General features: G+C 33.2%; 3 protein-coding genes and 1 pseudogene across 3 annotated transcripts in view; all 4 read right to left on the bottom strand.

The window, feature by feature from the left end:
- Window positions 1-1533, bottom strand: part of LOC107634390 (protein CANDIDATE G PROTEIN-COUPLED RECEPTOR 2) — a 4234-nt gene extending 2701 nt beyond the window's left edge. The window contains exon 1 of the mRNA XM_016337907.3: window positions 920-1533. Within this exon, the coding sequence (XP_016193393.1) occupies window positions 920-1219 (300 nt within the window). The 5' untranslated portion in view covers window positions 1220-1533. The remainder of the gene's footprint in view (window positions 1-919) is intronic.
- An 18677-nt stretch (window positions 1534-20210) lies between these two features.
- Window positions 20211-26779, bottom strand: LOC148578382 (flavonoid 3'-monooxygenase pseudogene; annotated as a pseudogene).
- A 5742-nt stretch (window positions 26780-32521) lies between these two features.
- On the bottom strand, window positions 32522-36600 carry HSP101 (heat shock protein 101). The gene is made up of 7 exons (XM_016337901.3): window positions 36219-36600; window positions 34757-35916; window positions 34479-34660; window positions 33765-34387; window positions 33405-33684; window positions 33109-33306; window positions 32522-33018 (listed from the first exon to the last, which is right to left on the bottom strand). Exons 2-7 carry the CDS (start codon window positions 35904-35906, stop codon window positions 32719-32721), a joined length of 2733 nt encoding a protein of 910 aa, XP_016193387.1. The 5' UTR covers window positions 35907-35916; window positions 36219-36600; the 3' UTR covers window positions 32522-32718.
- A 13949-nt stretch (window positions 36601-50549) lies between these two features.
- Window positions 50550-52000, bottom strand: LOC148578381 (uncharacterized). Its single transcript, XM_088503031.1, has 3 exons — window positions 51849-52000; window positions 50999-51413; window positions 50550-50801 (listed from the first exon to the last, which is right to left on the bottom strand). Exons 1-3 carry the CDS (start codon window positions 51998-52000, stop codon window positions 50550-50552), a joined length of 819 nt encoding a protein of 272 aa, XP_088359157.1.
- Between the last annotated feature and the right edge of the window lie 20089 nt (window positions 52001-72089).

Genomic DNA, 72089 nt, shown 5'->3' with positions numbered 1-72089 from the left:
CAGGTGTGAGATCCATCTCATCTTTATTAACTCACACAGCGGGAAATTTTCCTTTCAACGACAAAATCAATATACTTGGCAAAGGAAACTACTGAGAGAAAATTACCATAAAAAATCTGAACAACAATTTAATGGGAAGAGCAATATGTAAATTTAAGTGCAAAAATTCTGCGGGTATAAATTACAAAAATATTAGCAAACAACTAACAAACAGCTGCGAAAGACATACTACCGAAACCCTATTGCGTGACCAGCCAAAGGAATAAGCACATGCTGATCAAAGCATCAATAGACTCGTCACAGAAACTATACACCCATCCTAAATTTCATACCATTGAGATCCTATTCTTTTAATACTCTTTTAATACTTCATCAACCGTTATCTTCACAAAAAACAGAAATGATATATCCTCCCAACTATCTTCCAAATTTCTAAACAAAGAAAGTATTGGGTGTTTTCTTTCAAGGTATTGAATGCGTTTAAACATCTTTACATAGGAATCAAGGCGATTATTAAGAATGTGTTTATGATGGTATATCATTAGTTCAGTACTCCTAAAGTTACCTCAAACATCTAAAGTTGAGTAATAGCTTGCATAATTTTACTTAATTTCAACTAGAAACTATGAAACCATTGAAACTACTCAAACACCATCAGTCCCTCGCAACCAGTCCATTGCTAAATTAATTGCTTCTTCCTTAGCTTCTAAGCAAAAAACCAACAGTAGCAAAATAAAAAAGTAAATATAAGCGAACAAATTATCCAAATACAACTTCCTCGCTATCTTTTCTTCCATTTCCTATAATCAGCCAATTAATACGCCAAACCAAGTAATTCCGAAACGAAAGAACAAGAGATAGATATAAAATAACAAATAAATTGAAAAAAAAAATCAGGAGAAGGAAGTAGGTGATGTACCTGAAAAAACGACCAAGCGAGGTTTAAGAGGGTAACGAACCAAAGGAGGGCATAATAGGAAATCACAACATATGAGCCTCCATTAGCGAGCCTCTTGAGGTTCTTCCTTGCTTGCAGGGACAGGTACAGAACGAATAGAACCGACAAAACGACAAGGAAGCTGTCGTACCAGAAGAACCTATCGCAGTCGTCCGACCTCAGATCCGCATTAACGGCCAGGATCGAAGATGACGAGGGTGACTCAGACATCGATGAATCGACGATCCGGATCTGCGCCTCTGGGAATCTCCTCCTCCACATAGTGTCAGTGTGAGAGGAAACTAAACGTGGAGTTTCAGAGGGATTTGGAGGCGGGAAGACGCATTGTTGTTTTCGGTTTGGTTTGATTGATGCGAAGAAAGGTGGCGTCGGCGTCGGCGTCGGCGGCGGCGGCGGAGATGGTGGTGGTGGTGGTGGTGGTGATTTTGACGATGGAGTTGTGTTTTACGAGTTTTTTTAATTTGAGGAAACGGTGACGAGACACGATCGTAGGAAGCAAGGAACGAATAAAAAAATTTCTTTTGATTTTTGTAAATTTTTTATACAATTATTTTTAAAAAAAAAAATTTGTTAACAAATAAATTATGGAACATGTTATCTAATAAAAGTATACCAAGGGCGAATTTTCCACATGTCCCTGCATGTTATAGAATGCTTCATTTTTAATCATATTATATTCGCAATGCCAATTTATGATTTATCGCTCACCACTATCAGTGATGTTCCTCATTATTCTTACAAGAAATAGCAAATTTACACATAATGTGAAAAATAATGCATGAGATATAGGTGCAGAACTCACATTACTCAAACATATAAATAAGTACACTACAAAATTAGAGATTTCAAGTTGGACTTGATTTTATACAACACCATAAAAAAAAAAAAAAAAAAAAAAACCTAAAGATTATTTTGACATAACATATTGTCTTCAACTTAGATAACATACTCGTTAAATCTTTATGTGGTTCCCAATTCACTTTATATGATCTTATTGACATATTGCAAAGTGTAAACTTTATAATATATTTTTTAGAAGAAAGTTGGGATGCGTTGTGTATAGAAGTATTGAAGTACAGCAAAAGCCCACGTCATAAAATTGAACCGTGTTAAGAAAAATATTCTACGTTTGATGTTAAATACTACAAACATGTTTGCTTATGTCTGATCTCTAGTTACGCCGTTTGAGATTCACAACTTTGTCCGTTGTTGAGGTTCACCACCAATAGACCCACACCCTGCAATTATCCACCGCATTAGACGAAGTTGCATCTTCATCTACATGATCACTAACATTATTTGTATTTTCATCTATTGTGTGTCTTTGATCAATTGATATTACCTGTAATTTATGTTGAATTTAGTTAATTGTCCACCAAAATAATAGCCATAAAACTTATTGACCATAAAATAATAACACTTTTTTTTTTCAAACATTTCATCCCCACAAGTCTCCACACCAGGAACAGAGTATCTGCTGCAACAATCAATACTTTAAAGTTAATATATGAAAGTTCATTTTAATATATGAAAGTTCATAATACTAATAAATTTATCCATGAATAAAATTAGCATTTAAATATTTTTATTACATAAATAAAAAGGAATACAATGTCTTTCGGAATAGAACCAGATAAATAAGTTAATGACCTGATAAAAAAAAGAAATAACATGTTCAAAAATATAAAACAAAACAACCTCAAGAACAAATGATCCGATTTCTAAATTATAAAAATTCAACTTTGTATTAGCTACAATACATTTAGTAATATTTCAGAGATAACTATCTTCGGAAGCTGTAGAAACAGTTAAAAGATCACACCTTTTGATTCAGTTTGGGGCTTGTAAGAAAATTGAGAACAACTATGAACAAGGACAGAAAATAGATTTTGGATTACCTCTTAGCTGGAGAGAGATCTGCTAGTTGCTGGAGGGGAAGGGTCACGCCTTCAAACTGTAAAATTAAGGAGATAAGCTTCTCCTTGGTGACGCCGGCATTCATCCAAAAGCAGCGTTTCTCTCTATCTCTACTAATTGAATATAGGGATGGTTGTGAAGAGAAGTTTGGTGGGAGAACAAGATAGGAGTAGAAGGGGAGGGGAGGGGGGAGAACAAGAGAGGTCAACTGGAGTGGAAGCCAAACGATGGGGCCGAGAATCCGTGACCTATCCGACGAACATATTGGCTTGAAGAGGCAGAGCAGGGTTCCACTATGTTTCAGTTTTAGTCTACCTTTAGAGGAGGGTCGACTAAATCTCTATAATGGTCCTCCAGATTCAGCCCGTGCACCGATTTAGCCCCTGAGATTCCAATTGCACTATTTATGTCCTCTAGATTGCGCTCCGGGCAACATAATGGTCCTTTGGTGAATTTCCGGCATGACTCAGCGACGGCGTTGCTTATGTGGCATAGCCACTGCCACGTTGGAGGTCAGAGTGTACAGATGACGTGGATTGTATTGTAAAATTTCCCAATGTAGTCCCTGTCTTCATTTTTAAACCCTAAAATTTCGTTGGCCTCTCCTCAATCTGGTTCTCTCCATCAACGTCTCCTTCTGCATCAACGTCTTCATTGAATTGATGTTTTTTATTCTAAAAATCCTTTCAAACATGAATCATTATCATAAAAACAGGAATGAGTAGTGAGAAAAAAATATTAGCTCTAATCAAAACCACTGAGCTGGTTCATAGCAAAAGCATACATAGTTATTCCCAATCTCGGAGAAAAAATGAACATGCATAATTGAGAAATGAGTCTTATTGTTAGGTGCAAGTGTTAAATGTTGATGGAATTTTAGTCCTGCAACTGAGGATTACAGCTTCTTACTCATTCATTAATGTCTTTGTGATATGGAAGAAGAGGGTCATGGGGATTTTCGTGTTTTCTTTCAAATAATCTCTTGTAAAAGTATAGTTAGATTCTTAGTAATAAAATTCAAATATCAATGCTTCGATTGGAATTAGGGATGAAAAAAGTATTTAAATTAGTGATTTTGAATCCCTCGTTTATTATAAGGGCCAAGGAGATAATTCTTGGAGGAAAGCTTAACCCAACTTTAAGATTACAAGATATATCTGCGGTTTCATTTTATTTAAATAATATATAAAACTATTTTAAAAAATACCTTTCAAATTAACTAAGAAAAAGAAAAAAGAAAAGCACATTTATCTTGTATCTTTTTGTTTACTCTAGCCTCTAGGTTTTATGCCTAAAATAAAAAACTCAGCCCAATACAAACAAAAGTGTAGTTGAACTTGAAAGTTGAAACCATAAGAAACTGATGGCAAGATTTAGCTAACAAAAAAAATCTACCTCCATGATCCATTACCATAGCTAAAGGTACAAGAAGACTAGTTTGCATGGCAAAGATATAAAATCTAATCCTTAATCTCTAACTATTAGAACCATTTCTACTGTTCTTGAATAAGGGATAATAGAATGACTATGTCCTAAATTAAACTCTAGACTCAACATAAACTAAAGGGTAATTGGTGCAGTTCCTAAATTCTATGCTAATGTTTCTGTTGTTGCTATGGTGGTTGTGGCTGCTGAAACTGCTGCAGATGCTGAGGTTGATGGTTCTGGAATAACTGCTGTTGATGTTGTTGCTTCCGTGAGAGAATTTGGAGTTGTTGTAACTGCTGGGCAGCTAAAATGATTTGCATCGACTAATTTTTGGATTGGAATTGTTGTTCTCCTCCAACTGATGAAGCAAAGTTCATAGGTGCTCCTCCATTTGGCAAAGCTTGTCCGGTAAGGACTCTCAAATGTTGAGTTTCCTCTTTTAATGCATCGTTAAGCGCTACACACGAAAATATAAATGAATTGATTCTTATAACAACTGAGATATAAGATCAGATTCAAGATCAACTACCTTGACACATTCAAAATTCAAATTTGACTTTCATGGAATGGTTTCTAAAGTGAAGGCAATAGTATAACAAGTGTATCAACGTCAACAAAATTTCAATTTCCAAGTAGTAATACACAATACATCAAAATGTGCCATAATAAATTAAGAAACATTATTATAAGGTTGTTTTCAGCATGAGCTTACCATCTTGCAAGTGAACTTGTTACTCCATCGATTGCACCCACACTTTCAGCTCATTGTTTCCGGCATTCAGTCCACCTGTATCCCTCTGCTCATAAGATACCAAAATGAATTGATTATTTTTCTTCCAAAAGAGCTTTTCAAACAGAAAGCGACATAGTAAATAATGACAATACACACCACTGAAAAGATAGAAGTTTAAACATATATAAATCACAGTCACAAGTTGATACAAGTGGAGTAAAGTAGAAAACACTGTAAAATCAGATACAGATGATTAGCTAATACACATCTGCAAGATAGTTAATTGTGCAGACAAGGATATTACTTCTGTTTGCAATGTTTGTACCCTCTTTTCAAGCTCGGCAATGTAGCGCATCTTCCTTTCTTTTGACCTAGCAGCAGACTGTCTATTTGCCCATAACTTCTTTCTGACTACTCATCCCTGTTTTTATGATAATGATTCATGTTTGAAAGGATTTTAGAATAAAAAACATCAATTCAATGAAGACGTTGATGCAGAGATGGAGAGAACCAAATTGAGGGGAGGCCAACGAAGTTTTAGGGTTTAAAAATGAAGACAGGCACTACATTGGAAAATTTTACAATACAATCCACGTCATTTGTACACACTCTGACGTCCAACGTGGCAGTGGCTATGCCACATAAGTAACGCCGTCGCTGAGTCACGCCGAAAATTCACCAAAAGACCATTATGTTGCCCGGAGCGCAATCTGGAGGACATAAATAGTGCAATTGGAATCTCAGGGGTTAAATCGATGCACGGACTGAATCTGGGGGACCATTATGAGATTTAGGCCCAGTTTGGGTAAATAACTTAAATAAGTTCTTTTGGAAAAAGAGCTTAAAGTATAATGACTTTTATTAATAGTAGCTTATAAATAAGTTATTTTGTGTTTGGATTTTTAGTTATAAAAGTACTTATTTTGAAGTTGTAGTGTTTGGATAAATAACTCAAAAAATAATTTTTTTTACAAAAGAGGATAAATATTAAAATAACAATGATAACAAATATTTTCCAATATTGAATGTTGATTTTACCTAATATAATCACTAATATTGTGTATGATATGGTAGGTGAAAATAAAAAATAACTATAAAATGTGTCAATGTATATTTTGTTGCTGTTTTTTATTTTACTCCTATTAGAACTCTCTTCTCCTTTATTGAGGTCAAAAACTTGCTATAATTAACTATGAAAATAATAGCAAGCTATAAAATCACATGTGAAAAAAATAAAATTAAAACTAAAATTTTATACCACAGTTAAATACAAATTTAATAATAAAAAATAGAGTGATAAAATGATAAAAAAAATACTTAGAAGGAATATATGCAGTAGGTTGTTCAGATACAATATTGTTTGAAAATAAAAATGGTGGTAGAGGATCAATACTTTCATCAGATGAATCATTACGTGAAAATGATGGTGAAGTTTGGAACATTGCATGAGAATGATGGTGGAATGATGGTGGAAGGCCAGTGCTTCTAGCAGACCTTGGGTGAAAATGGTGGTGAAGAGTCTATTTTTCACAGAATCAAGAAGGAAAGTAGATTTTTTTTTGTTTTGAAATTAATTTAAAAAAAAAAGTGGTAGAATGACTTATGAAAAAGCTGAGAAGTCATATATTTCTACTTCTTCAAAAAGCTGTAAATTAACTTTTCGGGAAGTTAAAAGCTTTTTTTAAGATGGTGCCAAACACGCAGATTATGACTTTTCATAATCCAAAAGTCAAAAAAAAAAAAAAGTAACTTTTGCTACTTCCCAAACGGGCTCTTAGTCGAGGAGGGTCCTTTTAGAATTTTAAAAATGCTATATCTTTTTTCCTAATTTTTAAGAAGTTTTAAATTAATTCAATCTCACCTGTTAGATATTTTGTAAATACAATCCTATAATCTTGATTTTATGGCGGATTTGAATCCTCTAAAGTTTGAATTTCACTTTAGAGAGTAAAGTATGATCTCTCACTACTGATTTCATAGGTGGGACCAAGAATAAATATGAAAGAGAAACTATTCAAGAGTAGAAAATCACACTTTACTCTCTAACGTGAAATTCAAACTTTAGAGGATCCAAATCCTTTTATGGCATATCAGATGTGTCCACAATACTTAAGCTGATTTTAGACAAACTTAAGTTTTATTAATAAGTTTTAATGTTTTGTCTATGTTTATGATCAAATCATTTATATTTATATTTTTATTTCAATTTTTAAAATTTAATAAATAAAATGACACCATAAAAAATTGAAGATATAAGAATCTTTCCTCTAGAAATTCATAATTTCATATCATAAATCACTTTACCCAAAATAAAATCCACGTATATTAAAATCGTTGCCAATTCATTAAATTAATTTTGTGATTGAGTGAGATGAAGTTAATTAAACGATGAGAAACATGACCATGAGAATTGAAACATCTCTTTCGCAATTCGCACTGACTTTGTTTCTTGTCGCATCCTATGCTTGAAATTTTTGTCCATATACAAGTCTCATTGACAAAAACTGGTTTACACTTGTTGGCATAACAAAAACTGGTCCTTCGCGTCTTTAGAGGACACTTGCTTCTCAAGGTAACCAATAGAATTTAGAAGTAATGGCCACTCCTTTCTGAATTTTGGTTAAAGATTCCACTTATATGCTGCCATTACTCTTCATCTTTGTTTGAAAATCTTGAATCTAACTACATAGATTATTTTTTAGTTAGCGGCAACTAAAATCCTACCTAAGGTTTTCCTGCTAGTGCTTTCCTACAAATCAAGCACATCCTATGGACTATATATATATGCATGTTCTCGGTTCTCTCACACTTTTTAAACACCAATCCTGTAAAATGCGACCAATACAAATGTTTAGGGTAAAGTATTAAATTGGTACTTTACGTTTGAACGTAATTCTGTTTTAGTATTTAAAATTTAAAGTGTCCTGTTTGAATAAAAAAAAGTTTCATTTAGGTTTAATATAGTCCCACCGTGAAGTCAAAGTTAAATAATTAATGGAATGTCTTACATGACAGCAGTACAAGAATAAGGTCGATAGTCTATAGAAAATAAATAAATTGTAAGAAGAATGATAAATAAATGTATTAATATATTTAGGGTTGATTTTGTGTCTCTGAAATTTGTATTTATTCTCCAGATTATCAACTTTATTTTTGTACTCTTATTATGTAAGACATTCCATTAATTATTTAATTTTGAATTTACGGTGGGACTACATTAAAACTAAATAAAAATTTTTTGTATTCAAATAGAATACTTTAAATCTTAAGAACCAAAATAAAATTACACCCAAACGTAAAAGACCAATTTAATACTTTATCCCAAATATTTATTATATCTCATGTATGTCTTCTAGTGAAAGACGTTATTCAATACATCTTCTGACTTTTTTTTGGCTACAAACTGCACCAAACTACAATTTTGCATAATAAATTGCTTTACTAATGCGCTGGATTAAACCAATTTTATAAAATTATATTTAATTTTAATAATCAATTTAAACTAATTTATACAAGAAAAAAAGGTCGTTTTTATGTTTATATACATGTAATTAGTTTGAACTAATTTGGCGACTTTGTTCAATATTCAGTTGAAGTTAATTAGGTGGCGATAGTCAATGGACAATCAATCCACGAACAATCTAAAATTAGCCGATGATTGGCTCAAAGTTGATTAGGAAGTCAATTGACGACCAATCTAGAATCAACAAGCATTCATGTTTGACTAACTTCATTGTTACTCGGCTAGTTGTCATTTAAAAGTCAATTTTTTTTTTCTTTTAAAATAAAACCACAGAACTATTTTTAATAATTAGTTTCTATAAAAAAAAATTATGATTTCAATTTAATTTTTTTCAAAAAACTTATCTATTTAAACTATTTTAGTATAATTTCAGTTCAATTTGGTTACAGTAATTTTTTAATCACCTCTAATTATTAGCGCTTGTTTTTTTAGTATGTTTAGTAGTTAAGGTAAAAACATTAGTAAAATTAAAAAAAAATTTTGAGAAGTTATAATTTATATTTTTTTAAAAGTTTTTTTTTTAATTTTTATATAATAAATTAAAAAAATATATTTTTATATTGTTATACCTAAATATAATTAATAGATAAAAAATTTTTTTGCATAAAATATTTAAATATGAAATTATTTTTATTTTTTTATAAGATCTTTTTAAAAATTATAACTCAAAAAATAATCTTTTTTTAAAAGTTCACACAAACAAATCTTTATACTACTAAACTATATTCAAAGCAACAGTTTTATAAGGAAAGTAGTTTTATATTCTTAAAACATATTTAATAAAGTCAATTGCCATTTTAGCATCCAAAAGATTTTGATTTTAATAAAATGATCTCTATAAAATGATAACAACAAAATGACTCCTAAAAAATATGTTCTGTTTGACAAAATGATCCAAATATTCTGTCAACAATTATTTTATTTATTCAACCATTAAAAATTTTTTAAAATGATCAATTTATCTTTACTTTCTTTGATAAAATTACTACCCTATCCTCTTCTCTCTCCACCCCCGTTTTTCATCACCATCACCCATCATTAAACCCCTCCCTTTTTTTCATCACCATTATCCACCACCAATCCCTTCTCCCTCCCTTTTCATCACCATCATCCACCACTGATTCCCTCACCCCCAATCCATTCCATTCTACTACCATCATTCCATTAGGCTCCGTTTGGTTGATGTATAGGATGAGACATAGACACAAAGACATAGACATTAAAGACATAGACATAAAATATTTGTGTCTATGTATTGTGTTTGGTAAAAATAATGAACAAGACACAAATATTTGAAAAAGACTGAATTACCCTTCATTTAACCACAATTTTATCAACACCACTACACACCTATCACCTCAAACGCTACATATGTCATTACAATTAAATTTTTATTTCTTTTCGTATTTTTTTCTTCTAATATCATCTCAAATTATCATTTAAATATTAAATATACATTTTTTTTTGAAAAAAAAATAGAAAATCAAAGCCTAAAATTTATCAAAGATTAATTAAAATTTAAATAAATAAAAAGTTAAATGTATAATTTTTTTTGAAAAAAATGGGAGAACAAATTTGGTTGTAAAATCTAAAAGAGGAAGTAAAAAAAGAAATATTTGAAGAGATAAGAGGATAAATTTTGAAAATTTAAATTTTGAAAATTTAAATTTTGAATAAGGGTAAAAGAGTAAAAAATTAGTGTCTCACAAGTTGTGTCTCAGTGTCTCATCAAATTGGAGGTACACAAATTTAGTATCTCCGTGTCCATCCGTGTCCTCCCGTGTCCATCAAAAATTTGTGTCTCACCAAACCAAACAGCAGACATGTGTCACCGTGTCCATGTCTCATTGAGACATGGACATCAACCAAACACTACCTTATCGTTGCTTTGCATCCGTTATCATCCACACCTCCTTGATCGCTGTCATCACTCTTACTAATTACCACCTCTACTTCTATTTTATTGACTTTCACAATCACTCTAACTCCGTATTTACCAACAATAAAATAACCCACAAATTCACTACCACTACAACTACACTTGCTACTACTTCGGTGTCATCTTCCTTGGACGTTTTCTCTCTTTGTTTATGACTACTTCTTTGAAAATTTATCTTTCTCTCTCTCCTCTGTCATTCTCTCTCTCCCCTCCTTCTCTCTATTTTTAATTTGGTTTTTCCTCTCAATTTTTGTTTTTCAATTTATTATTATTATTAATGATGATGATGATAATTTTGGGTGTTTAACGATGATAAAGGAGTTAAGATTAAGTGATTGATAGTAGAGGTTAAAGGTAGCAGTAGGGGTGGCAATATGTACCCTACCCGTGGGTACCCAACCCGATCCGCAGCGGGTAGGGTAGGGTGCAGGTAGGGTTCTCGTGTGGGTCCGGTAGGGTGCGGGTTGAGTCTCAACCCTGTCCGACCAACCTGCACTCTATATATGTTTATGTTATATACTTATATAAAAATATGTTTTAAGTAGATATTGAATCAAAGACCTTTCACTAAATGCAAAAGATCCTTAACCACTAAAAAAAATCATTAATTGATAATTTAATATTTTTTTTACATAAAAATTAGTTCTATTTTAAATTATCTTCAAGTTGTATAATAATGCTGTATATTTTTTGTAACCTGCGGGTAGGGTCAGGTACCCGCGGGTTAAGAGCGGGTAGGATTAGGGTTGGAATATTCTCAACTCGCGGGTAAGATTAGGGTTGGATCCAAACCCTACCTATTGTCACCCCTAGGTAGTGGTAGTGGTAGGTGAGAAGCTGCAAGGGGTGGAGTGTGATGAGAAAGACAACAATGTCAGTAGGTTGAACCGGTCTGAGCAGGAACGACGTTACAAGCGGTTCGGTCCACCACTAAAAACCGCTCATGACAGAACTGGGGAGAAATCGCTGAACCATCCAAAAATTGGTCGGTGGACCGGACCAGTAACCGACCGGTTTATCTAATGCGACGTCGTTTTGGAAAAATAAACTGAACGCGTTGCTGCTCTGAATGCTCTCTCCTCTCTTTTGTTCCATTCATAGTTTCATTCCTTCACTCGAAGAAAAGAAAAAGTGAAAACCCTAGCTAGCCTCCATCGCCACCGAACGGAGTGACCCACTACCGCCGTCTGTGGATATCCAGGGAGTCTCTCTTCATATTGTCGGCATTATCCAACTCAAACCCCTTGTTCGCTCTCTTCTTCCTCGCTTGGCGCCCATCCTCCATCGTATTTGTCCTGCTCGCAGTCGTCTTGTCGCCATCGTCTCGTCGCACTCAATCGTTGTCTATCGTCTAGCTCTCCGTCGCGCTCAACACCTCTCGAAGGTTAGGACCACGCTAACTTACTCTTCATTTTTTGTTTTATTCTCTGTTGTAAAATCATTGATTACAGGCGTTTTGTATTTTTGTTGAAATCATTGATTGCTCTGGCTTTGGTGTGCTGTTGTCTTGTGTTTTTTATTTTTTGTTGAATGATTATTTGATTTCTGAATTCTGGCTCTGCTGTGTTATTGCTGCTTTGTGTTTTTGTTAAATATGTAAATGATTATCTGATTATCAATGACGATTAGCTCAGGTTCTACTGTGTTGTTGTCTGTTTTGTATTTTGTGTTTTAGGCTTTTAGCTGCTAGGAGAGTAATGCTAATATGATGCTATTGTGTTTTGCACTTTTGTGAATTAATTATGCTCAGATAGTTAGATTAGATTGTGATTGTTTTGATGATTTATTGATTTCAGAGTTTTTGTTGATTATTTGTTGTTGTTTTTGAATTTTTGTTGATAATTTATTTGATTTTTGGTTGTGTTGTGCTGTTGGTATTTTTTATTGAGTTAATGAGAGCTACTATTTTTGAATTTATAAAAATACTTTTCCCTTATGAAAGCTTATGGCAGGAATTGTGTATATTGTTATTCTTCCTCAATATATTCCAAAGGCCTTTGCTTCAAATTTTAAGGCCAATGTTTTTGACTTGGTTAGTTTATTTATTTCCATCCCTTGTAATTGTTGCTTATCTCTACGAAGAAAGAAGGAGAAAGCATGGCATATTTCCAAATTATGCTGATTATATGTACTACATTTTTTTGTTTGATATTAATTAATCTTATAAGATTTAATTTATCTGTGCTATCTTTCTAAAGATAGTTTACATGACTCAATTTATAAATTTTAAAGATCATCTGAAAATATATTTGATTGGATGCTTGAAAAATATTTAATACTATTGATACGGAAAAATTTATCCGTATAACTACCGGCAAGTATACCGAGTCGTATCAAGTAATAAAACTCACAAGAGTGAGGTCGATCCCACGAGGATTAAAGGATTAAGCAAGCAATAGTTGATTGATTATTCTAGTTAGACGATTCATATTGTAATGATGAGCAAATAAGAAATATAAATGACATGAAATTAAAAGAAAGCAAGAAATGACTAGAAAGTAAATGACAAGAATATAAAGTACAAGAAAGTAAAGTGCTGAAAAGTTAAATTGCAAGAAATGTAAAGTACGGGAAATGTAAAAGTACTAAGAAAGAAAAGAGCAAGAAAGTAAATAACTAGAATTAAGAATAAAAAGAACATTGGGATCAAGAGATATTGTATTCTCAGGATCAACAATTCTCATCTCCTCTTCAATCATGAAATTATTGATCTCTTGGCAAATCATAAGTAATAAAACCCCAATCTCTTGGTGATTTGATTTCTCTTAACTTGGTCAATTGCCAATCTCTTGATCTAATTACTCATGAAAAGAGATGAAGTTCAATTTCTGATTCAAAGGCCACACAACCCTCAAGATATCAATTCAAAGTGGTTACATGTCACATATCGGACTAAGAATTATCAATCCAGAAAATTATGAGAGAAGAGTCCCAAACTGAATTCTATGACTCCTTTCTCAAGTTTATCATAGAACTCAAATAGATCTAATCCCTCTCTCGATAGTAATTAGATCTTTGAAGTACAAAGACTATCTCTAAAAACGCAATGAAAGAAGAATTGAAGATGAAGAATGAAAATAAATCAATCCATTAAATTGCAACAGAGCTCTCTTTTTCAATTGAAAGAGTTAGTGACTCATAAATAAATATTTACAATAGTGATATGGAAGAAAATGGAAGAGAAGAGTGTGTGAGAGAAGAGAGGAGTCCGAAGACCCCCTCCCCGAATTCCCCTTTAGATAGGTGTATGATGGTCCTGTTTATAGCTATCCGAAATTACAAATTCAAATGGAATTCAAAACAAATTACATTCAAATGAAAATTAACTACTTCTAAATTATTCTTGTGGCCTTGATTGAGTGGTATTTGTGGGATTACTTGCATGAATTTTGAGTTGGACCTTGAATTTAATTGAATCAAAATAAAGCTCCAGGGGTCACTTAGCATGTATGGGCGCTGCTTTCACTTGTCACGCGTACGCGTCGCCCACGCGTACGCGTGACTCTTATCACAGGCGCTGATTAATCGAGCGCCCATTTAATCCTGGCACTGGTTTTCCCCCTCACGCGTATGCATCACCCACGCGTACGCGTGGCCTTCGTCGCAGGCGCTGAGTAAACAAGCAACCAAACCAGCGCCAAAGTCAGCGACGGGCCTTACTTCCAGGGACACAACTCTTTATCCTCACGCGTATGCATCGCCCACGCGTACGCGTGGCCTTCATCACAAGCGTTGGTTTATCGAGCGCCAGTTCAATCCTGGCGTTGGGTTCACTTGTCACGCGTACGCGTGACCTCCTTCACTGGCATTGAGTAAATGAGCGCCACTTCCAGCGCCAACTTCTCCCAGGGTGGCACCAACTTCACTTCCAGCGCCCAGTCTTCATTGTTGGGCGTTGGCTTTGCCAACTTCAATTCCAGCGTTGCCTTTGCTTCATGCTAGGCGCTGGGTTTCTAAGCGCCACTTCCAGCGCCAGTTGCAGCGCCTTCCTTTCTTCATTGCTTATTCCATTCATGCTTGCCTTTATGGATCCATGCTAATAACATTTTCACACTACGTGTTTTATGGATTCGTTACTCAATGTATCAAATGCATGTTTTGTTTGGCTTATCATATGAACACCTCATGCATTTATTTGCATGCTTCATGGGGTTCTAAAGTGTGTCTAAACTTCTCCTTTCTTCTTTTAAGCTTGTTTTGTGCTTTTTGCTCTTTTTTCTACCAGTTTCTACAAAATTAATCAAATCAAAGAGATCAAAACAATATACAACTTAAGCACAAAAATACTACTCAATAGTTAAGCATTATGAACTAATTTTTGATATAAAAAAGTATACAAAAACACAACATGATGTCCATGTATCACAACACCAAACTCAAACTTTGCTTGTCCTCAAGCAAATAAGGAATCATGCAATAAATTTTGACAATCCAAGGTGAGAAGAATAGCAATTTAATGTTCGTGGTTGGCTAGTTTACTATGTATGCAACAATCACAAAAGAAATTCAAATGATTGATGTTTCTATCTAGCTTACTTTATGAAATCTTTTCTTTATATCCCTTCCTTGAAACAAGCTTTTCATTTTCTTCTTAGCTTAGCTTCTTGGATGCTTTGCACCATTTGTTGAAAGCTTCAACTCTAAATACTTTGTTTTCAAGTATTATCACTTGATACATAAGCACCACAAGCATTTAATTAGAGGACTCTTTAAACTCATTTGTTTCTTTTCTTTACTCTCTAATCATTGATGCTCAGAGCCTTGAGTTTTGAGGGAGTGCTTTACACTTGAGCCTAGCCTTGACTCTAAGTGTTTTGTTTTCAGGCTTTTTACATGATACATAAACACCACAAGTACTTGACAAATGGATTGTCATTGGTACTCAAACCCTTCAACTTTCTCATTTTTCCCTTATTCTTTCTTGACTTAATTGCATTGCTTCTTCAAGGTTTTCAAGATTTCAAAAATTTCATAAAATGTCCTAGATAAAAATTTTAATTAAACAAATTCAAATACAATTGAGCAAAGAAAAATTAAGCATGCTAGCCTCCTAATACTTATAAGCTCATGCTAGCTTCTTCTTTAATTTCCTTGTTTGTTTATGATCATGATACTTAATTACTTTGATTCACAAAATTCAAGATGGTAATTATAATGTCACAGCAACATATTACAATTCAAAAATTAAACTATGCTTATTCACAAAGAGTAACACACATGCATATAAAAAAAATGGAAGACAATCATGCAATTGAATGTACAGGGAATAAACGAGAGGAAAAGGAACTTTACCACCTTGTAGTTCTTCATCATTGTTGTCATTTTCCTTCTATTCTTCCCCTTCCACACCAAACTTAGAATGATTGCTTGTCCTCAAGCAACAAATAAAATAGTGGTGATGGAATTTATGATGGGTCATGAATGTCTTAAAATGATATAAGTAATGCATGTGTTTAAGCAAGCAAGGTTAAAAATAACAATAAAGGCCAAAGAAATAGAGATATGGTGATTGCACTAATAAGTGGTGTTGCATAATACATTGCATGAAAGATAAGTGGCAACACCAAACTTAGTGTGACACTTTCAATTGGAATTGATGCAAGTACCCAGTAAATATTTGGAATCAAATTGTTGCAAGGCAACACTAAACTTATTTTATGCAATCTCATATCAAATTATTGAAAGTAAACTAAGCAAAGAAAGAAAATGTTACCAACGGTTGGGTTGCCTCCCAACAAGTGCTCTTTTAGTGTCATTAGCTTGATATTTTGTTTATGAATTTCTTCCTCTTCTTCCAATTGGTTCAGAGAAATGATTTAAGGGGAGAAGAGAAAAAAAATTGAAGTCCCCTATTTTGATCTCCTCCCAGCAAGCATTCTTTTGTTATTGGCTTGACTCACTTTGCTTGTTAGGTTAGGGGTGGGATTGCTTGTTGTTGACCTATTCTTCTTCATGGATATTGCCCTCCATTCCTTGGTCACAATCCTCTTTTCAGTGTTTTTGTTGATTGCCTTCACTTCTTTGATATCAAGACTTGGGAGTTGTGTGATGGTTGGAGTGTTTTCTTCACCAAGAACTTCTTAAAATGGTGGTTCAATGGACTCTCCCTCTATGCAACTTTTTGCTTCATTTTCACCACATTAAGCACTACTCCACTCCTTAAGATGATGGCATGATTTTCTTTCCCTGACCAAGGGAAGACATTAATTGGTTCATCAATAAAATATTATTCCAATTGTCTCATTTGCTCTTCTTGATTCCTCTTTGAGGTTTTCATATCTTCAATCACCTCTCTTACATTTTGCCTCAAGAAATCACTTATTTGGGCAATTGAGAGATATCTCTGGGAGAGCTCCTCTATTGCAAGTGCTAGAAGAGTTTTTCGATGAGTCTATGGAGGTGCATAGATTGGACAATTTAGGGATAATGGCTCTTGATAAATGGGGTACGGAGCATTAAAATCTCTTCTCCAACCACAATTTGGGTAGTTGTCATAACAATATGAGTTATTTTGTGGATGTGGGGAGGTATTCCATTTTATTTGATTGCTCAAATTCCATCGTTCCTTGTTGATATTTCCAGCCACCATTAAGATAATAACATGAATCATTTTGTGGTGGTGGGCAATATCCCATGTAATATGATTGATCAAAATATGAGATAAACTCCATTCTTACTTGAAAATACTTTGTATCAAACACAATCACCAAGAGAAATTGAAGTTTCTTATGTCACAAATAAGGAATTCTTAGTGAGGCAATAACACAAACACTTGATTGGCAAGAGAAAATAAAGAAACAAAAGCAAGTAAAAAAATTAAAAAATGTCTAATCTAGAAAATTAACCAACCGGTAGTTTGTTAATCATAATTAATCCCCGACAACAGCGCCAAAAATTTGATACGAAAAAATTTATCCGTATAACTACCGACAAGTATACCGAGTCGTATCAAGTAGTAAAACTCACAAGAGTGAGGTCGATCCCACAACGATTAAAGGATTAAGCAAGCAATAGTTGATTGATTGTTCTAGGTAGACGGTTCATATTGTAATTATGAGCAAATGAGAAATATAAATGACATGAAATTAAAAGAAAGCAATAAAAGACTAGAAAGTAAATAACAAGAATATAAAGTACAAGAAAGTAAAGTGTTGGAAAGTTAAATTGCAAGAAATGTAAAGTACGTGAAATGTAAAAGTACTAAAAAAGAAAAGGGCAAGAAAGTAAATAACTAGAATTAAGAATAAAAAGAACATTGGGATCAAGAGATATTGTATTCTCAGGATCAAACAATTCTCATATCCTCTTCAATCATGCAATCATTGATCTCTTGGAAAATCATAAGTAATCAAACCCCAATCTCTTGGTGATTTGATTTTTCTTAACTTGATCAATTGTCAATCTCTTGATCTAATTGCTCATGAGAGGAGATGAAGTTCAATTTCTGATTCAAAGGCCACACAACCCTCAAGATATCAATTCAAAGTGGTTACATGTCACATACTGAACTAAGAATTATCAATCAAGAGATAAATTATGAGAGAAGAGCCTCAAACTGAATTCTATGACTTCTTTCTCAAGTTCATCATAGAATTCAAATAGATCTAATCCATCTCTCGATAGTAATTAGATATTTGAAATACACAGACTCTCTCTAAAGAATCAATGAAAGAAGAATTGAAGATGAAGAATGAAAATAAATCAATCCATTAAATTGTGATAGATCTCTTTTTCCCAATTGAAAGAGTTAGTGACTCATAACTAAATATTTACAATAGTGATATAGAAGAAAATGGAAGAGAAGAATGTGTGAGAGAAGAGAGGAGTCCGAAGACCCCCTCCTCGAATTCCCCTTTAGATGGGTGTATGATGGTCCTATTTATAGCTATCCTAAATTACAAATTCAAATGGAATTCGCAACAAATTACAATCAAATGAAAATTAACTACTTCTAGATGATTCTTGTGGCTTTGATTGAGTGGTATTTGTGGGCTTGCTTGCATGAATTTTGAGTTGGACCTTGAATGAATTTAATTGAACTAAAATGAAGCTCCAGGAGTCACTTAGCTTGTATGGGCGCTGATTTGGGCGTTTCTCAATCAAGCGCCCTTTATATTGGGTGCTGCTTTCACTTGTCACATTTACACGTCGCCCACGCGTACACGTGACCCTTATCACAGGCGCTGATTAATCGAGCACCCCTTTAATATTGACGCTGATTTTCATCCTCACGCTTACGCATCGTCCACGCGTATTCGTGGCCTTCGTTGCAGACGCTGAGTAAACAAGCACCCAAACCCGCGCCAAAGTCAGCGCCAGGCCTCACTTTCAGGTACACAACTATTTATCCTCACGCGTACGCATGGCCACAGGCATTGGTTTATCGAGCACCGATTCAATCCTGGCGTTGGTTTCACTTGTCACGCGTATGCATGGGTCACGCATACGCGTGACCACCTTCGCTGGTTTTGATTAAATGAGTGCCCAAACCAGCGCCACTTCCAGCGCCAACTTCTCCCAGGGCAGCGCCAACTTCACTTCCAGCGCCCAGTTTTCATTATTGGGTGTTGGCTTTGCCAACTTCAATTCCAGCGTTGCCTTTGCTTCATGCTAGGCACTAGCTGCCGGGTTTCTGAGCACCATTTCCAGCGCCAGTTCTAGTGCCTTCTTTTTTTCATTGCTTATTCCATTCATGCTTGCCTTTATGGATCCATGCTAATAACATATTCACACTGCGTGTTTCATGGATTCATTACTCAATTTATTAAATGCATTGTTTCTTTGGCTTATCATAAGAACACCTCATGCATTTATTTGCATGTTTTATGGGGTTTTAAAGTGTGTCCAAACTTCTCCTTTCTTTTTTAAGTTTGTTTTGTGCTTTTTGCTCCTTTTTCTACAAAATTAATCAAATCAAAGAAATCAAAATAATAAACAACTTAAGCACAAAAATACCTAATAATTAAGCATTATGAACTAATTTTTTATATGAAAAAGTATATAAAAAACACAACATGATGCCCATGTATCAACTATCAATGTAATTAACTATTAAACATGTTCTGTAATTTTATATTATAACAATAAATATATTATATAATTTTATTGTGTTCATAATTTATTGATTGTTTTTTTATTGTGTTGATGAGAGCTATTCTATAATTTATTTATTATTTTATTCTAACATAATTTTTGCAGTTGAACTACGGTTAGATCAATTGGACCAATAAAATAGTGACTATATTAGTTCAATGACCGGTCTAGTTCTCAAAATCTTAGGTGTGATGATATTGGCAGTAATAATAATGATAATGATAATAATGACTCTAAACGTGTGTGAGCGGTAATGGATGGGATAATGCATAGTAACAATAAGATTGAATGGGATAGAAGTTGATGACGATAAAAATGGATGAGGGCAGCAATATAAGGTGGTGGACTGGTGGTAGTGGAATAGAATAGGAAAGGACAAAAGTGATGTTACTGATATTTGAGAGAGAAAAAGATGAGGTTAGATTAGAAATATCATAAAAAATTTAATTGACTAAAAAATTAATTATCGACTTTGGATCATTTTGTCAAATAGAATATATTTTTGGGAGGATCAATTTGTAGTTATTATTTTTGAGAGATTATTTTGTCAAAATCGAAATCTTTTCAATGTCAAAATGGCTATTTACTTTATTTAATATTTTAAACCATAAACAAAACATCACGGTAAGTAGACGTGTGGTGAAAGCCTAGCGCGAGAGTGCATCAAAAGTGGCACGGCTATTTGGAGAGTAAGTCCATAGACCTCATCCATGTTCAGCTTTTTTTTACTTTAACCCATTTTCCAACTCCCACTCAAATGCATGCACCAATTGGCAATTACCAATTGAACCATCCTCAGCCCAAGGCTCATTCCCGCACTTATCTTACTCCCTGAACCAAACGGTATAATCTCAAAGTTATTCACTCTAACATCAACATGGGCTTTCTCCCCACCAGGGAGGAACGTCTTAGGCTTGAACTCTAGTGGGTCATCTCACTCTTTCGAATCACGTGATATGGCCTACACATTTTACAAGCAAGGTTGCACCTTTTAGGATGTGGTAGTTAAAGATCTCATAGCTCTCTGATGTAACATGTGGCAATGAAAGTTGTTGGGTGAAGACGAAACGCTTCCTTTACCACTGTCTCTAGTAAAGGAGATGGGCTAAGTCCATTTCGGTTACGAGCCTATCTTGAACCACTATAGAATCCAACTCTTGTTGGACTTTGGCATGTACTCTTGTATTTCTAATTAATTAAGCAATTGTCCATTCTATTGTGCTCGATGATGTATCTGTTCCTGCTATAAATATATTCTGTAATATTTTATTCGTCAGTATTAATTAACACCAAACTCCTTTTTTTTAAAAAATAATATAGTGAGAACTAAGAATTAAAGAAATGATGAATCTTATACAAATACTTTAACTTTTAGGAGGCCACTCAGATAAACACGCCTAAAACGTCTTTTTTTAAAGATGTTTTCATATTGTGTTTTAATTGGTTTCTGTATAATTTATTCGGTGTTCCTCATCACATATTATTAAATTCCTCAAAAGATTTTCTTTCCAAAAATACTAAAAAATATTTAATTTGGACTAAAACAAAAAAAGTAATAGATTAACTATTAGATTTTTTTAAAAGATTATTTACATAAAAAATATATCACATTCATAAATATATATATATATATATATATATAAAACAAGCTCAAGCGTTTAAAAATTTTTATATAAAAAAAAATAATTAATTTATATTCGTACAATATATAAAATAATTACTATATTATTATTATATTATAGATTAAGATTCACTAATTTAATTTTTTTTATTTTTAATATAAGTATTAGAAATAAATAAAATTTTTATAATTAAATGTAGTGTAACAAAATATATATAATATTAATTAGTTCTTAAAAATTTTAAAAAAATAGTTTCTCATTTTAGTAAAATAACTATTTATTAAAGTAGACAAATTAATTATTTTTTTCTCATATACGGTTTTTTTAAGACATAAAAGCAATTAATTAGGACATTGGTTAAGATAATTAAAGTCACTATTTCATTAAATTTTTAATTTAAAGAAAAATCCTAGTTAATTTTGGTATAGAAATTTCGAATTTAAAAACATTGATAAAAATTATGTTGAATTTTGATTTATTTGATTTTCATTTAAATTAATCACTACATAAGTTAAAGTTCTGTTTTGAAGTTATATTCGAGCTTTAATCTGATTTTTAAAGTTTCAATTTACTTAGTTTGATTTTTTAACTTAGGTATCCGTGACTCATATTAGGGTTTTAAGTGTTTAGTTGAAAATAAAAAATAAGGTAAAAAAATTTCAATTGTCACATCAAATAGTCGCTAGAATGTATAATGTAGTAGTCGTTAGTCCATTTCAGCATGTCGTTAACGATTTTGTGAGACAGTGACAAAAATAAGATTAGGAACCAATGTGAGTCATAACTATTAAGTTGGGAGACATAATTGTTAGAACTGATTAGGAACCAATTGGGAGACATAATTTGTTGTTGCTTGATTAGGAACCAATTGTGAGTCATAACTATTAAATTGAGTAAATCGAAATTTTTGAAATTAGATTGAAATATAATTGTTAGAACTGAACCAGTGATCGAACCGATCAAGCTACTGGTTCACTGGTTTATTGGTTCAACTGATAAATCACTGGTTGAACCGATAAAACTGGTCTCACGTAAATATAAAATATAAAATAGTTAAAAACTTAAAATTAAAATTTGAAATACATATCTTCACTAACATTTTATGAAGAATCAAGTCTCAACTTCTAAAAATAACTAATATAAAAAAAATCATAAAATTTTAATACTACAATAATGTCTTATTTTGACACAATAAAAAAAATAATTAATTCACAAAGCCTATCATCTAACTATAATATCAGTAGATTTTAACACTAACATCAAAACAAATAACCTTAATCACAATACTAGCAATAAAATAGATCAAGTAAATTAATAAATTTTTAGTGAAATTTATATTTATATTAATAATGGTATATAATTAAAATATAATTAATTTTAAAAATAGAAAAAATAAAAATTAAATTAAATTAAATATTTATGTATACTATATAATTAGTATTTGTCAAATATAGTACTTAGAAGTGCAATGGCTAAGTGGCAAGTAGAGGTTACTTTTGCTCCAAGGTTCTTGAGACCTTGTGGAGATATTTTAAAAAAATTTTCAAGCAGACCAGTTTGGTTAGACCGGTTTGCACCGGTTCTTACCAGTTCACACCGATTTTATTCCTTAAACGGTCCAAAGAGTAAACCGAACTGGACTATAATCCAGTTCTAGTCCGGTTCACTAGTTTTTTGGTCGAACCAACCGATCCAGTTCGGTTTTTACAACTATGGATATAATAATGGTAATTAAGTTGACAATTCAGTTGTTTTAATGGTAATTAAAATCTAATAATAGTTTATAATAAAAGAAACATTCTTTTGCAACAATGAACCTATAGTAATAGTTAGGGGTGTTCATAGATTAGATCATATCCATATAAATCCACAGTATTTATCCGTATCTGATCTGTAATTTGAGAATATGATCTGATCTGTAAGATGATCGGATTGGATCGAATCGGATCCACACTCTAATCAGATAGAAATAAATATGTTTAAAAAAGTAAACAAAAAAAATTATTGACTTTTTTTTATAAAAATAAAATTTTTTTATATTTTTTATTTTATGGATATATTTGATATCTGATCCAAACATAAAAAGTGCTAATATCGAATTTGATCTAATGAGTTTAGTGTGGATTGGATCGAAATTTCAGCCATATCCCATCTGTACCCTAGCAATAATAACTAAAAAATTATAATGATTATATTTTTAACTAAGAGGAAGTGCAAAAAAAAGTACTAAATACAAGAACATTTAATCAAATATTAAAAAAAAATTTACTTTAAAACATACAGTTGGACTTTTTTTGCTCATATATATATATATATATATATATATATATATATATATATAATAATAATAATAATAATAATAATAATAATAATAATAATAATAATAATAATAATAATAATAATAATAATAATAATAATAATAATAATAATATGATAATTGCTTTGTATATCACACAAATATAAACGTTTTTTTTTTTCTATGATCTTAAGAAAGGTTTTATAAGTCTCTAACTTTGTTGTCGATTTTTGTAGTGTTAGCTTTCATATTATCAATTTGATTCATATATAATTCGGATGATAAATTATTTGGTGACGTGCTTTCTTTTTTACTGTGATATACTTGTTTATTATTATTATTATTATTATTATTATTATTATTATTATTATTATTATTATTATTATTATTATGTACATTAAAAAATAACAGGCCAAATTATTGCCATAACATAATAGAAGTATGGAAGTTTATCATTCTTCTCTAATAGAGGAAACAAAATTCTTTTCAATAATTTATTTAACGTTTAGTAGAATAAAAATAAATTTTATTAGAATAAATTTTAGTATGAGTTTAATATTTTTATTCATCATAAAATATTTATAGAATTACTCGTAGATAAATTTTGGAAAAAAGAAAAAAAACCATGATTTTTAATTTTATTTTTAAATAAACTTTATTTTTAATTTTAAAATAAATTTTATTTTTATTTTTTAATAATATTAATTTTTTACCGTATATAATTATTCAATTATTTTTTAATCATATATAAATAAATTACTCTTAATAAGACTTTTTTGTGTTATTCAATTATCTTTTTTTTAAAAATAATTAATTATTAAAATAATTAAATTTTTCACAACAAAAATAATAAAAAATTATGAATGAAAAAAATTAACCATCTTGATACTTTTTTGTATTTTTATTCATATTTTAATTATAAACATAAATATAATTTAATTATATTATTTATGAAATGTGACTATAGAAGTAGATAAAATTTAGTTATATTACTTATATATAGTTTCATTGTATTGTATTGCTTATAAAGTTAGATTATAATTATGACAATAGAATTGTTCTTGTATTTTTATATGTGTGACTAATTGGTGGTGTTAAAACATTACTCTTAATTATAAATAAGGTTTATAATTTAAAAAATCAAAGACTCAATTAAAAAGATACGAAAAAAATGATGTTAAAATATTCTAACTCTTTAAAATAAAAATATTTGAAATTTAATTAAAAATTATTTAAAATTTAAACTCAATAAAAATTTATATTCAATGTGTTTTGTATTAAATATATTTAATAACCTATTATATCATATTATATCATATTGGTTGAAATTAGTTTTTATAATGTTAATTTTTTAATAACACTTTATTAGAAAAAATCATCTTTTCAGAATTTTTTAAAAACTAATTAATATTATATATATTTTATTACAATATATCTTGTTATAAAAAAATTATTTATTTCTAATGCTTATATTAAAAATAAAAACAAAATTTAAATTAGTAAATTTTAATCTATAATATAATAATAATATAGTAATTATTTTATATATTATACGAATAAAAATTAATTATTTTTTTATTTATAAAATTTTTTAAGAGCTTTTATATATATATATATATATATATATATATATTTGATGAATGTGATATATTTTTTTATGTAAATAATCTTTTAAAAAAAATCTAATAGTTAATCTATTACCTTTTTTGTTTTAGTCCAAATTAAATGTTTTTTATTGTTTTTGGAAAGAAAATCTTTTGAGGAATTTAATAATATGTGATGAGGAACACCGAATAAATTATACCAAAACCAATTAAAACACAACATAAAGACATCTTTAAAAAAAGACCTTTTAGGCATGTTTATCTGAGTGGCCTCCTAATTTTTATATATCAATTTATACAAAGAGACTTTTTTTTCAAAACTCTATCTTCAAATCACTTGCCGTGACAAAATAAAAATTCAATATATCTAAGATGGATTTTAAACTACTAAAAATAGACTTATTAACGAGGAGCTCAAATATAAAAATACTTTAATATAAAAATAAAGTTAAAAAATTTTTATCATGTAAAAAATACTAGAATTTTATATACTTATTTAATAATAACCAGATGATAATTTGTTGAAACTTGATTATTTTTAAAGTAGTGAAAATATGTATTTTAAATTTTAATTTTAAATTTTTGACTATTTTATATTTTTTATTTCTATAGGACCAGTTATATCGGTTCAACTAATAATTTATCGGTTAAACTAATGAACTAATAAACTAGTAATCTGACTGGTTCGATCATCGATTCGGTTCTAACAATTATGAATTAATTATTGACTTATTGTTGATTGTTATTAATTTTACTGAATTTGTTGCAATTTACTCATTTAAATTTATGAAATTTGATTTGTTTGTTTAATTATAATTTGTGTGTTGATTATATTTATAGTTTGTGTGTTGATTATGTTTATGGTTTGCAATTAAAGGTATACAGCCTGCTATTCGAAAAACTACACGTGTAGATGGTAGATCTCCGGTGCTGGTAATTATTTGTTCATAGATTAATAATTTATGATGCAAAACCTCCAACTAGGTTTGTAAGTTATTAAAATTGTATAAGCTTAAATATATATATTATCTGAGAGATATACATATGCATGTTAGTGGATTACTTTGAATCTTAACGTGTCATAATATGTTAATTGATTCTCTATGAATTTGTGCCATTTGTCTATAACTTGCACTCTCTTTATATAATTAATTTGTCTCATTTGCAGATAAATATGGATTACTTATAATCTTAATTTGTCTAATTTGTATAATTAATTTTTTTTAATATTTTATTGTCTAAAGAGTTTTAACATTTTTTGTAAACTTTGTTTGTGAATTTTTAATGAAAATTATAAAAAATTATTATGAAAAATTATAAAATTTTAAATTTTTTTAATTTAAAAATTATTAAATTTAAAATTATATATAAATTTTTAAACAAATTTTTTTAAAAAAATAAAATTTAAGTTTACCGACAGGGATAAATCTGACGGTAACAACCTCTAAAATTTTGCTAATTAAAAACTAATATCCGCTGGTAATTAACAATCGACAAAAAAATCTACCGATAAATATTTATCGACAAGGTTTATACCATCGATTTTTTTTAGTAAATTTACCAATAAATTCAATAGTAACGGACAATTTTTTTTGTAGTGTATCTAAAGTACTTGCTTCGAATACTTTAAGTCACTAGGAAATTCAATTTGGTCATCAATCTCCATTCCTGTTTTTCTAACATAGCAAGATTAAAGGTTCTTAGATTCTTAAATCCCAAGTCCCTTTGATTTTTTCGCACACGGTGTATCTTGCTTAATTTATTGAAGTCTCTTTTCTCCTTATTTCTACCGCAAAATATTCTATCTAAAATTCTTTCATTAGTGATTCAAATAACTTTTCATTACTTCCATTCGTATTTAAAAGTTTTTTTTGGAGAAAGAAGAAAAGGGGCGAACCAAGAGCTGCTAAATTTAATAGTTTTTTTTATATTGTGTATTTGGAAATTTTTTAAATTAAAATTAATTAATTTGATTTGTAAATCAATTTTTTCAATTATTAGGAAATAAATAAAAAATAATTTGATTTAAAAATGTCATGGTTTTAATTTGTCTTTTACATATTAGTGTAAAGAAAATAGTCTAGAGAGAGGTAGTAATAGATTGTATAATATAATTGGAGAGTAAAGGAAAAAAAATATATAATTTTAAACTAAAATTAATTTAATTCTCACTTAATTTACAATACAAATATAAACATTAAATTCTAAATCAATTCAGTTTTTATTTATATGATTTATCTCAAACGCAATAATTAATTATTCACAATTTAATTCATTTTAATTTAATTCAATTTTAAAACAATTTGTTTAAAAACACACAAGTATGTATCTTTTATTTGTAGCAATATGCCAAGGTAATTACTGATCAAGAGTTCAATAATGCTATGACTAATGTGAAAAGGATCAATAAAAATGTGAGAGTATTTATCAAAATTTGATCAAGCAATTTAGTCAAAGTCAAAATTTTTAGAAGGGCCAAAAGTGGATAACCTAATAAGCAATAGCTGTGAGTCATTCAACTCAACCATTGTAAGTGTGCGAGGAAAGAGTATACTTACAATGCTTGAGAAACTGAAGTTTTATATCATGAAGACCATGACTACACACAAAGATGCAGTAATACTGGCAAACTAACCCCTATACAAGTAAATAGGCTGAAAAAAGAGAAGAGGCAAGTTAATCACTGAAAAACACAGTGGGTGGATGATGATGAGCATAACTAATTTGAAGTAAAAAAGTAAAAAACATAAGATGAGAATAAATACAAGGGAGAGGATCTGTTCATGTAAAAAGTGGCAGTTGATTGGAGTTCATTATTTTCATAGAATTGTAGCAATCCAAAAAAAGAATGAGAGGTCTGAAGATTATGTTCATCACAAACTCACAATGGAGACCTATTCAAATGAGAAAAAGAGAAAGGATGGCAATAAATTTGAGACCACCAACCAGCTCCACACCAAATGCAGCAGTTGCACCACCACTTTCGCCTAGTGGGTCTGCACCTCCGATTTTAACTAGATCTGAGTGTTGCGGTCCCAAATAGTGGACTTAGACCAATGATATAAGGCCCAACAGCAAGGCTTAATATTTAAGCCCAAGCTTCATCTTCATTTAGGCCACCAAGTGTGACAAGAAAATCATGGCAACGACAATCTAGGTCACTTAGAACAGATTTATGGGGTTTATGCCAATCTCATCTTTGAGGACGAAAAAAGTTAGTTCACCTCCAACAAAGCCTTTTAACATTGACAAGTAAAATTGATAAGGGATATTATGCAGCTGGGTGATTTTTTGTTTATAATGTGTTTTAGATATGGAGTTTAACCATAGTTGTAAGAACCGGACCGAACCGGCCGGTTCGACCGAAAAACCGATGAACTAGTGGTCTGGTCGATTCGGTTAGAACTTTGAACTGAAGAAGAATTCAAACCGTTTAAAATCGAGCGGTTCGACACAAACTGGACGAAACCGGTCAAAACTGACCGGTTCGATATAATTTGTGAACCGGCCGGTCCTATGGTGCTCCCAATATCCAAAAATGCATTAAGGGAGTGTCAAACCCAGGTCTCCTTTGGAAGTTCCATTAAGAAACGCCACCAAACTGGGGTATTCACTTGTAATTCTTATGCTAATTAATTTATATATTATATACAAACACAACTGGATTATTTCATATTTAGTTTTATATTCAATTTTTTTTTAATTCTTTAGAATTTATAAAATTATTAAAATATTAGTAAAGATATTTATTTTAAATTTTTTAGAATATTGAATTAGTAGGTTTTCGAAGATTTCGACTTAGGACTAATTAGTAAGGACATATAAATATCACCATTAAATTTCACATGATAAATTAATGGAGGGACATAATGTGTTCATCGTTTACTATCTTGAATGGCTAAATTGGTACTTTATTTTTTTTCAATGGCTAATTAATCTGAAGTCAAAAATTTTAAAGAACTAATTGTCACTTTATTCAATTTTTTATTATTTTATATTTTTTATTTATGTATGACCGGTTCTATCGGTTCAACCAGTGACCCAACGGTTGAACCAGTAACCCAGTAACCCAATAACCTGACCGGTTCGATCACCGGTTCGGTTCTGACAACTATGAGTTTAACTCTTAACATTTGTATTTTGGATGTTTTAAGTTTGTATCTCTTATTTGTGTTTTGGATGTTATGTTTTCATAAGAACAACTATTGTGGTCTTATGTATGTTGAAACTTTGAACTTTAGCTCTTTAAGATTTGGTGTGTAGCAGATTGTCTGCCAATTTTTACTAATTTTTAAGACAGCACTTTGATATATTTAGCTTGGTCATAACTCATTCACAAATCTAAAGACATCGTCACTCATTCATGATAAAATGCACTGCATCTTTATTATATTTCTTTTGAACAATGCAAAAGCTCTAAATTATGCTATCCCTGAACTCCAACATATAAAAATCTACCTACTTAGCCAAATAAAAAAGATTTACAGCCGCACTTAATCCAACCATAGTATAAATGAACCCCAAAAGTACCAAGATCCTCCTAAAGTGCTCATTAATTTCATTCAGCAGACGCAGCACCATTATCATCTTTTCAATCTCCATAGCATCTCTACACTTGTCTTAGATTTTGCTTTTCTTCTTTGAATCTGCGTTGCCTACCATTTTGTTGTTCCCTGAAGATCCTTCCTCCACAGAATACTCTTGAATCTCATCCAACCACTAAAAATACCGCACCACATTTCTTTGCTCTACCCAAAGAGAATGCATTCACAGATGAGAGAAAGAACATAAGAATGGATTTATTAGAGAAAATGTATTCCACAACTTACCTTTTATATAGGGCATCGCAGAAATTATTTTTCAGGATTGCTAGTAGATTTTTATTTCAACGAGACGACAAAAACATATTTCGTTGTACGTTTTCCTCGCATGCTTTGATTTTTCCTCCCCTTCGAAAACGTCCATCGATAGGTAACTTCTCCCTACAACAAATTTGTACGAGCTCGAATCAAATTCATCTTCTTTTTTATCAGTTTGGGACAACTCATATTGCAAATTAACAATTTAAGGTTCAAAACAAAAGAATTGGAGATTTTTCCAGCTTGTATCACTGTTAAATTAATTATAAAATTCAAATTCAGTAATTAGCTAAAAAAAATTTCATATCATCAAAATAGGATGGCTACTTCAGCACCATTCTCATTATAGATATACGCCAACAAAATCAGAGATATACTTACTAATTTTTAAAATCTTTTAAGAATCATTTTGTCAATAACATTATTTAGATATTATTTTATCATTACAATCTTTTAAATACTAAATTGATATTTATCACAAATATAAACAGTCTAAACAATATTTAAGCATTAATATGGTGTTATCTGTAGCTTGTGATAGATTAATTACAGGGATCATTGCTTCCAAATTGTTATTTTATAAAAAGAAAAAAAATTACTTAATATTTTCTTCACATACACCCCAAAATTCCACCACCTTATACGGAAGGAGTTGCATCTGAACTTGACTACTTAGCAGTTAGCACACCCTCATTCTTAAATATATTTCAAGTTATATAAGTAAATTAATTGACTTCATTAACTAGTGTAAGTGTGGAATGAAACCGACTTAATAGGTAAGGGAAAAAGATCCCTGCTGTAAACTTCTTTACACGTTTTTGGTCTTAAATCTTTACATGCAACCAGTAATCAGAGCCCAAGTGTAAACTCTGACCACAACAAATGCAAAGGCTGGATCCCAAGCCGAATCATAGTCCGGATAAATGGAGTCCTCTATAATTAGTGTTTTTTTTTTTGGTCTTACACATTACACAACATATCCACTCACACACCCACTACAACTATTAATATGGGTTCTATATTTCTGACTGAGGATTTGAACCTAAGTGCAGCTCCTAGCTGAGGCAGGTAAGGTAATGTAGTGGCAAAAGTATTTCTCAAACTAAAGCGCCACAGGTTCGAATCCTAGAAGCGGTTGCTAGGTTAGTGTGTGATTGTCTGTGAGTGGATGTGTGAGTGTGTTTGTATGACCAATATATATATGACAACTACTCAAATGAAGATGTTAAAAATATCTTTTTATAAAGATTCTTGTGTTAAAAGTGTATTTTGTTTGTTTAGTCATATTTTAAAAAAATTAACACTTTTATAACACATCAAAATCAAACCATACATTTCATCATTTAATGGTAAAAAAAAACATCTTCATATAAATACAATAATAAAATCTTCATAGTAATATCCACCTATATATATATATATATATCCCAAATTGTTTTCGTCCAACAGAGTCTAAGCTATTGTAATAGTTTCCTACTCTTGTTGAGCTTAAGACCATCTCCAGTAGGGAACTCATCCCAGTTCCTGTTTATGGCCCACCTGTCATAAAAAGTAACTCCACATCAGCTTTTGCGTTATAAACAATAAATAGGAACTCAAAGCATCTCTCTCTTCTCCATTAGGAGGAACTAACTTTAGTCCCTATTGTGGTCCCACTTAATTAATTAATTAAAATACTTAAAATTAATATAATTAAATTTTTTTAATAATATTATTTAAATTTATAAATTTAAAAATAATTCATTATTAAAAGATATTAATATTAAATAAATTCATATATAATAATAATATACAATATATAATTCGAGATTATACTAATTTATAGTTGTGTTTACAACTGCTAATTTTAATAATATCATTAGCATTTTAAATTTTAAAAATAAAAATAACCAACTCAACTAAAAATTATTTTATAAGATATAAAAATTAAATTTATTTTTTAATGTAAGTAAATTTAATTAATTATAATTTAATATAATAATATAAATAATATTCAATATTAATTATAATATAAATAATTAATATAAATTATTAATTAAATAAAAATTTAATTATTTAATTTAATTAATTATTTAATTAATTATTATTTAAATAATTAATATAAATTATTAATTAAATAAAAATATAATTATTTAATATAATTTTTATTATAATTATTACTAATTTAATTATTATTTAATTATTTAATTATTTCAGATTTTATATTATTATTTTTTTATAATAATTTACCAAATGGCAAGTTATTATTGGTTAATTTGAGTCCCTGCTTAGAGGGACTCCCTTACCTTGATCCTTGTGCAGGAACTCACTCCTTTTCTCCTCCAATGGTTAGAGTTCCTATATGTTAGAAAAAAGTCAAAGAGGAACTCACCATTGGAGGTGCTCTAAAGTCACACTTGGTCTTGATCCTTCAAGAGGAGAAATTTCAAATAACAACAGAAGTAGGAATCTAACACATCATAAACACGCTGACCACGTCAAAAAAAAAAAAAAAGAATATTCACACGTCATACACACAGTAGATTCTTTAACTCTCAACAAAAGGAAGATGTTAAAAAGTTAAAGTAGATTTATAGCCAAGAACTGTTATTACAAAAGGAATTGAATATTCCTTATTCCATTCAGACAAAGACAAGTATTTAACAAAAACAAGAAAATTTCGAAGTCTTATACAACCTTAAACTTGTAGTTGTCCAAAAAAGTGACCTATATAGTATATACTCTCTACAATATTGTCATACACTTTTCACTCTTCCATTTCATCCTCATCATCAACCTCCTCAATCTTCATCTTCTTCACGGTCTGAGCAGCAGCATCAGAAGCTGGCCCATTGGGTATCTGAATCAAAATATCTGACTTCTGGCCAGTTGTGGGGTTAACAACGCCTCCATTCTTCTCCACACGGTAGGCTAAGTCATTGCCCTTGGTACCAGCATCTATGTAAACTGTTGAGTTCTCATCAATTTCTTCCCTCACAAGCATTCTTGACAACTCTGTCACCACCTTCCTCTCAAGCCACCTCCTTATTGGTCTTGCACCATACACCTACAGGTAACCAAAAAACCATTCAGTACTACTAAATCAATATGAGAAACATCAATTTACAAATCAATATATGTTGAAATTGATGCTCACCGGATCATAGCTCTCGGCAAGTATGTAGTCGAGTGCTGCATCTGTAACTGCTAAGGCTATTCCCCTCTCAGCAAGACGAAGAGCAACATCTTTCATTTGAAGCCTTGCAACCTTCCTCAGTTGATCATGTGAGAGTGGATCAAACACCACAATCTCATCAAGTCTGTTCAACAATTCTGGCCTGAAGTGCTTCCTTACCTATGAGTGTCAAAAAGAAGATATAGAATCAGTATCATAAGTCATAGCAAGTAGAACATAAACATTTGTAAGATGTGTATTTAGGAGTGATAGGGTACCTCCTGCATTACTCTATCACGAGCAACTTGCATGGTACATTTTCCTGAAAGCCCACTTAGGAGATGTTCTGCACCGAGGTTTGAAGTCATGATGATGACGGTGTTTCTGAAGTCCACGGTGCGGCCCTGGCCATCAGTTAACCTTCCGTCATCTAGAACCTGAAGGAGAGTGTTGAACACAGATGTATGTGCCTTCTCAACCTCATCAAAGAGTACAACGCTATATGGTCGTCGCCGCACAGCTTCGGTCAACTGACCTCCTTCCTCATGTCCAACATACCTGAAAAACCAGAGTGAGTTTCGAAGTCTTATTACTAAAAGGAGGCATGACAATCAACATGAATTCAGCAATGCGCTTACCCTGGTGGTGCACCAATCAACCGCGAAACTGAGTGCTGCTCCATGTACTCAGACATGTCGATTCGCACCAGCTGATTCTCATCATCAAAGAGCTGTTCAGCAAGAGCCTTTGCAAGCTCCGTTTTACCTACACCTGTTGGACCCAAGAACAGGAATGAGCCAGTTGGTTGTTGAGGTCTCCCCAGTCCAGCTCTTGATCTCAATACAGCCTCAGCAACCGCATTAACTGCTTGATCTTGTCCCACAACTCTAGTGTGCAGCCTGTCAGCAAGGCCAATCAGCCTCTCTTTCTCATTCTGGCCCAGCCTCGTCACTGGTATGCCAGTCCAGCGGCTCACAACCTCGGCTATCTGGTCTGGTCCAACAGTTTCCGTTAACATTATGTTCTGCTCAGTGTTCCCTTCAAGCTGTTGAATCGCAGTTTCCACTTCTTGAATTGCTCCATATCGAAGGTCTGCAGCTCGTGCTAGATCATATCTTCTCTCAGCCTCTTGGAGAGCATAAAGAAGCTCCTCACGCTTCTGCTTGAGCCTTCTAATCTCATCCACCCTCTCCTTCTCTTTTCTGTACTTCATCATCAAAGGTTGGAGCTTGTCTCTTAGGTCATCAAGTTCTTTTCTCACCTGATCATAGCACATACACCAGAAGTTTAGAACCATCAGGAATACAAATATGAAACGATAAACTCAACAATGCAGCAAAACCAATACTCACTTCAACAAGACGAGCTTTGCTAGCTTTGTCCTTCTCTTTCTCAAGGGCATGAAGTTCAACTTCAAGCTGCATTCTCTTCCTTTCAAGGTTATCAATTTCCTCAGGTTGGCTATCAAGTTGAACTCTCACATTTGCGCAAGCCTCGTCAACCAAATCAATAGCCTTATCAGGAAGATGACGCCCTAAACAAGCATAGACATTGTAAGCATATAGCACCAAAAAAAAACATTATCCAAATCAGAAACAATTCAAAACTGAAATAACAATAATAAACATACCCGTGATGTATCTACTAGACAATTGAGCTGCCACAACCAGCGCACGATCCTGAATCCTAACACCATGATGACCTTCGTATCGCTCTTTTAGGCCACGAAGAATGCTAATAGTGTCTGGCACGCTGGGTTCAGCCACATAGACCTGCTGGAATCTTCTTTCAAATGCTGCATCCTTCTCCACATACTTCCTGTACTCCTCAAGAGTGGTGGCACCAATGCACCTTAGTTGGCCACGAGCAAGCATTGGTTTGAATAGGTTTGCAGCATCCATTGACCCTTCAGTTCTACCAGCCCCAAGAACAAGATGAATCTCATCAATGAAGAGAATAACCTTCCCCTGAGCCTCCTCCACTTCTTTCAAAACAGCCTTCAATCTCTCCTCAAATTCCCCCCTATACTTTGCGCCGGCAACCAACGCCCCCATATCCAATGCAATAAGCCTGACATCAGCAAGATTGCTAGGAACATCACCCCTCACTATCCTCTGAGCCAATCCTTCCACTACAGCAGTTTTCCCAACTCCAGGCTCACCAATGAGAACCGGGTTGTTCTTCGTCCTCCGGGACAAAATCCTCACAACCCTTCTTATCTCCTCGTCGCGGCCAATGACAGGATCAAGCTTCCCAGCTTGCTCAACAAGATCCCTACCATAAGTTTTCAGTGCCTGAAATGTCGTGTCCCCTGAGGCACTCTCAACTTTCCTCCCTTCCTTCCCTCTAAGCTTCTCCACCTCCGATTTAATCCTAGCAGTGGCAACGCCAGCTTCTTTCAACAAATCCCCAATTTGAGAATCTTCAAGAATCCCAAGTATCAAGTGATCAACTGCCAAATGAGTATCACCCCTTGATTTCTGAAGCGCCTGTGCCCTCCTTATTGCTTTGATGAGGCTGGTGCTTCCAGGAATCTCATCAGGAGGAGGTGACTGGCACGGTAGCTTCTTCAATGCCTGGTTGAATACCCTCTCGGCAGCGTGCGCCGATTCTTCGCCACCGGCACTAGAAATTGCTTGGAAGAAGATTCCAGTGGGATCGGAGATCAGTGCTGCGGCAATGTGGAGGGGAGTGAATTGTGCATGGCCAGCATTCATTGCCAGCTCATGGGCGCTGGCAAGAGCCTCATTAGTCTTGTGTGTGAACTTCTCAGGATTCATCTATAACAACCTGCACAATATACATTGCAGGGGAATTGAGAAAAGGTAAAAACAAAAAATCTCATTGATTATTGATTACAATTACGTACTCGGAATGCAAATTACAATGTTTCAAAGGCATTTCGCTTCCGCTTACTCTTTCAATTATACGATGAATTCAAAAATAAAATTAAAAAACTACGTTATACAGCATAATTCTAAATAAGGAATTAACGAAATTTCAGTCCAGAATAAAACCAACTGCAAAACAGAGCAACCTTGAAAAAGAAACAGAAGAAGAAGGAAAATCCGAAAATGACAAGCCATACGTACCTTAAGCGCCGAAGATGAGGAAAGAGTATTGAGAATTAGAGAGCGCGAACGTATCTTGATCGGAAATTCGGAATGCAGGTGTTTTTGTGTTTGTGTTTGAGCTAAGAAGATATTCACAGTTGCGTTTGCGTATACAGTGTCTGGTTATGTTTGGAATTAGAAAAGAGAAAAACGAAGGATGGTTTTGGGAAGCGTTTAGCTTAGAACTTGGTTTGTGTTTTCCAACAAAGTGAATCGGTGAGAGGAGGGAAGAGAAATGAGTATTTGTTGAGGCGAGAAGATGAATCGGAACGGTTCTGGACGTTTCCTAATGAAAGCGGGAGAAAGTACTAGACCCTTCCACTCAATTCTATTCTCTTCTCTTCTATTTTTCCGCTCTTTTTTTTCCCACAATTCCATCAAATTCGTTATTTATTTTTTTCCTTTTTGGTAAGTAATTCGTTATTCATTTACTCAATTATTATTGGTGCCCAAAAATCGGTTTTCTGCCTTGGGATTTCGTTAATTTGATGGGTTTTTTTTAGTTAACAGTCAAATTCGTAATCACTCCTCCTTTAAATTAATTCTCAAATAATTTTTTTAGTCATATTAAAATTTAAAAAATAAAATATAAATCAAATTAGTTATTCCATTAATTAGATTATGACGTACCATATAACATGATGATGTAGTAGGTCATTGTCACATATTACAAGATGATTGATTGATATGTCAGGTCAATGACACCTAACACATAACATATCACTTGATCTGTAAAAAAGTTATTTATAATTAAAATAATTCTTAAAAATTCAAACGTAAGTCATTTTCATCCCTAAAATTTTAAAAATTAACCAAATTAGTTCTTATATAATTTTTTTTCATAATATTAAATTTAAAATATTTTTTGATAGTACTAATTTTAATATTATTTTTAGACCTTAATAAACAAAATTCTTTTTATATAAAATAATAAAAATAATTAAATTATTATAAAGTTATTTTATCATTTGTATTTTAAAATTTTACTTTTTTAAATTGTAATTTTTTATAGTAAATTTTTTTTATTTAAACGAATTTATCAAATTATTGTTTATTATATATTAAAAAATTTATATTTTAAATCTCACTAAATAATATAGTAGTTATTTTAAAATTTAAATCTTTTAAATTTTTAAAATTATCATTTTTATTATTGTTTAATTTATATGGTAGAACTCAATAATTAAAAAACCGATTTGTCGAATCACTTGTTGAATCTTAATATTTTAATATAAAATATTTATATGGTAGAACTCAAATTATTGTTGAATCTTAATAACTAGTATATACTAAAAGTTTTAATATTTTGGATTTCACTAAATAAATATAGTAGTTATTTTAAATATTTAAATCTTGCCCAGTACTCTCGCGTATACAGAAGGTGCATGCGTACACGACACTGTTAAATGTTGAATTCGCACGTATACGGAAATGTCTCGTGTACATGAGCCAATGCTTCTGTCCGAGTACTCGCGTACGCGACTATGGTCCGTGTACGCGACTCTGCCAAATTTTGAACTCATGCATACGCGGAAGGCATGCGTACGCATGACCATCCTATTTTGCTGAAAATGAATTTTTAAGTTCTCAACCATTCTTCTAGTATTCTCAACCTTTGTAAATTCTGTTATGAGTCTAGAGCCAGTGTAAATGTGTAATAGAGGATAGAGGAATTAGGAATGAGATCTAATGAGGCGAGACAATGAATTGGAAAAAGATAGATTAAATGTAATGAGAGATATGATGAGGATGATTATGATAAGGAAAAATGATGATAATTGATTTTGATTGAAGATGATGAGGATGATTATGATAATGCTAAAGGATGATGATTGATTTTGATTGAGGATGATTAGTATGATTAAGATAATGAGAGATAACGATGATTGAGTTTGAGTATGATTTTGAATGAAGTGAAATGATATTGAGGGTGAATTTGATAAAGAAATTTACTATGATTGAGATATACCTGCCTGGGTAGATGCAATGGCGTTGTTCCACTTGCTCCGGGTTAGGGTTTAAGCTCCCGGAACAGATGCAAGGATGTGGTTCGCCCCACTTGCTCCCGATTGAGAATGATACATCTAGGGTAGACGAAGGGATTGTGATTTTGTTCTGCTTGCTGGTGCGAATTTTATAACCCACAGACTTACTGGTAAGTGCACTGGGTCGTACCAAGTAATACCTTACGTGAGTAAGGGGTCGATCCCACGAGGATTGATGGATTAAGCAACAATAGTGTTTGATAGGATTAGTTAGACAAACAGAAAATAGTGTTTGAAAGTTCAAAAGCATTAAACAGTAAATTAAGAATTTCAGAAAGCAAGCAGCAAATGAGTTGTGAAATATATATGGGAAAACAGTTAAGGCTTCAGAGTTATCTATTTTCTGGATTGACTTTTCTTATTAACTATTTTAATCATGCAAGATTTAATTCATGGCAAACTATTTGTGACTAGACCCTAATTCCTTAGACCTTCCTAGTCTCCTCTAAAATTCATCAATTGCCAATTCCTTAGTCAATTAATTCCAATTAGAAGCTACATGATCAAATTCCAGTTTATATGCCACAAAAACTCTAATTACCCGAAAATAAAAGAATTATATGTCACGTATCCCGTTAAATCCAGATAATTAAAATTTAGGAGAATATGTTTTCAAGCTGTTGTTCAAGTAAAGAGCTTTTCCAAGTTATACAAGAACTCAAATAGAAAGAGGGTCATACTTCCGTTCCACCCAAATTCATAAGATAAAGAGCGAAAACAATTCTTAAATTATAAATCCAGACATGAATTAAAATAGAAAAAGCAATAAAAATCAATCCATACAAATAGACAGAGCTCCTAACCTTAACAATGGAGGATTAGTTGCTCATGGTTCAGAGTAGAAAATAAGGATTCTAATAAAATGTATTTTGGTAGTCTGGAATGATGTTGTGTTCGGGGGTGATATAATGTTGAGCTGGAATCCCCCTATTTATATCTAATCCTAATAAATTTAAAATCTATCTTCTAAAACTAAAAAATAATATCTTTTCCTATTTTTAAACTTTGAATTTAAATTAGAATTAATTATAGCAATCAGCAAATCTTCAATTGATGGATGGGGACCACTTGGCTTCACTAGGATCCACGCCTAACTTGGGCTTTAGTGCACCTAACTTGAAGTGGACAGGACCAATCTCGCGTATTGTTGTTGTGTCTTGCACCTAACTTGAGAAATCTCAAGTTAGGCGCAGTCTTGGCAGTGAGTTCAGAGAAGAAGTATGGACTATTATATATCGTTAGAAAGCTCTAGAAGTTAGCTTTCCAACGCCACTGGAATCACGTCTATTGGACCTCTGTAGCTCGAGTTATTCAGGTTTGAGTGCAGAGAGGTCAGGGTTGACAGCATCATTCGCCTTCATCTCTTCTTCGGCAGAAACTCCATCAAATCCAGCTGAATGCTACCTAAAATAAATAGAATTGCACAAGACTCAAAGTAGCATCCATAGTGGCTAAAAGATAATCAATTCTTGATTAAACTCAACAATTTAAATGCAAATTCACTAGGAAAAGATAGGAAAGATGCTCACGCATCACAACACCAAACTTGAATTGTTGCTTGTCCTCAAGCAACCAAAACTAATATAAGCTTAGGAAGTGAATTTGCATGAGAATGAGAGTTCGATTAAGCTCATGTCTCTTCTTATAGTGGGGTTTACAACTGCAATCCTGAATAGTTTTGGCATCTCACTTTATCCTTTGAAGTTCAGAATGATTGGCATCCATAGGAACTCAGAATTCATATAGTGTTATTGATTCTCCTAATTCAGTATTTTGATTCTTGAACACAGTTACTTTATGAGTCTTGGCCGTGACCCTAAGCATTTTGTTTTCCAGTATTACCACCGGATACATAAATGCCACAGACACATAACTGGGTGAACCTTTTCAAATTGTGACTCAGCTTTGCTAGAGTCTCCAGTTAGAGGTGCCCAGAGTTCTTAAGCACACTCTTTTTGCTTTGGATCACGACTTTAACCGCTCAGTCTCAAGCTTTTCACTTGACACCTTCCCGCCACAAGCACATGGTTAGGGACAGCTTGATTTAGCCGCTTAGGCCAGGATTTTATTCCTTTGGGCCCTCCTCTCCATTAATGCTCAAAGCCTTGGATCCTTTTTACCCTTTGCCTTTTGGTTTAAAGGGTTATTGGCTTTTTTCTGATTTTTTTTGTATCGTCCGGCTTTGTGTTTTTCACTGCTTTTTCTTGCTTCAAGAATCAATTTTATGATTTTTTAGATTATCAATATTTCTCTTTTTTTTCATCATTCTTTCAAGAGCCAACAATTTTAACATTCATAAACTTCACTATAAAAAATATGCACTGTTCAAGCATTCATTCAGAAAATAAAAAGTATTGTCACCACATCTAAGTAAATGAGACTACTCTAAAAATTAAACTCAAATTCTTATGCACTACATCTGTTCTTCTTTCTTTTTGATTTTAAGCTCAGTGAGCAATATATGAGACATCTTTCAGAATTAAAGCACTTAACAGAAAATTAAACTAGAACCTATGAATCTACTAATAAGGATCATGCAATAAACAAAACAAAGTAGCAGGAAACCGGAACATAACATAATAAAAGCGGAAAGGAATAAAAAATGAAAGAAACTCAACTACCTTAGTTATCCGAGCGGTCGTTTTATTCTTCAGGTTGTGCTCTTTTGTGAAGATGATTCACCTCCCTTAGTGCCATAAAAAGAAAACCCATAAGTGAAGCGTCAACACCAAACTTAAAGGTTTGATTGTCCTCAAGCAAAGAAGAACTAAAAACAGAGAGAGACATAAAAAGACATACGGAGGAGTAAAAACAAATATTAATCTAAAAGAAAAAATAAAAAAGACAAGAAAGATAAAAATTAATTTTTTTTTATTTTTTTACTTTTTTGTTTTTTTTTTATTTTTTATATATATATAATTATTTATTTATTGTATTTATTTTTATATATATAAAATGGCAGGGGGAGGGGGGAAACGTGTATATATATATATATATATATATATATATATATATATATATATATATATATATATATATATGTGTGTGTGTGTGTGTGTGTGTATGTGTGTGTGTTAGAGAGGGGGGAGAAGAGAAACGTATATCTGTATATAGGAAAGGTGCGGAGGACGTTGAAGGGATATATATATATATGGAAACATTTTAGGTGCATCGGGAGTATCGGTGCTTCAATTGTTTTAATCGTTGATCGGAATTATAAAAAATATATATAATATATATTAATTAAAATCAACGGTTAAAACAACTGGTGCACCGGTACTCTCCAGTGCACTTGAAATGTTTCCTATATATATATAAGAGAGGGGGGTACGTGTATGGGAAGGGAATGGAAGAATATGAATGAGGGGTAGGTGGGGTGGTCATGGGAATTGGGGAGGGAGTTGGTCACGTGAATTGGAAGTGATGGGTGCCGGGGTTACGGGCAGAAGGAAAGAGAATCAGGGGCATGGGTTGCTCTCTTTTTCTTTTTTTTCTTTTTTTAACTCTTCCATGTTGAATTTGGAGATAGGCAAAATTTTTTCGAAGTGTTCGATTCCTGTTCTAAAATAGCTGCATGATCAAAATACACGTAAAATGAAAGAAAAACAGTAAAAATTCAATAAAAATCAAATAAATAAGAAAACCACTACTACGAAAAATAGTTAAGGATACGAAATTATCGGGTTGCCTCCCGACAAGCGATTCTTTAATATCACTAGCTTGACGCTTGATTATTGAAGTTTCTTCCTCTTCTTCCAGTTGGTTAAAAGAAATGTCTCCAAGGGGGGAGAGGTGAAAATTAGTGCCCCTGATATAAAGTCCTCCAAACAAGCTTCCTTTTATTGTGATTAGCTTGATTTACCTTGCTTGTTGGGGTAGAGGTTGAATTGCTTTTTGCTGACCTTTTCTTCTTCATAGATATTTTCTTCTGTTTCTTGGTCACAATCCCCTTTTCAGTGCTTTTCTTGGTTGCCTCCACTTCTTTGATTTCAGAATTTGGGTGTTGTGTGATGGTTAGAGTGTACCCTTCATCAAGAACTTCTTGAATTGGTGGTTCAATCAACTCACCCTCTATGTCACTCTGTGCTTCATTGGAGTTTAAATTCCCATAATTGTTTTCATCCCTTACAACCTCTTTTGTTGGTGCATCTTCCTCCTTTGTTTTTGCATCTTCCTCTTCTTCCATGTGTGAGGGTGAAAAATTCTCTAATTCACTAGAGTATAAACTCCTTCGATTGATTTCCTCAGTTTTTTCCACAGGATCTTGCATTATATCTCTTGGAAAGGAATTTGCTTGCTCCTCTTCCTGTGACTTGATAATCGAATGCACATATTTCTCTACATTTTTGACACTCGTCTTTATATCATGTAAGAATTCTTTCATGAGAAACTCAAGATCTGATGGTATTTGAGATGAATAAGGAGGAGGTGATGGTTCTTGATAAGAATAAGAAGGAGATGATGATTCTTGATAAGAGTAAAAAGAGGATGGTTCTTGGTAAGAATAAGTAGATGGTGGCTCTTGATATGAGTAGAAAAATGATGGTCCTTGGTATGTATATGGAGATGGTGGTTCTTGATATGAATAGGGAGGTGGTGGCTCTTGATAGTTGGAACATGGAGCACTGAAGTGTCTTGATTTTGACCTTGCCAACCAAAATTTGGGTAGTTCCCTCATTCATAATGATATAAATCACTACTCGGGTGTGAGTAGTAACCCATATGATCTCTCTCCATTATTTTTCCTTAGCACAAAACACCAAATAAGATTTAACGCATCATGTGGTAAACAGGAAAGCAAAGAAGAAAGAACAGAATTCTAAAAAATAAAACTAACTAGGAAACACCAAACTTAATTTCAGAAATTAAGAAAAAAATATTAATGCTATTTATTTATTTATTTAAAATATTCTTTTTTTAAATTAAAAACAGAAATAAAATAAACTAATAAAATATAAAAAGAAAAAAGAGAAAAAAAATAATGAAAAAAACAGAATGAAAATAAAAGAAATTAAAATTAAAAAGAAAAGTAAAAAAAAACAAACGGACTAAGGCTCTAAAAAAAATTTCAAAAGTTAAAAGAAGTAAAAAAAAAAATTAAAACGGGTACAGGGTGGGAAACGAAAACGAGAAAAACAAAATAAAGAAAAAAATTGAAAAATAAAAATTAATGATGCTAAAATAAAACTAACTAAAAGAAAAAAATATTTATAAAGAAAAAAAAATAATATTAATTATTTATATTTTTTTTTGTTTTTTTTTCGAAAATAATAAAACGAAATTTAAATAAAATTAAAACCAAAACGCCTAATCTAAGCAATCAAACAACTAATAGTTGTTAATCACAGTCAATCCCCGGCAATGGCGCCAAAAACTTGGTGCGGATTTTATAACCCACAGACTTACCGGAAAGTGCACCGGGTCGTACCAAGTAATATCTTACATGAGTAAGGGTCGATCCCACAAGGATTGATGGATTAAGCAAAAATAGTGTTTGATAGGATTAGTTAGACAAACAGAAAATAGTGTTTGGAAGTTCAAAAGCATTAAACAGTAAATTAAGAATTTCAGAAAGCAAGCAGCAAATGAGTTGTGAAATATATATGGGAAAACAGTTAAGGCTTCAGAGTTATCTATTTTCTGGATTGACTTTTCTTATTAACTATTTTAATCATGCAAGATTTAATTCATGGCAAACTATTTGTGACTAGACCCTAATTCCTTAGACCTTCCTAGTCTCCTCTAAAATTCATCAACTGCCAATTCCTTAGTCAATTAATTCCAATTAGAAGCTACATGATCAAATTCCAGTTTATATGCCACAAAAACTCTAATTACCCGAAAATAAAAGAATTATATGTCACGTATCCCGTTAAATCCAGATAATTAAAATTTAGGAGAATATGTTTTCAAGCTGTTGTTCAAGTAAAGAGCTTTTCCAAGTTATACAAGAACTCAAATAGAAAGAGGGTCATACTTCCGTTCCACCCAAATTCATAAGATAAAGAGAGAAAACAATTCTTAAATTATAAATTCAGACATGAATTAAAATAGAAAAAGCAATAAAAATCAATCCATACAAATAGACAGAGCTCCTAACCTTAACAATGGAGGATTAGTTGCTCATGGTTCAGAGTAGAAAATAAGGATTCTAATAAAATGTATTTTGGTAGTCTGGAATGATGTTGTGTTCGGGGGTGATATAATGTTGAGCTGGAATCCCCCTATTTATATCTAATCCTAATAAATTTAAAATCTATCTTCTAAAACTAAAAAATAATATCTTTTCCTATTTTTAAACTTTGAATTTAAATTAGAATTAATTATAGCAATCAGCAAATCTTCAATTGATGGATGGGGACCACTTGGCTTCACTAGGATCCACGCCTAACTTGGGCTTTAGTGCACCTAACTTGAGAAATCTCAAGTTAGGCGCAGCCTTGGCAGTGAGTTCGGAGAAGAAGTATGGACTATTATATATCGTTGGAAAGCTCTAAAAGTTAGCTTTCCAACGCCACTAAAATCATGTCCATTGGACCCTTGTAGCTCGAGTTATTCAGGTTTGAGTGCAGAGAGGTCAGGGTTGACAACATCATTCGCCTTCATCTCTTCTTCTGCAGAAACTCCATCAAATCCAGCTGAATACTACCTAAAATAAATAGAATTGCACAAGACTCAAAGTAGCATCTATAGTGGCTAAAAGATAATTAATTCTTGATTAAACTCAACAATTTAAATGCAAATTCACTAGGAAAAGATAGAAAAGATGCTCACGCATCACTTGCTCCCAGTTGATGTTTGAGATCCTGGGGTAGACGCAAGAATTGTGGTTTTGTCCTGCTTGCTCCCAGTTGATGTTTGAGCTTTTGTGGTAGACGCAAGGATTGTGGTTTTATCTTGCTTGCTCACAATTAGAATGTTGTCCATCCATCACAAGATGTGGCCGAACACTTAGGCTATGTTTGGTTGGAAGGAAAAAAATAGAGAGGAAGAAAATAGAAAGGAAAGAAAGAAAAGGAAAGAAATTGAGTGGATTTTTATTTTCCTTAGATGTGTTTGGATGAAAGGAAAATAAGAAGGAAAGAAATATTATAAAAAGATAATTTTACCCTTATATTATAAATTATATAATAAAGGGGTAATATTGGAAGTAGAGAGAGATTTAGTTTTCTCTCCATTTTCTTTCCATTATTGGAGGAAAAAAAATTGGTGGGTCCCACCAATATTTTTTCATCCATTTCCTTCTTCTCCCATTTCTCTCATCAACCAAACAAAGGAAAATAACTATTTTCCTTCCTATTTCTTTCCCTCCCTTTTCCTTCCTCCCATTTTCACTTCAAACAAACACACTCTTAGACCTTCCCGGATGTTCTCCCATGATATTGATATATGATTATGAGCTCAGGGATGCGCGCACGTAGGGACTGTCCAAGGTTCACTATCAGACATGTTAGGCTTGGCTGTATAACTGACAGATGATATCATAGGTCATAGGGAAAGCATACATCATTTGCCTTTGATTGAATTGTTTGGGATTGCTACTTGTCTTGGCTTGTTTAATTATGTATATTAAGTGACTATATGCTAATTGCTTTACCTGAATTCACTTGTGTATTACTTGTTCGTCTTGCTTGTGTTTGAATATCTGAGAGGTCCCTCATGCAGGTGTCACTTGATGCTAAGTGTTGTTCTATTTTGAGTTTGGAGAGTTGTGAAGACAATGATAAAAGTGAATTAGACTAGAATCCTTCATGATAGTTGTCTAATTACGACTTAGTGAGAATCTAGGATGGAAAGATTGTTGTATGGGAGATTAAGATTGCTTAGAGAGTTCCTGTTACCTTATATTGTATTTATTTGGCATTTTTACCGTACTGAAAACCCATGGGTCGGGGGTTCTCATTCCGTATATATTCCTTGTTTTTGATATGCAGGTCCTGGTGCTTCGCAATGAGCTGGAGTTCGTCTGGAAGACGGCGAAGTTTCTTTTGAATTCTGTTTTGTATTTTGTTTAGAATCTCTCCCCCTTATTTTCGAAAACTTTGATGATGTATATGTATATATTTTCTTCTGAAACCTTGCCTATAGAGGCTTTGATGTATTTTGGGAGAGATAAGATCTGTTATCAACTATTTTATTATGTTGTAACCCTAGCCGACTTAAACTTCGCAGGTCGTGACTAGTGGCTATCATACATATGTTTATATATATATTCTGTCTTTATTATATTCTTCCTTTAAGTTTCCATTTTACCTCGTTCTTCCGAATTGAACGCGCTATTCTTCCATACATGTGTGTTTACGCTCATGATTTCCTTTTACTCATCTTCAGGCTTCTCGTTTAAATTTTTTTTTCTAACTATATATGTATTCTAACTCCACCTTGAGTCGTACCACCTTATTATCATTGACTTACTTGAATATAAGGATTTGATTGTTAGGGTGTTACACGTCTGCCACACACCATCATTGAGAAAGAGATCATGAATCTTATTTATGTAACACCTCGTTACCCTAAGCCTTACCTCTAGCCGTAAAGCAAGGGATAACAAAGTGCCATGACAGTTCTAAAGCTTATAATATATAATATATATCCAATAATTCATATAACTAGAATCTTGATGAAGGAATAAAGCTCAAAGTCGCATAAAGCGGAATTACAAAACGCGAAGCGTTCACACACGATGACTAAACGTATAGGCACGGACAGAACAAGACATAATATATATAAAACCTTGTAGGTAGCTTCAATATACACAAGGTAATAATTAAAGTAAACAAGATATATATATATATATATATATATATATATATATATATATATATATATATATATATATATATATATGATATACAAAAAGAGGACTAGTCACAGCCTGCGAAGTTTAGGTCGGCTAGCCAAATTGAATACAACATAATTTTGAAGTTTAAAACAGCAACAACATATCTCTCAAAGTTTTCAGGAATAAAGCCTCTAAGGAAACAAAGTTAAATATACAAAAGGTGAGAGAATACTACAACAAAAGTAATGTAGAATAAAACCTAAGAAAGATCATTCTCTGCTCTGTCACCATGTCCGCAAACTCACGATGGTGGGTTGCGACCAGCATCTGAAAAATAACAACAATATATGGTATGAGAACCAGAGGTTCTCAATATGGTAACAATACCAATACATAAGATGTAAGGCCCCAGGACGCTAAAGACAATCATAGAACTTCACATCAAACAGAGATTCAAGCTTAACGAGATAATTAAATTAAACCATAAACCGTAAATAGGGTTATCTAAATTTAGGGAATTTCTAACTAATACTAATCACACCGCTGTATCCCACAACCTTCATCATCCTAACCCTCGTGCGATCCCATCACCACCACCTTCCGATCCTCGTAAATGCCAGACAATCACAAGTATATGCAAATAAGTAATACATAGGTAATATTCAGGTATAGCAAGTAATTCAAGGAGCAAGTAGGCATATTATATATTTAGGCAAACTGCAAGTAATCAAAGCAAACAAGCACATAAGAGATGCATATGATGAATGCCTATCCTATTGGCTGTGATATCACATGTCGATTATAGTGCCAAACCGGACACAAAATCCGGTCGGTAACTCACGGATTAGTCTCTCTATTGCGCATACTCAGGAGGAATAATTCCGAGAGATGAGTGCCCTACCACCTTCTCCTTTCAGAGGAAAACGTTCCGAGGGAGAATGTCCTACCACCTTCCTCTGGATGCCGCATGATTCCGTGGGTTAGTACCCTACTACCTTGCAACCAAAGAGAATGTGAATGGAAACCCAGCTTCAAACCTTACATCTCAACGTAGGCGGGAGACTGCCACAAATCCTACGCCGGTACCGCTACCTCGACAAACGGGAGACTGCCACAACCCTTGCCCAAGGCGCATAGCGACTTACCAAAACAATGCATGTCATGTGAGTAGGAGACTGCCACAGTCTCTACGATGGAGAATAATGCATGTCACAATCACATAGTCCATCTTAAAGGCCACTGCTCATAGCAAACTTCCGTTCATACTCATTCCATTAATCATAATCATTCAATTTCAAGTTCCAATCTCATCATCCATCACCAATATCTCCAGTTCATCATCAATCCGGCTCCCCATTAGTTCACAAGACAAATCCACCCAACTGGCATACCAAGCCTAAGTCACCGTCTTCTAACTCATACATAAATTACCAATTTAGCTCACTAACCCATCTCTGTTAGTCTTAAGGTCTAATTACTAGTTAGTAATTTAAACAGTATATAAAGAAGTTTGAAAGGCTAGAGAACCCTTGAAAGCAAAAGAAAAACCATTTTTCAGCAAAATAAGGGATGTGCGTACGCACGCCAAGTAAAACAGCATCTGTGCGTACGCACGCCCCTCTGTGCGTACGCACACAACAAGTTTTGGACCATACCGCGTACGCATGAATAGGCCGCATATGCAAGAATGCCTGGCAGAGGTGCACGTCCGCGTATAGGGGTGCCCGCGTACGCATGCACCTCAGTTTGCAGAAAAATGTCAAGTTGCAAAATTTTCAATTTTAAACACCAAACTTTAAACGTTCATAACTTCCTCTACAAAGCTCTATTTTCCTCAAACTTTATATTATTTTAAAGCTCTTGAAATCATCTTTAATTTAAGATAAAAACCAATCAATTTTGAAAACTAAGGCTCAAGTTATGATCCGCCAAAGTTCACCAAAAATCAAGTTTTACACAAAACATCAAAGTTGTCTAATTTTCAAATTCCATAACCAAAACATATCCAAACATCATAAAACACTACCACACACTATACCTTACCATTCCATTGTACTTCCATCACTTTCACACCTAATTCACTCAATCTTTCCACCATAAATCAACACAAATCCATAATTCCCAACTCAAGATCTCAATCATCAATAATTTGCATAATTTACTCATCATAAACATCATTCATCATATCTCACCATAAATCCTCATAATTATCATTATTCAATCTCAATCTCCATAATCAACAGCATTCACTAACAACAACATCATAATTCATCAATCACCATAATCATAAACAACACCAATACTCATCATATTATCATCATAATTCATATATTACACATTCCAACACTCCATATCATCCTCCTCATCATCAAACATAAATTCACATATAATAAATCTTGCACCAACATCATTCAAACCTATCTTAGAGTCTACTAGCCTAAGTGTCATGAAACATTATATATTACATAAAGGAAACCGAAACCATACCTTGGCCGATTCCCACAATGCACCAAATACCAAAACGAAGCCACCAAGCTCGATCCAAAAGCCTCAAACCAACTCCAACAAACACCAAAACTCAATCTAACATCATACAACAAACCAACATCAAACCTAGGGTTCACAAAAACAACTAAACACAAGGGTTTAGGGAGACCTTACCTTACTCAATGAAATTAGAGGCAAAACCCAACAATATTCCAATGCTAGATCACCCCTAAACAAACAAAACCATGAAAATCTCAATCTAACAAAGCCACAACTCGAATTTGTCAAAGAATAGAAAATTGGAGCCTGGGATTCGAGTTGCTTACCAATTTTTTAGATAGAAATAAAGAGCTCGACAAGAGCTTCGCGTGACCACAAACACCTGGTCAATCGGAGCTCCGTAGTTATGGCCAAAAGAAGAAGAAGGTGAATAGTGCAAACCCTCACCTCCACTCTTCTCACTTCAGCAGCGCCCCTTTCTTGTTTTAGGGCTACAAATGAGCTGAAATGCTCATTACTTGTGTTTATATTTGTTGGGTTTGGGTCCAACTTGGGCCCGATCCAATCCGTTAGCGTTTTAGGTCCGTTTGGCCCATTTTGGGCCAAAACCTTTAAGATTAGTGCCTGGTTTTTAATTCTAAATTATTTTTGTCCTTTCAAAAAAATAAATTCAATTTTCAAAATATTATTTTTCTCAACACACGGTACCAGTCAGACTAGAGCCGGTATTGCTAGCTTAAGTGCCAGTACGGATTTTTACAAAGTTTTTCTATAAAAGATACATTTTCCCACTCAGAAAAATTCATTGAATTCAAATTTTACCTTTTTAGTTTCAAAAGATTATTTCTATATTTTCGAACCTATTCCGGGCAGTTAAAAATTATTATTTTATTAAAACAATTTTACGTGAAATCTCCGGTTCTTACAATTTATCTTCCGCCACACAAGTGTCTGAACATGGAAGAAGCTGGTGTTTTTGTCTCCGAACTTCACCCACTATTCTCTGGATTTTTGAAACCAAAGAAGTTCCTCTAGCACAAGAGTGTTATTATAATCCTCAATCAACTGTTGTTCCTTTTGATGCATGAAACAATCTTCCCTCTCTTCCAAACGCTTCCGAAGATAATTAATTTGATGCTCCAATTCATATTTCCTAACAAAGATGTTACCAAACACTGTAGAATTAAACTCAAAAGAATTCTTCTGCACCTCCGAAAGCTTGCCTGGCACCCTTCTAAAGTCATACCACTAAGATTGTTTCACAATATCTTGGTAACCAGGGTAAGTAGCCAAAGCCACCAAAAAACGGATGGGTATATGTTCCTTTTTGGCTGCAGGTGCCCTTTACAGTGCACTAAGATAGGACAGTGATCATACTATTGTCTATTCAGTATTTCTGCATAGACCTCAGAAAAAAGAGATAACCATCCACTATTAATACAAACCCAGTCAAGCCTTTTTGCCACCTCAATATTATTTTTCACCCCTCCTGTACCAAAAAAACGTCTCCCAATAGTCTTCAAGTCAAATAGAGCACTATCCCCTAAAGACTTGGCAAACTGATCAGCACGTGTACTAAAAAAATGACAACCCTTAGCTTCATGAGAGAAAAGAACCTCATTAAAATCACCGAGGATAATCCAAGGCCCTTGAAAAGATGAAGACTGAGCTACCAAGTAATCCCAAAAAAGACTTCTAGTATTAAGCTTAGGACTACCATAGATACCACTACACCTCCAAAGCACATATTCAAGCCGAACTTCGATTGTGACACACTGATCGCAAGTATAAACCAATTTGTAGCAAGTACCTTGCATTGAAGAAAGGAACCAGATACCACCCTTATGCCCAATTGCCTCTCTATACCCATAGGATAGTAATCGGGTCTTTACCAAAACAGTTTTAAATGTTGAAAGGGAGAATGAGTCTCAACCATAATAAAAAAATAGGTCTAAATTTTCTAATAAGCTCCTTACAATTCACCCAAGCTAACTTATTAGAAGTACCCCTAATATTCCAAACTAAGATATTTAAGCTATCCATTAAATAAAATTGATAAGAGAATATCAAGAAAAAGGTGAAATTAACTTGCACCACCAACCTCAGTAGAAGACTTGTCCCCTGGAACGGAATAACTCGGGCCTCCATGCACTATTGTCTTCTGCTTCATTGATGATGCACATTTATCCGAGCCACAATCGACGAGATCAGTGGTGGCACAGCGGTCTCCATACCTCTTTGAACCCGCTCCTTTTCAGACATTGATGCAATGCCAAACTCTCGGGCCCCACTCACAGAACTAGCGACAGCGCTACTCTCTTCTCTAGTTGAATCACGATTGGACTCTCAAGAACCGGAGCAACCCCCGCCGCGCCTCCACCCGGCCAGTTCTGCAAGGATGCCGGACGCAAACGTTTCCTTATGGAGGGCTTTCTTATCGATGGCATATGGGTAGATGATGGCGCACGCTGCTGGGTTGCCTTATGCCCGATCCAGACTCCCTGCTCCCTGGATCCTCGTGAAATCTAAGGTTTGGGCCTCTGGTGGCCACTCGACCCAGAACAGGTTTGATTAAAACCTTGGGCCTTCATTGTTAAATTGTGGTCTGTAACATCCTTAGTATCAAAATGTCACGCTTCTGCCTGCGCCACTCTAATAGCGAGAAGTATTACGACGACTTCATATACTTAATAATAAAATAGGAGCCTTTGACTTGAAACTGTATCGCTGATTTCTTTGAAAAACCGGAAAAATACTTTATCTTGAAAACAAACAAGCATATACATATATACAAAACTTCTTATAAAAGTAGCTTATAAATATAATATACATAAAAAAAACATACAAACTCCTATCCATCTTACAAGATTATAACAATATAGGCGAGAAAAATCTATAACATGTGTATACAAATAGAAATAACGTATCTAAGAACTTAGCAAAAACTCCGTAAGCTTCCTCATCGGTCCTGAAAAGAGATTTCTGTAGAGGGGTGAGAACATTGTTCTAAAAGGATTCTCAGTAGAGGGTTTAAGAATTGTCATAAGAAGATATGTATAAAGAGAAAAATTGATTTCAAGGCAGTGAATATCATTCAGCCTGTGAATCCTTTAAAAACCAATGGCTAATCATCCAAAACCTTTTCAAAAACCAATATTTAGTTATCCAGAAATCCAAAACCTTTCTTATAAGAAAATCTTAATCAGTTTTCTAGACTGTATGAATGACCAATCTGTTCCAAGTATAAGTTCATTAAATCTTTGCTGAACCAGCTTGATTTTTCATACTTTACTAAAGCATCAATCAGAAACCAGCCACGACCTCCGGTCCAAGCAACTCAATCAAATCATCATATCAGGAAAACAACACCTCAGCTTTACTACCACCAGCATGAGGGATCTTTCAGTTGCACACACATGCAATACAAATAAGGAAATCACAGATAGCATACAAATCAGCAAGTAGGGCAAATAACAGATAAGCATAGTTAAACAAATAGGCAAACCAAAACAATGCACACCCAAGTAAAACATGCAAATGCATATGATGTATGTCTGTCTTATGGCTGATGATATCATCTGTCAGTTATATAGCCAACCCGACATGTCTTGGTAGCTAATCTTGGACAGAAATACTCCATCACAGAGCAAGTGGGCCTGAGTCACAACCCCCTTGCTACTACCCGCTTAACCCAGAACAAGTGGAATAAACTAGGCGGGTGTTTAAAGACTCAACCAGGAGCAAGTGGAATAATCCACTACTACTGCTAGTACCCATGCATCACAATCACTGACCCAGAATAAGTGGGATGAACCACTACTGCTGCTACTGTCCGGGATCTCATTCACTGACTTGGAGCAAGTAGGACGAACCACAATCCTTGCTACTACCCAGGATCTCAATCAAATTAAATTTCATTTTCAAATTCATTCTTAATATCATTCAAAATCATACTTTGAAATCAATCTTCATCATCCTTCCCATTGCATTCATCAATAATTCAAACTTAAAACATAGTGTATTCTTTTCTAAATAAATCAAACTCAAAACGTAATTATTTCCTTAATAACTCAAAATCAAATCAAATATTCCTTAAATCCAAATCTTTTTAAATAACCACTTCAAAAAAACCTCCAACTTTGATAAAAATTTTGCCATCACCTCCTCTAAAACTCAGACTCTGCCACTCTTTTTGGGTCCCATCCAAACATTCTTCAAACCCGTTTTAACCATTTCTAAATAGCAAATCATTTTCAATAACTAAATCATTTCTAAATATCAGCTTCTTTTCGTAAATTAAACCGTTGCCAAATATCAAATTCTTTCCAAATTTGTTTTAAACCAAACTCCGATATCAAATCAGGTTTAATATCAAATCAAATTTCAATATTAAATCTTTTCAAAAATCAACTCATTTCCAAGATCAAACAGAATTCCAATTTAAATCTCTTCTAGTAAATCAAGAAAAAACCAATTCAATAACATCAGTTAACTAATCAGAATTTTCATCTTTCTCAATTGATTAATAAATCATTCAAACAAACATTATCATTCATCCAAAATAACTCAATATAATCCATAAGACTTACAAAATCACAAAAATATATTTTTCGTATTAATATCAACTTGTAACAACTTTTAAGAGTAGAATAAGTTTAAGAAAAGCGCTCCTACCTCGAAAAAGTCAAACCCATAACCAAACGCATCAAAGAAACCATCTTCTCTCTACTCACAATCAGTGACAGCTGCAACCACATCCCCAAACCACTTTCGCAGCAACCACAGCAACTCTAAAAGTGACATGCAATAACCAGAACTCGACCCTACATTACCAAAACTTCAGAATCTCTAACCAAACATAACAGAATACTTATATTCTAGCGGCGAGGGTTTCAGAATAGAGATACCTACAATAACAAAGAAGAACAGTTGAACTGAACGGCAGTAGCTCCGGTGGTGGCTTTGTCGGTTCAGTAGCAGCAGCGGTGGCTCCCTGTCCTCTCTTCCATTCGCGTTTCCTCTCCCTCAGCTTAGTTCGGCGGAGGATTCGACCCCACTAGCGACGGCAAAGGCTTGCATTGAGGACGACGGCAGCAACTAAGGCCCTACGACGGTAATGCAAACAGCTTCGAGATCTCAATGGCGGCAGCACTGGGCAGAGACGACGACGACGTGACTGGCAGTGACAAGCATGGACGGCGGCAATCGTGGAGGCTCGGCGACGAGGCAACGACGTGTGATGATGGCGCTGGCACGGACTCCACAAATGGCGACGACGAGGGTCCTCTCTCTCTCTCTCTCTTGGGCTTGATGGCGACGATGGAGACAAACAACTTGGCGATGATGGCGACAGCTTGACGACGGGGCGAGCTCTCCCCTCAGCTGGCAACGCTCTCCCCTTCCTTTCTCTTTCTCTTATCTGTTGTGTGTGTGTGTGTTTGTGTTGAGAGAGAGAGAGAGAGAGAGAGAGAGAGAGAGAGAGAGAGAGAGTGGGGGGGGGGGGGTGAGAGCGGTGAGTGGGTTAAAGTTCGGTCAAATTAGGGTTAGGGTAGTTTAATAATTTTAATAAAATTAGGGGTGATAGAGTAATTGAAATTAATCAAACAATAACTGTATATAAAAGTATCATTTATTCATCAACTTGTAATTTATTTTCAAATAGTATTCTAATTCAATAATTAGAGATAATCTAATTAATTTCTTTTAAATTATAAAATAAAATTAAAAATCTAATTATGCAAATTAAAACATATAAAATCCTCATTATTTTTAAATCACTCAAGCTTTAAATCAATAATAAGAAAGTACTCAATTAATATAAAAATCTCTGAAAATATATTCTCAAATAAATAAAATAAATCATAAATAATTTATTATTCAATTTCTAGAAATATGGGGTCTTACATGGCCCAGTTTAAATTTTCCTTTCTTCAGCACCTTATGCCAGCCCACTTCCCCCTCGCCACATGCCTCCTTGCCATCGGCCCCATTCCCATGCATGCAATCATCCCCATATTTTGTCCGCAAATTAGTGCCATTATCCTTGCCTAAATTATTGACCGAATCAACAGTTTCTGTTCCACCTGAATTTTAAATTTTCGGATCTGACTTGTCGCTGCCCTACGCCTCCCCTTGAACAGATTCAACCCTCTTCTCTTCCCTGGGAACCCTACCTAAGCATTGAGATTTATCATGGCCATATCTTGCACAAAATTCACAAAGCAGAGTTAGACTTTCATACTTCACATCGTAAGGACACCCTCAACTATGATATTCTTGATCACCAGCAATCCTAAATTTATTTGAACACAAGCATGGGAATATCTCCCCCTCTCTGCTAGTTTGGTGGCCAAATCGACTTTTACCGAGACTCCTATTACAGTTGCAATACGTAGCATTGCCTGCTCCTGATAACACCAGATTGGGAGACCAAAAAATTGAATCCAAACTAACCTAGAACCGAAAGATTGTTCACTGGGTTGGAAATCAACATCCCATGATTTTACCGTGACGTAATGACCCTCGATCAACTAGAGTCCACCAAGCATGACCTTCTCACGATCCTCAGCAAAATCGAATTTCACCAGGAAGTACCCAAATCCCACCTCTAGCAAAGTGAAACCTCTTTTGATGCATCATACTACCCTCAGCTTATGAGAAAGAGTTGTGTAACTATACTTCCTGTTCAGGACCTTGACCACCAAGACTTCTCTATAAGGTTCGGCCAAAGAGGTCTTCGCCTCTGTCGTAAAGCTTACACGCAATGGCTGAGAATCACCCTGCTTACCTACTACCGTCACAATATCATCCCCTGATAATGATCTGACGAGTGCAAAAGCGACCTTGTTGTACCATTGACCTTATCTCGAAAAGAGATCTTACGAACTTTCTGAAAATCACCCCGAGAAAGACCCTCCTTGTCACCATATACATACCCACCCACACTCTCTCTCCTATTTTTTTCGACGGCATGGCCGTCATCCTCCCCGTATTTTCCCCTCATCCCCTCACGCCCGCTCTCTCCTTTGCTCATTTTTTTCGTTTTGGGAATTGAGGATTTTGCATTTCGCTCGATTGAATTATTGAAACAAAAATCAGTTACAAGTAATTTAGGAAAAAAATAATTATCTTTTGGGCCTTTTATTTCGTTGCATCATTTGAAAAATATTTTACCTACTGTGCAAAAACAAAATATTTGCATGATGTAATGAAATATGTTTAATTGTTACCTTCTGACTAAAAAAGAAAAATATCTTATGTGAAATTACAATTTCAATATTATTGTTATGATAGGGAGTAGATTTTGATATTTTGTCACTCTTTAATAGATAATACAACTTTTTTACCATGTATTATTCCTAATTTGCCTTCAATTTCTATGAGTTAGTTCGATATTTAGATTCTGCAAGTGAAACCTACTCCTCTTTTGAGTATCAGTTTTATTTGCATCAAAATCCATGCCTTTGACAATAACGAAAAAGAAGGAACTAAACTTTAAAGAAATCCAAAATGAATAATAAAACTTAAATGACTTGAATAAAAGTGAAATGAAATTACAGAAAGTAAAAATGTTTGGAAAAATAAAAAAAAAATGTAAAGACGAAAAAAGATAAAAGTTGTTGAATTTAAAGGAAACGAAACGACATTGCAAAGAAGGTAAATTGCATGAAAAAAAAGTACAAAAATGGTAAAGTAGAATTAAAAGACATGGAAAGAATCTTTCAAAGAAAAAGACTCTTGACTGATGTAAGTAAGTGTGAGTGTTTTCTCTGAAAAGATTCCAACTCTTTTTTCATATGCATCTTGTCAATTTATAAGCCAATCCGTCCAATTATCTGTTGACAGTTAGTTTTGCTAAATAATTGTTCGCGCCTTTTAGAGACTGAAACTTTGTCTTCGATACTGCTGACCTTCGTCGAGCCTGTCTCTTCGACTTCTGCATTTGCGTCAATCGATTAACAGAGAGTACCTAACTGAGTACATAATTGGATCCAAAGCAAAGTTGATTCTAATCTGTACTTGGAAGTTAATCGACAATGCAATATTTTTTGTACTTAGCAATGATTGAAGTCTAAACTTGTCAAATACCGGCTTGTCAAACAGTTCAATAATATCTTTATCGAAAATATTATTTTTGATATAACAAATGTCCCCTACGTATTTATTTTTTTTACTAGAAGAAAGAAAATACAAATACTTAATATTATTTAATATTTTTGACGATCTCATAAGCTATTTCTCTAACAACTGTGCCATCATCAAATATCACCTGCTTATATTACCTTCATATTGTCCAACAAATTTAGAAGGTATGATCGACACAGTACCAGCCATTTCTTCATCTCCTTCCTTGAAATACTCATCATCAACACAGTTAAATCCATTTTAGAGAGTGGAGTTTCAATTGCTTTGCCTTTTCCTTCAATCAGTATGGGTTTTTTTTAGAATTGTTTTATCGTCCGCTGAAAAGACAATTTGATTTAAAGGAAAAGATTTTATCTGTGATCTCGAGGCAGTATTAACTTGATGCAACTATCGACCACGCTGGTTACCACCAATTCAATCTCGAAAATTGGTATTTCTACAATGGCCTCTACCAAAATAACTACATCGAGCTTATTACTGTTGATATACTCTCATTTTTCGATCACCAAACTCTAGCCAATTCTTGATTCATCCAACCCCAATAGCCTAGGATCGACGAAACCAAGGTGAATAATTGTCATGTGAACTTTGAGAAGATTGAGCCTCTGAGCATCTTGCCTCTTTGTCTAGCTTGCTCTTCTTTGGCTCTTCGATGGCTTGTTCAATTTGAAACCAACCCCAAATAATTGTTTGATCAACTTCATATATTGTATAAAATTTTACAAACATTTTTACATAGTGCATGACAAAATATTATTGAAGCATCATGTCATAGTTGAAGAGTCAAGGATACTAAAATGGAAAATTATGATCCCATGTTTCAACCATGCTTTCCTATTTTCTTTCAATTTATCAAAGAAAAATTATCTTCGATATAACAAATGCCCCTAAATATTTATTTTCGACATCTTTAAGCTAAGTGGTTGTTTGTTGAACTATTAGATCTTCTATATTTTGTTGAATATTTTCAGCCTTACTCATTTTCAATGCCTCATTGAATATTTTATGACAACATATTTTCCAAATCATGGTGACTCTTTCTTATTTCTTCTCAGATTATTGTGGTAAGAGAGTTTGTCATATTTAAAGATTCGAAAATATCATGATTGTTATCTATAATTTTTTTTTAAATTTTCAACTTCATAAAATTTCAAAGTTGAATAGAAAAGCTTTTTCTTTTCTAAAATTTGATAAACTTTATAAAGTTTCAAAGTTGAATGAAGATTTTTTTTTTCTTTTTTCCACAATTATATCTAACAACCGTCAAGAACCGCTTCTCGAGGACTTCTTATAGACATACTTGTACAAGCTTTAATAAAGTACATAATTGAGTAGGTAACTGCTTCCAAAGGGTTCCAATATGTACTTATAACTTGATCAAAGTTCAAATTTGTCGAACATTGGCTTGTCAAAGAGTTTAATAATAACTTGTCGAAAATATTATTTTTTATACAAAAAAAATTTGGTTGGGCTATACATCCAAGCAGTTTTTCATCCAAGTCCAACTAAGTAGGCCCAATACAAAAAAAAACTCAATCTTATTAAATGAACATGTATTACACGCGCCGAAACTCCCCTCCCCCCTCCCCAATACGTTACCAATTCATTCGCGCCTTAAATATGAAATAACGTTCCTTCTTCACACTCGAAACTGCTACTGGAGAATTTTAAATCTCTCTTAAAATCTCTCAAACCACGTTCGTAACTGCTACTGCTGAAGAATCGCATAAAGGTTTCGAAAGGAAGAAGAAAAAACAAACAAAAACAATAACACAGACTCCGCAAGGTATGAGAAAAACTATTGTTATAATGTTCATTTAATTTCTCTCAAATCTCGCGTTTCTCCTAGTTCGATTTAAGGTTTAGTGGATTGAGTTGCTTCATTTAGTAGATCGACTTATTCTGATTCCATTTTTTTCGTAACTAGGGCATACGAATGGAAATGTCTTGATATTTTCTTTCTCTGATATATTATTCGGTTCATCACTTACTTTAATTGACTTCATTTGCATGCAGAAATGATTTGAAATGTGATTTTCTTGCTAGTTTAATGTTTATCACATTTTATTCAAATATGTATAGAAATCAGTTCATTGGAGTTGGTGATTTACATTCACTTGATTGTTAAGTGTTCACATGAGTTCATTTGCATGTAGAAATGATTTGAAATGTGATTTTCTTGTTGATTTAATATTTTTCACGTTTTATTCAAACATGTGGTGATTTACATTCACTTGATTATTAAGTGTTCACTTGAGTTCATTTGCATGTAGAAAATATTTTTCTTGATGATTTAATGTTTATCACATTTTATTCAAACATGAATAGAATTCGATTCATTGGAGTTGGTGATTTACATTCACTTGATTGTTAAGTGCTCACTTGAGTTCATTTGCATGAAGAAATAATTTTACATTTGATTTTTTTTGTTGATTGAATGTTTATCACCTTTATTCAAACATGAATAGAATTCAGTTCATTGGGATCTGAGTTAGGTTCACTTGATTCAAATATGCATGCTTGTGCTTGTCGGTGCATTAACTAAATTTTTTGTCCTTATAGCCAAAATGAAAAAGATGATGGTCTCAAAAAAGAAGCTGCACTATAACGTAAGTATATACACATTAAATAACTCTATTTTTGTATTATAAATATATCATAATATACTATTTCAAAACCTTGCAGAAAACTCACGATCTTAGATGTTAAACAAAAGTAATAACAAGGGTGTTCAAGGAAATGAGTCAGGACAAGAAAAATATTGTCGAAGAAATGGGATTCAGTGTGCTGGCACATGTCCCGGAAATGAACGTCTGTCACAAGCTCTTGAGAGAATTGATTGGTTATTATGATGATTATTATGGATACTTAGACACTCTCTATAGTAGAATATACATAACACCTGCCAAGATAAGAGATGCGTTGGGCATAAATCAAGGCAGTAATATACTTTCCACCTTTTGCTTTTTGGGTTCATTCATTGCTTTATTTTAGGTTCATTTTTTAACTGAGCCTTTTTGACTGATTTGTTTGTATTAAAATATTGTAGGAGAATGCTTTCCTAAAAAAGTTGAGTACAGCAAACTGAGTGAGAAAAACAAGCAGATAATTGACAGCTTCAAAGGTGCTACTTTGGCATCTTTGACAAAATCTATGCTTGACATGAGTGTCGAAGGGGAGGAAAACGGGTAGAAATTAAAGAGGACTTTTGTTGTCTTTGTCCAGAAGTGCTTCTTGCTGCCGACGACAGTAAGCACGGCCTCCCCGATCCATAAGTCGTGTGCCCTTTATGTGGACAACATCCAACAATAGGATTGGGCAACTCATGTTCTGAGCTTCTTGAGGAAGGGGATCCAAGCCCAGAGACAAGGAAAGAAACTTTCTGTTGACGAGTGCGTGTTTGTTTTTATGATAATATATTTCCATGAATCCAAGTTCCCTCAACTGGACACACCTGACACTTCCGAGCCACCATGGGTGGCCTATTGGACATGGAGTAATCTGCTCGACTGGATTGCTAAGGAAGCAACTGATACAATGGTAAATTAAACAAAAATTTCTCTTGAAAATTCGGTTCAGATGCTTCTAAAACACTCTACTAACTAAATAAGTTTGTATTTTAGGAACTTGTGTACAGAGCAGAATTAAGGGAGAGAAAGACAGCAGAAATGTTGAAAACAATTTTTCTGAAGGGGGGAAGAAGGAAAAGGAGAAGAAAGAAGAAAAGAAAATTGTTTTTCTGAATTCATCTTCGGAAGAAGACAATTTTTCTGAATCTGAGTATACTTCTCACCATCTCTTGTTGAAAAACTATGTATTTATTTAAAGTTTTATCTTGTTATTTTAACAAAACTTTTTGTATGTGTCGCAAAAAAGAAGAAGAAAGTGAGCAAACGCCATAAAAAAAGAAAACAACCATAGAGGGTGGTGAAAAAACAAAGCAAATAAAATAAGGAGGCTTGTTCCGACAGATTCGGAAAGCACAAGTGAATCTGAAAACCAGTAAGTTTGGGAAATTATTATTTTCAATTCATTGCTATGTTTGTATGATGTTCATTTGGTTTATTTCGCTTGTATTTGCTGAAAATTGTTCATGTGTGCTTGTTAAGTTACTTACAGCTCTGATATTTGTCTCCGGTATACATTCGATGTGTTTTCCTTGATGATTTACTCTATTTTACCCCATATTTATCTATTTAATTAAAATTTTATCTTGTTATTTTAACAAAACCTTTTGTATGTGTTGTAGAGAAGAAGAAGCAATCGAGAAAATGCCACCAAGGAAGAAGAAACAACCACAGAGGGTGGCAAAAAAACAAACCAAAATAAGGAAGCTTGTTCTGACGAATTCAGAAAGCAAAACTAAATCTGAAAAAGAGTAAGTTTTTGAAATGATTATTTTGGTTCATTGGTACTTTTATTTGAGGTTCATTGATACTTATTGTATGAATTTTCAGAAGTGAACAACTAGAGGACAGGACTGCTGAAAAAAGAAAAGAAATGTTGGAGCAGATAAAAGAAAAAAATGATGGAGCTCAAAAAACAAATGTTGTTCCAGATGACTGTCACTCAACAAATGTGCGAAATGATTTATCGCAGACGTAACATTCAGTTTCTTATATAAAGTTCTTTTTCTTTGTTTGCTAACTTTTCCTAAAACCTCATGTAATTTCTCTGGATTTATTGAATAATATTTATTTTTTTGCTTAGACTGCCGACTGTAAACTAAATTTGGGCAGCGAACCTCTGTTACAAACTCAGACGAACTCAACGCCGTCTGTAAATGCACCGTCCAATACCAGGTAAATTTGGTTCATTTCTAGGTTTAAGTTAAGTTCATTGGAATCCAAAAATGAATTTGATGTGTTTTTAACCCTCTTCTTTTAATCTTGATTGATGATTTTAATTTGGTATCTTTGTTATTAGGAAAAATACCCCTGAAATCCCGTGAGAGTTTTTAGAAGAAAGAAACGGCATAAAAAAAAGGAAAAATAGAATTTAGAAACTCTAATTTTATAAGTTGAAATATTTACATTGGTCTTTTAGATTTCGGTAATAATTTTTTTTAATTAATCACACGGAATTTTTGTTTAATTATCAGTAGTATAACACCTGATCCTAAACAACAAATGATTGTGGTTCGAAAAGAAACTCGGTCTCAATCTTTGGATATGTGAGTTTTTCAACTTACTTTCCTATTCTAATCAATGTGCAGCTTTCAGTTCCTATTCTAATAATTAACTTCTTCCTTGTTTACCTTTCTGAGAGTTTCTATTGCGGTGTCTCTTCCAAGTTCTTTTGTGGAAGAGATAATAAAACATCAAGAGACCTTTACCTATCTGCCTTTAGAGAGTAAAACAGAAGAAGCTTCTGTTAATGAGTAAGTTGTACTTAAAATTCTTTTTATTAGTTTTAATTGTATAGAATAATAATTTTGCGTCATTATTAAACTCTTTTCTGTTTAATGCAGCAGCCCTCCGAATGCACAATAGCAACCGTGCGAAGAAGCTCTAGCGGCAAGGCAATCGGAAGAAGAAGCACACATTGATGTGTAAGCTTTACTGCTTGTTCAAATCTGGATAATTTTGGTTCATTACATGGTTTATTTGAGATTCATTTGAATCCATAGATCAATTTGATGTGTTCTTTATTGGACTCTTTTCTGTTTGTTACAGCTGCTCTCTAGAAGCTGAAAACCAGGCCGACGAAGAATCTTCCCCAAGGCAAACGGAGCCAGAACCTCTGGTGAATATGTAAGTTTTAATTAATATCCTTTTTATTAGCTTTCATGTTATATCATAATGCTTTTTCATTATTACTTAAAATTTTCCTCTGTCATCTTGCAGTGCTCCTCCTCCTTGGAAATGGAAAGATGATGCACCTTCCTTCAGCCTTGGGATAAGTCCCCCAACATCTCAACTAACTCCCCCGGCCTCTCAACCAATAGTGACACAACTTGAAATGCTGGCAGAGGTGGTGATGGATGCTGGGTACAAAACTATAGAGAAAGAAAAAGAAATCACAGAGGAGTTGAAAGAGAAGTGTTATCATTGGATGACACATTTAAAGGAAACCAAAGATACTACCAATGAATATGACACCATATTCATGTTGAGCCATGAAGCACAAATGGAGGGGATTAGACAACACTTCATGTCTCTCAGACCGGGACAAGATGTAGAAAACACAGTAAAATTTTCGCCTATTACATTAACATTAATGATTTTTCTAAAAGCTTTTATACCCATTTATCTAATAAATTTTCTTCATATAGGTGGTCAATGCGATGTGTATGCTTCTGAATGACAGAAAACGTCGCCGGTTTGAGGGGAAAATATACTGCGTGCTAACGGATATTGTGGTAAGTAAAATTTTTTATTCCTTAAGTAATTTACTGGTTCTGATAAATAATTCTATTCATCTGTTAGTTTAGTTGAGTTCATATGCATGCAGAAATGAATTAAAAATGGGGTAAAGTATATTTTTTGTCATTGAAGTTTGATAAAAATTTCAAAGATACCCCTAAATTTTATTTTGTTTCAATTTTATCCTAGAAGTTTTCGATTTGCATCAAATATACCCCTGACGGCTAATTTTTCAAAAAATTTAAGACCGGTTCAAAAACAATTTCATAAGAATAACCCTTCTTCAACACAAGCAAATCAAGCATAATTTTCATGTATTATTGTTAGATTGGTCTTAAATTTTTTGAAAATTTAGCCGTCAAGGGTATATTTGATGCAAATCGAAAACTTTTGGGACAAAATTAAAATAAAATAAAACTTAGGGGTATTTTTTAAACTTTTACCAAACTTCGGGGACAAAAAGTATACTTTACCCATTAAAAATGTGTTTTTCTTGCTGATTGAATGGTTATGAATTTTTATTCATATCTTAATCGAATTCAGTTCATTTGGAGATTGGGTTAGGTTCACTTGACACTGCTGCAAAATTGAATTAAAAATGGGCTTTTTTACTTAAATAAATTAAACAAGTTCTAAAATTACTCAAATCCCCTAAATCAATTTTTGATACTTAAATACCCTAATCCTAATATTATATAAATCGTGCTAGGGGAATGTGGTTTATATAATATGTTAACCATTATACCCTGGAACGATTTATGCATGAATGACTTCTGAGCAATAACACATAAATCGTCCTAAGGTTTCCAGCTTTATTAATTGTATGTAAATCGTTCCAGGTTAGGAGGATTTACGTGGTTTCAGGCAAAAACACAAGACCCTGCCACGATTTATGTGTAAGATATAACCTCAGCACCCTACCACGATTTATTTGTCAGCTATAATCCCCAACATCCTGCCATGATTTATGTTCGAATATCACACCCTAAGACCCAACCATGAGTTACCCACAACTCTTAACGTTACACACAAAAACATACAAAAACCTCCATTTTTACCCTATCTAAGCATTTAGTGATAATGTTGGAGAGAAAGAGAGCCCGCAGCGATGCGAAAGAGGCGTTGAGTGACCGCATCTGGCATACAGCAGTGGGAGAATGGGCATTAAGAATATCAAATTAAATAAAAATAATACTAAAAGAGAAAACTAAAAAATTATAATTAAAATTTTGACACATAATTTTGTTTAATAATTTAAATTTTATATATTTTTTACTTAAATTTATATTACTAAAAAATACATGAATTTATATTAAGCAAAATTATATTTTTTTCAACATTTTTTGCTCTTAATTTAAAAAAATAAATTATATGTTAAAATTTAGTATTTTTTATTTAATTTGATCTTTCAATTGAAATAAATAATTTATATTATAAACAAATGACAATAGTAAGTAAAGTACATACTAATTTAAGAATACACAGTGAAAATATACAAAGTTAAAATAAAAAATAACAAATTTTTGTTTATAGAAAATATGTATAAATAAAAATAATTAAAAAAAATTATATGAACAATGAGTATTAAAAATTTTATATTAATTTTTTTTATAAATTTTAAATTCTAAATTCTCTCTTAATATTTTAATATTAAAAAATTTAATTTTATTTAATTTTAATATTCTCTTTTAATATTTTTTTATTTAATTTGATCTTTATAATGGAATAAGTAATTTATATTATAGTCAATGAGTTATAACTCAAATGGTATAGTCTCCCCATATTCAATTAAGAGGTTGCGGGTTCTGAGTCTCCTATCTTTGGTAAAAAAAAAAAAGTAATTTATATTATAAATAAATAACAATAGTACGTAAAGTACATATTAATTCAAGAATATACCGTAAAAATATACAACGTCAAATAAAAAATAACAAATTTTTTTTATAAAAAATTTTTATAAATAAAAATAATTAAAAAACTATATAAATAATGAATATTAAAAATTTTATATTATGCAAAATTATATTTTTTAACGACCTTTTGACTATTTTTTAAAAAAAATTAATCTATATATTAAAATTTAGTACTCTTTTGATTATAATTTGTCAGTACTCTTTTTTTATTTAATTTGGTCTTTCTAATGGAATCAATAATTGAAATTATAAAAAAAAGTATATTTTTATTTTTTAAGTTAAAATTTAAATAGATATAATTTAAATTAAAAAATTAATTAAAATTTTTAATTTAAAATTTAAATAGATATAATTTAATTAAATTTAAAATTTAAATTATCTCTATCTAAATTTTAACTTAAAAAAATAAAAATATACCTTTTTTATAATTTCAATTATTGATCCTATTAGGAAGACCTTTTTTATTTCAATTATTTTTATTTATACAAATTTTTTATAAAAAAAATTTGTTATTTTTTATTTAACTTTGTATATTTTTACGGTATATTCTTGAATTATTTTTATTTAATTTGATATTCTTAATGCCCATTCTCCCACTGCTGTATGCGCGGTCACTCAATGCCTCTTTCGCATCGCTGCGGGCTCTCTTTCTCTCCAACCTTATCACTGAATGCTTAGATAGGGTGAAAATGGAGGTTTTTGTATGTTTTTGTGTGTAACGTTAAGAGTTGTGGGTAACTCATGGTTAAGTCTTAGGGTGTGATATTCGAACATAAATCATGGCAGGATGTTGGGGATTATAGCTGACAAATAAATCGTGGTAGGGTGCTGGGGTTATAACTTACACATAAATCGTGGCAGGGTCTTGTGTTTTTGCCTGAAACCACGTAAATCCTCCTAACCTAACCTGGAACGATTTACATACAATTAATAAAGTTGGCAACCTTAGGACGATTTATGTGTTATTGCTCAGAAGTCATTCATGCATAAATCGTTCCAGGGTGTAATGGTTAACATATTATATAAATCACATTTCCCTAGCACGATTTATATAATATTAGGATTAGGGTATTTACGTATCAAAAATTGATTTAGGGGATTTGAGTAATTTTAGAACTTGTTAATTTATTTAAGTAAAAAAGCCTTAAAAATGTGTTTTTCTTCCTGATTGAATGGTCATGAATTATTATTCAAATCTAAATTGAATTCGGTTCATTTAGGGATTGGGTTAAGTTCACATCATACTACTGGTAAGTATTCCTCAATAAATGAATTGAAATGTACTTTCTTGCTGATTAAATGTATGTGACTACTAGAATATAATGTTGGGACTCTACGGTGAGAACTACATTGATCCAAAAACTAATAAAGCATACCGGATCAATCAATATACGAACTTCCTTCCTTTTCTTGACAGAAGAAAATTGGCATCGCATTCATTGTAAGTTGTGATTTCTAAAACTTTTTTAATAATTCTGTCGTTTGCTATCATTTCGACTAAAATATTCCCTCATTTTTCCAAACTTCAGCTGTTTACACCGGTTTGAAATGGAGGGCATTGGTGGTTGTGGATTGCGGATGTCAGGAAGAAGGCATTCTATGCACTTGATCCCATGAAGAAAATGAAAAATGAAATCCCTCAGTCAAGAATTACTCTGAACAAACTTGTTGTAAGTTATTTAAATAATACATGTTTATGTGGGCTTTGGTTTCATTCAATTATTACTGAATTGAAGTACACTTTTTTATCCTTTTTAGGGATTAATAGTATCCCAGATGAGGATTTATGCTGGGGCAGAACCCTTGATGTAGGATGGAGAGGGAGTTGAAGCACAGTATATCTCGATCAGCAGACAACGAACAAGGTAAAAACTTTCTTTGCTATAGTACTATTCTTAATATGTTTTGTTGTGTCTCCTATTAATCCTATTTTACTTATTTCTTTCTTAGTTATATTGCGGGATATACGTGATGAAATGGCTGAAAACAATTGAACCTGAAAATATCAAAAAAGGGAAGTATAAATCTAAAAACTGAAAACAAGTATGTAATTTCCAAATTAATAAAATTTGGTTCATTTCTTATTTGAGTTGGTTTCAAATTACGTAATTTTTTCAATTGAATTGTAGGAAGAAATTGATGCCTTCAGGCAGGAGTATGGTCCAACCATTCTCTTTCACAAGATAAATAAATTGAGAGACCAAGTGATTCAGGCGTCTGAAGTCATAAGACTCCCCAAACCATCTGCTGCCCTGTCAAGCCCTTTTTGTAAATTCACATTTGGGGATATAGACAGTAAATAAGTTATAATTTTAAACACTAATTTGTTTAACTCCTTGTAAAAAGCTAAACACTTCTTCTTTAATATGTGTGTGTGTGTGTAATAATGCAAATGTTAATGGAAATCTAATGTTAATGTATATATCTCTTGGAATCGTCTGGGCTGCTGTTTTGTTCTAGGTTCACAGTGAATGGATTCAAGGTATTTATCAAATATCAAGAGCCCTAAAAAACACAAATGAACTTAAAATAATACACTACATGAACTAAAAAGTGTATATATCTATTCAATTTCAGACACCTAAACTATTTGACATAACAAAAAAGTGAATATTCAATAAAGAATAACATCAATCAGAAATTAACCCTCCTATAACTTCAGTAAACCGAATTTTGCTCATACATGAATGGAAATTTATGTTAATAAAAACTAAAACTCCTATAATCCTCTCCGGGATAATTCATATCCTGTGCATCATAAAGGCTGGAACTTAACTGAATCATTGATCCACCGCCTAAAAAGTTCAATTGCAAAAGACAAAATAAATCATATATTAGCAAACGAATTTTCCCCTAGTCGAAAGCAAATCAATGTTGCCTCGCTTGGAGCTGGCTTTTTCTTTTTCTTTGTTATGTTTGCGATCTTTTTTCCATGTTTGATCCCAGTCTGTTCTTGGGACGGCCTCTTGTTCTAATACGTGGTGGGCTTTGAAGGTCGTTCACATGGCTTAACGTCGCTTCTTCGTAAGATAATGAACTTTTTCCTTTGCTTTTCGTTTGATATTCTTGCATCTCGGCCATGGCATTATCAAAAGCTTGATGCATAATTCCGGTCAGTTACTCGGATTCTGACGCAAATTTGCAAATATTGTGCGACCAAAACACTAAATCGTTGAATCTCTTGCTTCTCGGCTCCAATATAGGCTTGACTTGGCTACTCTTGATGTGTGTGTACCTCCTCTTTATGTTCTTGCTCCAGCGTTCCAATATATATTTCGGTGCCACTTTATCTACTCGCTCAAGCTTAAGACGCTCAGAGAATGGCGGTACAGTATGCCCCTTGACTCAAACAGCAGGCACTGCCACTTTATTTCTCATGATACTGCATCGTAGGTAATGAAAAACTTGTTGAATGTGGAACCTGCTCTACGACTTCGTATGTTATAAAACCTAGGGTGGAATGCATTGATCTTGTGATGCAATTTACCTTTTCTCTGAATTGTACTTGAACTTCCTTGAACTTCTTGTGAGTATACACATGCTGAAATTGAGCCTCTATTGCTGATTTTGTTGCGCACGGTATCACGGTGTGAAAATCTGCTGCATCAAATTCTCTCTCTCTGTTTGCTCTCTGCTTGCTAGGCAATTATCGTATTGCTTCACAAATTAAATCAAGAAGCTATTGTGTGTGATGAACTTGTTGAAAAATGCGTGCATGCTCTCGCTCCTTTGTGTGCTTCTCATTCCGGCCAAAAAGTGGTGATCTAGATAAACTGAAATCCATAAATGGCGATCTTCGTATAGCTCTGCAAAATGAACCGAAAACATAAGCTCGAATAAACCAAAAGTTATGCAGATTTTAACCGAAAAAGTAACAGTATCAAATAATTTGAATTAAAACATCGGTTACATGAGAGCCACTTATTGCCTCCGACACCGTACTTTATGAAAAATCGTTCCAATTTCTGTCGAATGCGTCTTTTGTGAACGAGTTCTAAACGACGTGGCTCATTGATGTGTGAACTTTTGTTGATATAGAATTTCTCAATTGAATTCTCGATGCAAGTATAGTTCTAGACCAACAAAGAGTCCTCACATACAAAAATTTAGGTTGTCACATGTACAAACCCCAAATAAGAATTAACCAGAGTATTTGGACTCCGGGTCGTCTCACGAGGAATTGCAATGAAGTGAATGATTATTGGCTATGAAGGAACAAGGGGGTATGATTGATAAAGGGGCAAGGAAGTAAATGGACAAGAATTTAAATGACAAGAAGAGTAAATCAAGCAAGTAACTAAAGAAAGCAAGTAATGGTGTTAAACTAACTAAAAGTTAAACTAACTAAAAGAAATGGTGTTACATGATGTTTAGTAGTGTTGGATCATGATTGAAGGGTGGAAAGAGAAGAGAAGAAGGAAAGAAATGGAAAGAGGAGAAGAAAAGAAGGTGAGTGAAATAGGGCAATCCACGCGGGCGCGTCATGTGCGCGTAAGCGTGGGTTAATGAAAATAGAAGCGACGCGTATGCGTGGCTGATGCATACGCGTGCATGGCAAAGCAGAGAGTCAACGCGTACGCGTAAGGTACGCGTGCGCGTTCCCTGGGGCACAAAGTTGGCACACTTCAGGCACAACTCTCGGGTGAATGTATGGGAAGTGGAAAAATTCAATCCACGCGTACGCGTACATGGCGCGTCCGCGTGGATGGCCAAAATTGCTTGATTCACGCGTACGCGTGGAGTGCACGTGCGCGTGGGTGGTGCTCTGTTTTTCAAAATTTTTCTATGTTTTTGCACCAAACCAAGCATTTCAAACCTCCAAACAACTACCAAAACATCATAAAACCTTATTTAACCTACTAGACTACCAAACAATCTTAACAAATCAATCAAAACATGAGATTAAACCTATTTTACCAATATGTACAAAAGGGAAAATGAAAAGATGTTAACATGGTGAGTTGTCTCCCACCTAGCACTTTTGTTTATTGTCCTTAAGTTGGACTTATGGGGAGCTCTTCATCAAGGTGGCTTGTGCTTGAATCCATCCTTGAACATCCACCAATGCTTGGACTTCCATTGTGCTTCATCATTCAAAGTTAGTAACTCCAAGCTTTGATGGAGTTCTTCACAAACCATAGGCTCCCAAAGTTGATCTTCCTTGTGTGATCCGGGATCCCACACTTTGTTTTCACACTCGTCCTTGAGTTGATCATGGTGATTTCCTCCGGGTGGCAAGAGAGATGAATTCTCATGGAAGCACCAAACTATTCTCCTAGACCCATCCAATTGAGCACTAGTCCAACCTTTGTATTTCATGTTTGATGCATCAACCCTAATGAGCCTTGATTTGCAACGCCAACCACGAAACATCTTTCTTTTACGCTTCATCCCACAAAGCATCCTAAGTTGACCATCCGTTTCAAGCAAGCCATATTCGAGTGGGATAATAAAGGCAATAGAAATGAATTTTACCCACTCAAATGTAGGAGTAGATGGTAACCTAGGCAAAGAAGCTCCTAAGGATCTTGACAAAGCGTATTCAATTCCCATCCTCCTTTTTCTAAGGATCTCCACCTCTTCACAAGTTTTCTCAAATGTGATCCTTTGTTCAACAATATTATCTAAGCCTTTTCCCTTACTCAAGTCATAATTGGGAGGGTGAGAAAAATTTACCTCCACAACTCTTTCAAACCCAATGGGAGAAGGTTCTTCATGCTCAAAGAATTCTTCACCACTAAGACTTGATGCTTGATCTTCATCACCAAGGGGACTCAATTCTTACTCTATCCCATCCAGTTCTTCATAGGGGATATGCCTTGGAGGTTGTGCACATTCCTCCTTAGCATCAAATTCAATCATCTTAGAGGGGTTTTCTCCAATCCTAGACTCCCAAGGTGGTTCTGCATCTCCTAAGTCTTCAACCACTTCTTCCTCTTCTTCAATAATCTCTACCTCCTCCTCTTGTTGCATTTCTTGTTTTAACTCCTCTTCTTCACCTTGGAGCTTCAAGTTCACTCCCTCACTAAGCTCCTTGGTTGCTTCTCCACATTCCACAATGGAAGTGCCTTGATCGCATAGGCTTAGACGGGATGAGACTATGTTGCCAATGG

Source organism: Arachis ipaensis, chromosome B1 (assembly GCF_059453495.1).
Source record: "Arachis ipaensis isolate K30076 ecotype BB chromosome B1, ASM5945349v1, whole genome shotgun sequence".
In the NCBI taxonomy this organism is placed as follows: Eukaryota; Viridiplantae; Streptophyta; class Magnoliopsida; order Fabales; family Fabaceae; genus Arachis; species Arachis ipaensis.
The sequence above is the reverse complement of the archived record's forward strand: the minus strand, read 5'-3'. Positions and strand labels throughout refer to the sequence as shown.

Excerpts from the sequence above, each read along its gene's own strand:
- LOC148578381 (XM_088503031.1), bottom strand. The coding sequence starts at position 52,000 with ATGCCATCGATAAGAAAGCCCTCCATAAGGAAACGTTTGCGTCCGGCA. Across the intron at positions 51,414-51,848 it reads GTAGCGCTGTCGCTAGTTCT|AGAGGCAATTGGGCATAAGG; the intron begins GTGAGTGGGGCC and ends CTATGGGTATAG. Across the intron at positions 50,802-50,998 it reads TGGCAAAAAGGCTTGACTGG|TGGTATGACTTTAGAAGGGT; the intron begins GTTTGTATTAAT and ends AAACAATCTTAG.
- HSP101 (XM_016337901.3), bottom strand. The coding sequence starts at position 35,906 with ATGAATCCTGAGAAGTTCACACACAAGACTAATGAGGCTCTTGCCAGC. Across the intron at positions 34,388-34,478 it reads GCAAAGCTCGTCTTGTTGAA|GTGAGAAAAGAACTTGATGA; the intron begins GTGAGTATTGGT and ends TGCTATGATCAG. Across the intron at positions 33,685-33,764 it reads TTGATTGGTGCACCACCAGG|GTATGTTGGACATGAGGAAG; the intron begins GTAAGCGCATTG and ends CTGGTTTTTCAG.